General features: G+C 37.2%; 1 long non-coding RNA gene across 1 annotated transcript; it reads right to left on the bottom strand.

Annotated features, from left to right (window-relative positions):
• Positions 1-39,630: 39,630 nt before the first annotated feature.
• On the bottom strand, positions 39,631-50,111 carry LOC131504490 (uncharacterized). Its single transcript, XR_009258020.1, has 3 exons — positions 49,966-50,111; positions 41,542-41,659; positions 39,631-39,790 (listed from the first exon to the last, which is right to left on the bottom strand). It is a non-coding gene; the product is annotated as an uncharacterized LOC131504490 (long non-coding RNA).
• Between the last annotated feature and the right edge of the window lie 21,978 nt (positions 50,112-72,089).

Raw genomic sequence — 72,089 nt, 5'->3', positions numbered from 1 at the left:
CATTCACCCTGACAAAATAGCATATTTTAAAGTGTTATGTCAATTTGCTTGTTTGACCTCTAGGTTGCTTTACCACCTGGCCTGGTAGTTACATAGTTTTGCAGTTACTTGTTTCTAGTGAAACAATAAACTAAGCTGGTTTGATGGCACCTCTGAAGAGTGTGAATGGGATCCAGTTATTGGATTATTCTCCTTTCAGATTTTCCATCTGATTGCTGAGATTATCATCAAAATCTGGTGACTTGTCAAAATTGGGGAAGTCAATCTCATTGAAGAGAGATGAGTGGAATTTTAACAATTCATTTTTATTGAACTAAAATGGGCTAGGGGCGCCTGGGTGGCTCGGTCGGTTGACCGTCCGACTTCGGCTCAGGTCATGATCTCACAGTCTGTGAGTTTGAGCCCCGTGTCGGGCTCTGTGCCGACAGCTCAGAGCCTGGAGCCTGTTTCAGATTCTGTGTCTCCCTCTCTCTCTGCCCCTCCCCTGTTCATGCTCTGTCTCTCTCTGTCTCAAAAATAAATAAACGTTAAAAAAAATTAAAAAAATAAAATTAAATTAAATTAAATTAAATGGGCTGCGTTTGGAGATATAAATGATGACGTTGGAAGTCAGTGATTACATCTGGAGGAAGTCAATGGAATCCGCTACTAGAAATTTTAGAGTAATAAACATGCCACCCTTATAGAGCCATATAAAAATGCTAATTGTGTCTTAGGAATAATCATCTTGGCCAATAGATAGGGAATTTATAGGACTACCAGATTCTCATGAAGTATCTGTTGTTAACTTTGAATTTCACTGTAGATGGTAAATATAGAGGTATGTTCTAACCCAGAGTTTTTCAATCTCAAATAATGATATTTGGGCTGAAAAACTTTATGTGGTCTGTCTTGCGCATTATAAAATGTTTAGCGATAGCCCTTACCTCTTCCCACTACATGTCTTCCCACTAGAACCACTCATTCATCCCTTCTAACAGGGCTTTAAATGAAGTTTTTCTTGTCCTATAATCACAGCCAACACACTAAACAGAAAAAAGACTTCAACTACTCTAATTCTAAGTTCAAGGAATTACCATGAATTAGGCAAACTATTGCTCTGAGGGCTTAAGAGAGGTCAGCTTCAAACTACTACAAACTCCTACCCCCAACAACCACTGCTCAAGTAACCAACATTAACAGAAAACAGGGAGAATTTTGTTTTTCTTTTTTTAGGAATTTAGTGTTTATGGGAAAATGCTAGACCTTCTCTTCTAGGAGAAGCAAAGATTGCTTTATCCTCCCCTAAGATAAAGGGAAGTTTTTCAAGAGAATAATTCCTAAATATCGAGTGTGGTAGCATATTTAAATATTGTTCATCTCTTTTCAGGGACGAGATATCCTTAAGAGAAGGAAAGAGTCACGGAACAAAAATTATTAATGTATTAGAGTTCCAAAAATGTCTTCTTTCTTTATATGCTAAAGAGAGTTCTGGCCTTTGCACTCTTAGTTTGTTGCCCTCTTTCCAAAGAAGATTATGCTCCTGCCAGATGGTTTGCTAGGTTTTTGTAATGCAAAATCAGTATAAGGAGAGGAAAACAGAATTTGGGAAATAGCAGATTAAGGAGAGAGGGGGAGTAGAGGGACAATATCCAGATGGCATATGTGTCCTCTGTAATGTAGAGATACAGCTTGGAAAGATTTTTCTTCTTAGAAAAATTAACATTAAAAAAGAGACAAAGTGAAAAAAAATGACAGAAAGAGTGACCGCGTTGAAAGAATTCATCAATAGCTGATTCAAGATCGTTTTTCATGTCCAGAGTTAAATGCCCAATGATGCCTGAATTCAGAAGACTATAAGATATAGCTACTGAATAAATGTAATATGGTCCTAAACGTAGCAGACACATATCACACAGCAACCTCTAAATGGAGAGAAAGTGTAGTAGACCTCAGATTTATCAATATAATTTTTTCTTTAAAAATTTTTTTAATGTTTATTTATTTTTGAGAAAGACAGAGACAAGCAGGGGAAGGTCAGAGAAAGAGGGAGACATAGAATCCGGAGCAGGCTCCAGGATCCAAATGGTCAACACAGAGCCTGACACAGGGCCCGAATCCACAAACCATGAGATCATGACCTGAGCGAAAGTTGGACACTTAGCTGACTGAGCCACCCAGGTGCCCCTCAATATAATTTTTTCTTAATAGAGAGCAAAATATTAGACAGTTGCTGAAGCATCATCCCTGATAGGATTCTCATCAGTTGGAAAAACAATTTGAACTTGGGGACAAAGCAAGAGCTTTTTTTTTTTTTTTTCTAAGAGCTTCTTCCTTAAATGTTGGAGAAAGGAAGGAGGGATAGGGGAAGAGGAGGTCTCCTTGCCTACCTGGCCATATGTAGTCATGGAGTGGTATCCCTTAAATGGATGCAGAATGAATGATCATCAATGAGCATCAAAGGCTGCTGAAATGTTGGTTTCACCCTGACTCCCTCTGTCATTACATTACAGGCTTCTAAACCCCAAGCTAACCAGACTATCCTATATCCTCTATCTGCTCCATTCACCTGTATATCCCTTCTTGTGGAGCCATGGAAAACCGTGGAGCAAGGCCAAGGTGGGGATTACCTCCATCTTTTTCAAGACACACATTATTTTGATATCTTTAAGTACTGTTGACCTTCCAGCTATAGATATCCCCACACGAAAATTGTACACAGTTTTGATACTCAAAAGTACCCCCAAATCTCAGAAAATACATAAAAGGTGTATTTTTGTTTGTTTTGTTTTTTCTCCTCCATGATAAAGGAGGGAAGTGAAAAGGGCAATGCGGCAAAATGTCTAAGTTTCCAGAATGCTCTGTCAGAATATAGCAACATATTCCGCTCCACTGAGATGGAATTAAGGGTGTTGCAGCTCAACAAACATGGAGTTGAGGAATGAAACAGTCTCCATGACTCCAGACACACTCTATTTCTAGTCTGTTACTCATTTGCCATCTTTTTCTGTTGGGAACTTGCGTATTGCCTCTTGTGTCTTTCTGCGCTCACCGTGGCTCAGGCCATCACTGTTGATTTTCACAGGCTTGAGAGTAGGGAATTAGTGCCTCAAATGCTCCCTCCAGTAATGATAACATTTCTTGACTATTTACTGTGTGTAGGCTGTTCAAATTTTGTGTGTATGTGTGTGAGCTTTTAAGTATAACAGGCTTATACATAAGTAGATGAAACACGTACAGCTGTAGGAGTTGTTACAAAATGAACATACCCAGGTTACCACTACCCTGACAATGCTCCTTCTCTACCACTAATACATAGCTACTCTCCCCATCCCCAAATATAACCTGTATTCTGACTTCAAATACCATATATTAACTCTGGCTTTCTTAGAACTTTATATCAATGGAATCATACTGTATGCATTCTTTTGTGTCTGGCTTCTTTAACTCAACTTTGTAATTGTAAGATTAACCCATGTTTGTGAATGTTTGTACACTCTCATTGCTGTATAGCTTATTTAGCCATTATACATTTGTTATTATGATTATTAATATATGAGTATTCTTGTACATGCTTATTGGTGATATATTTCTGTTATGTCTATATGCAGGAGAGAAATACCCATTTATGCTCCAGTAGCAATTATCTGACAGTTCAGTTGCTCCATATTACTGTCAATACCTCATATTATCTGTCTTTTTAATTTTAGCTATTTGGTGGGTATTTGTATATCTCACTGCAATTTTAATTTGCTTATCCTTTATGATTACTGTTGTTGAGACTGTTCCAAATTTGTGTGTATGCGTATGAACTTTTAAGTATGTTATTTAGTACCCTCTCACATTTTTCTTGTCAGTATAAATAGCCTTTTTTGTGAAGTTCAAGACTTTTTCCCAATAGTCAATTGAGATGTCTACATTTCTCATGTTGATTTAAAGGACCGGGAGGAGGGGATGGATATACATGAATACTTTGTTAAAGATGCAAATATTTATGCTTCGTGGATATTTTTTATTTCTTTATGGCATCTTTTGTTGAAAGAACAGGTCTTAATTTAAATACCATTAAATTTAAACCTTTTTGTTGTCATTGTTGTTCCTCATACTTAGTGCTTTAATGTCCTTCCCTATCTCAAGGTCATGAAGAAATTTCCAAAAAAAATTTTTTTTTGTTTGTTTTCTTTCTAACTTTTAGCTTCACAATCCATATGGGATTGATTTTTTTTTTTTGTACAGTAGGAAGTATGGGTTAAGTCGTTTGTTTCCATGTGCAGATCTAATTGATCCACTATTGTTTATTGAAAAGATTATTCTATCTCAACTACACTACATTGTGACATTTTAAAAAATCAAGTGACAGTTTCAGGCAGCAGATCTTTGGATTTTCTTCTGTTCCATCAGACCATTTGTCTGTTCTTACCACATTTTGTTAATTACTACTGTTTTAGAATACATTTTGGTATTTGGTATGTATGTTTATCTTCTTTAAACTTGCCTCCAATTTTGGTCTTTTTTAAGCTCACCTTTGCTCTTTTGAGCCCCTATATAAATTTTAAAATCAGTGTGTTGACACAGCCCCTCTTCCACCACTAACATACACATATACACTTTAAAAAAATCTGCCAGAATTTTTATTGGAATTGTAATGAATCCATTGGTCAATTTGAGAAAATTTACTTTTTGTTTTAAATGTTCAGTTTTTCAAACCATGAACATATCTATTTCTTCACATTCAAAAATTTTTTTCATTAATATGATCAGTGTTCAAGTGAAGTGTGCTAAAATTTCCCAATATTATTTGGATTTTTCTTTTTCTCCTTTTTTATTGGGAAATTTTATTGGAAAAGGATTCCTATATCTATGTCATTTTATGTGTACAAATTTTTATATTTATTCTTCATTGTGTATGTACATGTATATCATCATGAAATATCTGTCCTTAACTCTAATAATACTTTTGCTTTATAACCTAAATTTGACAAATATTAATAGAGTGTTATTAGATTACTTTTGTAGTTTTATGTTGTATCAGTTTTACTTTTAAGCTTGCTGAGTTATGTTTTTGTGAAGAGGATATAGTTTTGTTCTCTTTGTTTTTAATTCTGCATGACCTTTTTCTTGCAGTTGTAGCTTGTTTATATGTAAAGTAGACATTGATAGAGTTAAGCTTATATCTATGTATGATCTATTTGTTTTCTATTTTTCTCACCTGTTCTATATTCATTTTTCTCTCTTTACTTAGCTTTAAAAATTAGCTAGATATTTTGTTCTTCAAAAATATTTTTCCCCCTAGAAGGAAATTTTATTTATTTATTTGTTTGTTTGTTTTAATATATTAAATATAACTTATTGTCAAGTTGGTTTCCATATGACACCCAGTGCTCATCCCAACAGGTGCCCTCCTCAGTGTCTTCAAAAATGTTTTATCCCTATACAATAACCATAGAGATTATAACATTTTCTTTAATTTATTAGAATCCAATATAAATACACTTACAGTGCTTCTCAGATGATGCTACCATCTTCATATACATTAACTTCACTTATCTGTTCCCTTTTATTATATTATTATTTCAATGCATTTTAGTTCTAAATACAGTTAAACCAAACAGAGCATTATTGTTATTTTGTACAGTCCAAGTTCTTTTAAATATACAGCATAGTTACCATTTCCATTTTTCTTTATTACCCTCTTCCTTTCTTTGTTCTGTCTATGGCATGTTCTTCTGCTTGAAGAACAACTATGGGGCTCCAAGGAAAAATATATCAGTGTTTTTCTCTTATTGTCTGAAGATACTTGTTTTCTCTTACCTTTTGAAGGATATTTTCATTAGGTAAAGAATTTTACCCTGGCTGTTATTTTCTTTCAACACTTTCAAGGTATTCTATTATTTCCTCACTTCCATCATTTTTGTTGGGAAGTTAGCTGTCACTTTTATCATTACTCTCTTGAAGGACATGGTTTTTTCTTTGCTATTTTAAATATTTTTCTTTGTCTTTGCTTTTTAAAAGTTTTATTATTGTGTCCCTAGATTTAATTTTATCTGTACTTCCATTGCTTTCATCAGTTCTCATGTATCTCAAAATTTCATTTCTGCATCTTTAATCTTTTTTTGTCCCTATGCATCAGTCTTGAGATTTCCTACTTATGTATCTTGAAGTTAAGTGATCATTTCTTCCATATATAATATGCTATTAAACCCATATACTGTGTTCTCATTTCACAATACTGTATTTGTCAGTTCTATAATTTCTATGCTGAAGTACTTCGCCTTATCATCTATCTTCTTGGACACATTAATTATAGTTTACCTAAATTCTATATAATTAATCTCAAATTACATGTCACCTATGGGTTTCTACTTTGTTTTTTTTCTCTTGGCCCGATGTATGGAAACTTGATCATTTTTAACTGAATAACAGACGTTTTGTATAAAAAGCTTATCTATCTATCTGTCTATCATCTATCTATTATCTCTGTATCCATCCATCCACCCATCCATCCATCCATTCATCCTTCTTTCTGCCCCAGGAAGTATATAAGGTATATATACTGTGGCACAGCTAAAGCAAGGGTAGATCAGTACAATTCAATCAAAGTCTGAACTGACAGAGGATTGGGTTAAAATCTTTATAAGCATGAGAGTCTGCCTCTGCTTCATCGTCATCTCCTTCCTAAGATGTAGCCCTCCAGTGTCTCTAACTGAGAGCTCTTCCTATTTTGAATGAAAAAATATTTTTTTTTCTAGTGTCATATGATAGAAGCTATGCTCAGCTTTTCAGCAGATTTATCTATCCTTGGTTTCTTATATTCTTTCTGAACTGTCTAAAAATTAGCAAATAAGGCATGAAAAAAGTTGGTTCAGGTTGTTAGGCTTACTTTTCTGCTCCTTCTTTCTCTTTGGGGTCTAGACCCCTCAGGTTTTCTGATGCCTTTAAAGTAGAGGTTATTAATGATTATTGTGACATGGACATTTTTGTTTAATCTGGTAAAGTCTATGGACAACTTCAAAGAATAATATTATATATGCACAATAATAAAATAACATGGCTATACGAGGCACTAATTATGTTGAGACACTATATGAAATATGTATATTTTGCATTAAACTTCAGTATTTAGTAGCAAGTTTAATAACTACCACAATTTCAAAGTAGGGAATATTATTCAGGATTCTTCAGAGAAAAAAAATCCAATAGGATGTGTACAAATAGAGATTTTTTTTTTTTTTTGAGGAACTAACTCATGACTCATGTAAAAGCTGGAAAATCTAAAATCTTCAGGGTATACCAACAGGCTGGAGACCCTGGGAAGAGCCAGTATTTCAGTTTAAACCCAGAGAGCAGTCTGCTGACATAATTCCTTCTTGCTTAGGGGAGGTCATTCTTTCTTCTGTTAAGGCCACCTGATTGGGTGGGGACCACCTGCATTATGGAGAGCAATCTGCTCTACTCAAAGTCCACTGATTTCAATGTTAATCTCATCCAAAAACAGCCTCACAGAAACATCGAAAATAACATTTGATTAAGTATATAGGCACCATGGCCCAGTTAAGTTGACATATAAAATTAAACACCACATAAGATAAGCATAAATCATCTTACTTCTTTATTTATGATCCTTTTTATTAATAAGAAGAGGACTAGGTCAATTCTTGGAAAATTGATATGCTATCATATATCCTAACCTATGACTCCAAACAAGTCAGTCTGCCATTAATAGTCAAACTATGATCTGGGGATTTCATCCTGCAAACTGGGGGAGTCCAAGCCCCTCTTATTGGATCCCTCAGAAATGCTTATGTGTCCTACACATCTGTCTTGGGGGTCACTTGTTGTCTCTATCAGCCATAATTTTTTCTGAAATTTACATATTTCAGAGCACTTCAGAGTATCATCCTTTTGTTGTTGTCTTTCCCAATTCTTCTTCAGTCCTTATAAAAATTTACTCTGTGATTTTAGACCGATTGTTAAGTTTCTAAAATCTGAAGCATAGTTCAAGCCAGTGTTTAATCAAAATGGTCTGAGTGTGTAGAGTCAACAGAAGTACAGTGAAGACAGGAATTAGACTCCCACTAGAAGTTTTCTAAAGATCAGTGGCCCGAAACCAACCTCTGGATATGGGCCTACTTCTTGGCAGGTTTTTACAAGTAGCAGCCCAACCTAAGTCTCATTGACAAGAATGTCCAAAAGTCTCCATGATTTTGAGTACAGGCTCCCAATTAACTATTCCAGCCCTAAATGAAGACTTCTTTTTCCCCCCTTCAACCTATTTATCTGTGACCCAGCACATTGTCTTTGCAGAATTGAAGTGTAGATTCAGACTACACAGAGATGTGTGTCTTTCCTCCAAGTATTTCTTCACATGAAATTTCAGAATGGGAACAATGCCAAGAGATACTAGTGGGACAGTCATTCCTAAAGGAGAAAACTTGGAAATATCTAGATGTATCATACCCCTGATATGACTAGATAGTTGGTTATATCCTCTGGATGGAATGTATATTCTTCCTGTTAATAATGATGTAGATCTTGCCAAACATTTTTACTAAACAGAATACTTAATACTTAAATCTACAGTATCTGTGTTCTGATTGTAGTGCTACCACACTTTTCACCAAGAACCATGGGTGGATATTTGCCTTAAATTTGTGAGACTTAAAAGGCCCTCTTACTGAATTCTCAAAAAAAAAAAAAAATTGCTCTACAGTTAAATTGATGTCTTCACCATCAGAAGCCAAATACTGCTAGCAAATTTTAAATGGCCTGTCTCCACGAAAACAAAAATCAAACCAAACAAGCAAACAAAAGTATAAAATCAATCAGTCTAGTTATCTCTTTTCCCCCACTGTATTTGTTAACATTGGGATAAAACAACTCTCCTTCTCTGTGAGCAGAAGTTTGTGGCTGCCTTTTCTCTGTAGCAGCCTTCTGTCAATAGGCCATTTCTTTTTTTCCTTCAGGGTCAGGGCCCCTGTGCTCCTTAGAGTAGGGAAGGGAGATACTTCTTAATCAGTTCACAAAAGGAATACCTCTTAGATGGGGTTCAAAATGAAAACAAAACAAAACAACCCCAAATTGTGGAAAACATAGATTCCATGATACTTCCTATGTAATCCCATTGAATGGCTCCCTTCTATCCTTATCTGAATTGGAGACACAGTCCAGTGCTCCTTAAATAAAAATGTGATTCCCTCATGATAGCACTTAATACATTGATTTGTATCTGTTCATTATTCGTAGTCATTATTGAACTATACCTAGTATAGTACCTAAAACATAGCTGGCCCATACTAAATGGTTTGTGAATAAATGAATGTTCATGGCATATCAAATATCATGTGGATTATTTAGCACTAGCTTTGAAAATGCTTATCCATTACCTGGCTAGAATACAATATCTATATATATTGTCTAGAGAACAAAAAAGGCAATATAGAACAAAATAACAAAGTGCATAGCATAGGCAAAATTCCTAGTCAGAGTTGTGAAACTTATTAACCTATGTGTGTAGATATGTATGTACATATACTATCCATGTTCCAAATGTATTTCAGATGGCTTACAAGAGCATATAAAAGCAAGATGATAATTGGGGTGCCTGGATGGCTCAGTCGGTTGAGTGTCCAACTCTTGATTTCAGCTCAGGTCATGATCCCAGAGTTGTGGGATCAAGCCCCATGTTGGGCTCTGCAATGAGTGTGGAGTCTGCTTGAGATTCTCTCTCCCTCCCCCCTTCTCCCATGCTCATTCACGCTCTCTCTCTGTATCTAAAATAAAAGTAAGAAGATAAATAAATAAATAAATAAGCAAGATGATAACACATGATTTTCAAATGTGAGAAAAAAATGAGAAATATAAAACAATAGTGCCCGAAGTTCCTAGTAGCTGTGAGATGTCTTGTGAAGGAAAAAAGAGTTGATTTGAACCTTGAAGAAGAGATGTAAATGTTTAGAGTAAAAAGCAGAAGGAAAAGGGCGTGAAAATCTGGGGTACTCTGTGAAAACTAGACAATGGAGTTAATGTATTTAACATACCGTCAAGAGAAGTTCAAATTTTTTTGTGAAGGTCTCTCTTTAGGAAAAACAAATACATAAAATTATGAAAACAAAGTTAGGTCAGGCCCTTTGAGGGGCCTGCACAAGCAAGAAGCCTTGAAGTTTAAAGGTCACTATTTTCTAGGTATACCTGTCTGTGCATGTGGGAAAGTGTCCTGTCCAAGTGAGAATTCAGACATTTGGGTAGGAATTGGGAAAAGTGAGACTGGAGAGAAGAGGTGAGATGAAAAGGACTAAAATCCCCAAATGTTAAATTTAAGTTTGATTCTATAAGCAGTGACAAGTTATTGGATATTTTTCTATATCATAAAATGTGGAAACTGGTGTATTTAAAAGATTCATTAGGGAGAGAGTAGGTTTATGAAAGAATGGAGGCAAGGAGACCATTGCAAGAATATATCTGTAATTCATGAGGTGATAAACATTTTAACAGGCTTTATGCGTTATTCCATATTAAGAATTATGTTCTTTATGAAAATTATACTTTTTAACTGGTATTGAAAGTGACAAAATACAGTATTGTGTCTGAAGAAAGAAGTTACATTCAGGGAAGATATGATTTCCATTAAAATAATTTTATTTTATGAGGCTTCGAGAACAATAATTAATGAATTGAACCATTTACAGTTCATAGTCTAATCACCATTATTGGCTAAGTTAGGTAGGCATAGCATTTTCCATTTGCGATTTTTTATACCAAATGTTAAAATTATTAGGAATTTTTCTTTTGTTTTGATTTTGATTGACATGCATATGCTGGAGATGTAAGACCCAAGTCTCTTATCACACTCTCCTCTGTGCTTGGAACTGCTGTAGATTTCACTGAGAGCTTCATGCAGAGATAAGAGTCCCCCAGTCTCAGGGATCTGTAAAAGGAAATTTAGGCATGTTCTCCTGGTTCTTCAATTGGCAAATAAAGCTGAAATTCATTTTTTTGGCATCCCAGGAAAACAGTGTCTTTCCTTTCCTTTTCTTTTTTTAAAAAAATATTTATTTATTTTTGAGGGGGCGGGGGGACGGGGAAAGGGAGAGAGAACAGAGACAGAGAGAGAGAGAGAATCCCAAGCAAGTTCCACACTGTCAGTGCAGAGTGCGACGCAGGGCTTAAACCCATGAACTATGAGATCATGGCCCGAGCCAAAACCAAGAGTCAGATGCTTAACTGACTGAGCTACCCAGGTGCCCCAACAGTATGTTTTCTAACAAAATGTCAAGATAATTTCTTGAATTAGACAAGATCAAAAATAAAAATATAAGGGATCTGGGAGAAGGAGCTTTCTGATGACTCACAAAAAGTCTTTAGAGCTGTTTCTCTAAAGAAAAATCAGCATACTCAGTTAGACTTTTGTCCAGACTTTTGGACAGAACCTGGAAAAAGACAAATGTTAAATGAAAAAAAAAAAAAAATGGAGAGACGCCTTTTAACATGCACATACACCAAGGGCCATCAGCAGGTGATGACATGGTTAGAGAAAAAGGTTGGGAGGAACAGAATATTCATTGATGAAAATACGTCACCCTTCATTCAGGTTACTTGCTTGCAGCAGGACAGTAAGATACCGTGTGCAATTTAGATTGGAATCTTGTTTTAAAAATATATGTGGCCATTAAGAAATTGGGGGGTGGGGCGCCTGGGTGGCGCAGTCAGTTAAGCGTCCGACATCAGCCAGGTCACGATCTCGCGGTCCGTGAGTTCGAGCCCCGCGTCAGGCTCTGGGCTGATGGCTCGGAGCCTGGAGCCTGTTTCCGATTCTGTGTCTCCCTCTCTCTCTGCCCCTCCCCCGTTCATGCTCTGTCTCTCTCTGTCCCAAAAATAAATAAAAAAAAAAAAAAAAAGAAAAAAAAAAAAAAAAAGAAATTGGGGGGAGGGTAACAGGGGAAGCATCTGGAGGCGTTTGAGTATCAACTAGTTACCAGGAATTAAGTGTAATGATGTCTGTACATCAAATTTCAGTTTGGGTGACTTGTTTGCCACTATGGTTCGTGTTGGTGTGGTGTGTGTGTATATTACTAGCAGTAGTAATAATACTAGGAGCAGCAGCAGCAGCATAGCGGGGAGGGCTAGAGAGAATGGAAGAGTCTTTCTAACGGACACCATTAGGATCATGTGCTGTGGCAGAGAGGTTAACAGATAGAAGAGAGAGGGGATGTTGTTCATGCCAAACAAGCAAGTACTTACCACACCATCCCCCATTTTACAGCCTCCAGTTTCCGGAGTTTGTTCCTCCCTGTTTTCAGATACCATGCCTCCTACCACTCCGTTTTTCTGGGGTTCCTTCAACTTCTTTCTGGAGCTGCCAGGAAAAAAAAAAAAAACATGTTCCTTTTGCATACAGAAAAAAATAATAAGCTTTCAGATCATGGCAACTTCGTCTTTCACAACCAAAAAGGATTGTCAAGGTATTTCCTAAAAAATTTCAGAAATAAAAATAAAGTTTGAAAAAGTTTCTATCTTGAGTCTCCACCTTTAGTAGCATAAAATAGCAAGCAGAAAGCTTTGACATTTGAGCCTTTCTTTTAAAATGATTTCCTTTACCACATGTTGTCTTGGTGTAAGGGATGGGGAGCATAAAATCTTTTCTTTATTTGTCTAATAAATATCCTAGGTATTGAGGCTTTTCCTCTCTCTCTCTATCCGTAGTATCATATCAGTATACTGCTTGTAACCTGTGATTCATAAATACTACATGCAGTTCCAGTTTTTGGACTCTACTTAATACTATTATCTTTGGAGAATAGATTTGCTTTTTCATTCATCTCTTGGATTAACCCTTCTATTCTTCTGTTTATTGGTGATATTTCACTTGTCAAGGCCTACGAGTTCTTTTTCAATAAATGCTAAGATCATAAAGGCTTGCACCATGGTGGAGCCATGGGTGTTGTTGTTGGGTGACAAAGATAAAGGTGATAAATATCTTGGCTGGTTCTGAGGCTCTGGGACATAGAATGGTTGTTCCTGCTGTACAAGCCTCTGCTAGCCAAAGTTCTGGATGACATTTGGCTGGATGGCCATGGCATACGTGGGAACATTCTCCTTTCTACACCTTTGAGCATACAATTTAAGTGTATGTATAGCAGGTTATTTCACTGTATATGAGAAAATAATCGGCCCACATATTCATCTGTCAACAGAGAGTTTATTACACCATGAAAATCTGTCTTTCATCCTACCTCATAACTTTGCTTTCAGGTAAGTATCACTACCATTATCTACATCGTGGGTGAAGAAGCTAAAGATGGGGAGCGGTGAAACGACACAGGCTCACAAATCACACTGGTAAGAGAGCTAGGCACAACGTCTGGGTTTTCTGCCTCTGGATTTTGTTATTGCATGATGTTAAATTTTATTTGAAATGTTATCTTTATGCTTGCACACGTCTCCTTCGATTATCTTCTCCAGCCCCATTCTCAAGTGGGGTCGCTTGACCCCATTTACTGCACTGGGCAGACGCACAGGAGCAAGACCTTCTTTTGTGTTTTCTGACCACCTTGACCACTGTAAAACTGTCCTGCTCATGAGAGCTCCTGAGAGTTTATGAGAAGCTGCTCCCCGAGCCCCTAGGGAAAATAACCAGGTCAAAATTTTAACTAAAATTTCTTGTTACTCTTCTTTCTTTAACATGAAAGGATTTTTTTTCCTAATGAAATGTGGATATAAGGTAAGTTTTCAAGGTGATAAAAGAACCTTGAGCTACAGAGAAAAATATAACATGAGTATTATAAATTTCTTACTCTTCTGCCACCTTAACCTGTGTTAACCCATCCAAGGGCCCTATCATCCGTGTCATTGCATCATTTTTGTCCATGTTATTCTAGAAACCAGTGTTCTAAACCCATCTCAGAAAAAGAAATCTGGAATTCCTGTAATTAGATTCAAAGGGTTAGAATATCTCCTCTTAGTTCATCATTTGAACTTCCCATTATCTCTGTCCTTTATGAATCAAAACCAATGCTTAGTTTTGAGTTCCAGTGAAGTTCTCTGGGCTGTGATTGGATACACTAAAGAAGCACAAGACTGTAACTGCCCTTAAAAATTTTACAACCTGGGTTGGAAGATAAAATTAGCTTAACTTTCAGAAGGAAAAACCAAGGGAATAACAATAGCCCCATTGTAAGATGGTAAACTATGAAAGTGCCTAGAAGTAGAGAGAAATATAGCAGTAATCAGAGCTTGGGGACTGATGGTGATGAACGAAAAGGAAGAAAGGCTTATGTATAAAGTTTCTTACCTTGAGGATTGGAATTTAGTGGTACCTGAGAAAGGAATGTGAATACAAAGGAGTGGAGTCAAGTTCTGTATGTGAGAGTTTATAGGTTGAGAAAATGATTACTGCACATTCCCTATGATTCCAGTGGTTGGATTTTCTTTGCAGTTGTGTAGCCTGCAGAAACACTCTTTAGATAGTTTTCATCAGTTCAAATGTGCCATCTACTCTATTTTTGAAAATGTTTATTCACTTGAGAAGGAGTAAAGTAAACAAATGCTTTCGGATTTTTCTTTGCAAGCTCTCTTAATGACCATCTAATTTGATGGCAGCATCGACTGAAATTGTCAATATCTGCGAAACAGGCAACTTTTACCACCTGTCAGACTACTGTTAGAAAGAAGACTGATAGACATAATTATTCCTCTCTATCTCAGGAAGAAAAGGGGTAAAGTTACATTCAAAGTGTCTTTAGAGAAACCAAATGTATAATCCTAGAAACTGACATTTGAGCATTCAAAAGACAGAACATACTTCTATATATGTCCTTCAAAATTGTTATAAGTCTTCAGAAATATGTTGGTAGCATACTTCAAAAAATGTAGACCATTTTAGTCAATGGACCAAACCTTCACTGATGAACTGAAGAGGTTTTATGCTTCTAGTAATAATACAACACTTTGTACTTCTGATAATCCTTTTATCTGAGGAGCTCAAGGCACATTAAAGGAAAAATCGAAATAGGGGGAATGGAAGTAATAATAACACAGTTAAAGCAAGTGTAGATATATTCTGTATAGATCAAGGTCAAGAATTTCCAAAGTGGTTACAGTAATGTAACTACATAGATCCTGATCTCATACACAAATATAGCGCCCCCAGTAGACTGCAACAGAAACCCCAGTTTAGAAACTGAAACTACAAAAAATATTCTTCCCCAAAACTTCTGCCTTGCTACAGCTCTTTAGGGGAGAGTGTTATATCTTTGAGCTCTAGTGCAGTATCTTGTTTATTCACCAGTGAAGTTTTGGATATTCCTGTTCAAACAGCAACAAGAAAAAATTTGTTCTAAGTTAACCTGATTTAGTACCATGGCCTCCCATGAGGACAATTACACAGAAATGCTGACAGAATTTAGCTGCGAAGAATAAAGGTGATTTCCCAAAGTGTTCTATGAGCCCCTGTGAAATTTTAATAGTCATTATGGCTAGAAGTATATGTGATCAAACGCTTAGGAAAGCCTGTTCACAGTTACCCCTTGTGGAAATTCAAAAGATAGTTACTTAAACTTATATACCCATTTCCCTCCACCAAACACTTAGTAACACCTGTGTTTTTTAAGAACACAATTTAAGAAAAATGGTGTGGTGGACATAAAATTCCTCCAGTAATTAGGAGACCAGTTTCTGATGTCAACTAATAGATGTATGACTATAGATAAAACATTTAGGTTTTCTAAGTCTCTGTTTATTTGCCAATAAAGAGAGGATTTTGTAGTAGATAACATAATTTTTAATTCTTTTTGGCAATAAAATTCAGTGATTTCATTTGAAGCATTCATTTAGAGCTCAGCATCTGTAAATACACCATCTGGACTTTATGCTAAATTCACAAGAATTTATAAGAAATTTGAATTCATAAGGAAAAACAAGCATTAGTATAATGATTCATCCTTACCTATACTTTCTTGTTCCTGTAAAATTCTTTAATTTTTGCAGAGGAAGAGTTCATTGATTTCTTTGTTTCCTCATGAACACCTTATTACATGTAATTTCTACAATAATAAAATTTACAAAAGTTTGCTGAAATGCAATTTCTAGATGATGGTACTTTTTGTGACAGAACCAACATGTTCTGTCCAAGGAGCATCCCCAGCAGTTAGCACTCTTTATGTAATTTCTAGGTGTCGGCAGCAAAGCTGTTAGCTACTTTATCAGTGTGTTGAAAGCACACAATGTTCATCTTTGCTGGCAAAGCTACTATAGAATATGGTAATGCCGTAAGGCCCTGAGCGCCTTCTTTATGGCTTCAGCTCCCTCTTCTGCTCAGTCATCCAGGGTTAGAGAACATGTTCAGGGTTTTAAGATCAAGAAGAAAATTCATTCAAATGATCTTTTGGAGCCATCTAAATAGAGGCTGTAATAGAAACTTTCAAAAGCTTTTCATAAGACGTTTCATTGATCCATTAAGAAAATACCCTTATGTTTCCACTCTAAGTAGATAACTTGCACCCTACTAGAATAGTTTCTAAACCTAGGTGTTACTGAACTCCTCGAATCAACTGAAATCATTTAAAATGAAATTTTAGATTCCAGCAGGAACCAGAATTGGATTCTCTGAAGGTGAGGTCTAAGGATCTGTTTTGTGAGGTTTCTCAAATAGACTTACCCAGTCTATGTGGTCCCAGTATGCAGACTGATGATATGGGAGCAAGAATGGAACGCCTTGTCTTGTAGGATATGATCCTAGAAATAGTTATATTCCTACTTGGTTTGTGGAAAAGTGTGAAAATTCTGTGAGTTGTTTAGGGCAACTATTGATAATCTAAGGAATATAATAACATCCTTACACAGGAGGGTTCAGGGTGAAAAAGAATGATATGTATGTATAAAAAGGCAAAAAAGGGAAATACTTAAATCTCTATGACAATAATGGTTTGCATGTCCTTATGTGTCCCTCTGACTTTCAGTATCTTTATAAGTAGAATGAGAATGGATGGGGCAACCAGGAGGAGAATAAAATGAGGGAGATGATTGTGGTTACTGCTTCAAAAGGAAGGGACAATAAGTATTTGAGTGCATATTGTAACATGCCAGGCCAATTTCTTGGTACTTCTACACATACTATTTCATACAGTTCTTACAAGAGCCCTGAAAAATGTTCATTAATAATCCCATTAATACAGATGAGTAGACAGCCAATCAAGAATTCTAGAAATGGTAGATTGGACACACATATTTACATCTATTCCCCTGAAGCCCTACTAATATGATAGTAAAGGGAGTTTTAAAAACACATGTACTCACAAAAGCAAAAAGAAAGAAATAGACCAACTTTATGTTTAGAAGCTCGCAAGCAAACAGATGAGTGGTAAGTGACTTAGAAGCCAGAAAGTTATATCACAAATCAGTAAACAAATTATAACAAACAAAACTACTTTTACCACAGAGTCCATGAAAGCCACAAAAATTGGCTCTGAGAGTCACTTCCAGAACAGTGTATGAGGCTGGTGCTAAAAAGGAAATTGGTTGAAAGCTTCTAGATAAAGTATATAGTCTCCTTTATCAATTCTACCATTGTACACGCTAGGCAATTGTACCTCCTCACCCTGACAGCAGACTGAAAATTTATTCTCTGGAAGAGGTTTAATGGAGAGATTGTGGAAAATAAATATGTTTGAGAGTAAGCATATTGTATTGAAAATCCAGATAGTCAATGAAAGATTATATATGGAAAGTTAACATCCTCTCAGATTTGTGTACTGCTTGTCTCCCAGAATACTGGCAGCCTGACTCTTACCTTCCAGATAGAAAATTAGAAGAAATTTCTCCATTAAACTGAACTAGTCCAAGAAAAAAAGACCTAAAGATAATAACATTTGGGTTCTCTATCCTAATTGCTTAGCCAAACCACACTATAATGAGCCCAACAATGAAGAAACCCTACCATGGGCAGAAAGCTTCAAATCAGCTGGCAAGTGCTTGCTTTTCATTATGAGCAGGCAGCCATGAATCACCAGACAATGAGGGAAATCTACTATTAGAGTCTAAGACAAAATTATATAAAGAGGAGAAAAACCTTTGGAGGAAATTGAGACTTCGCAAGAAAAGAAAGATTAAAAAACATAAATAGAGAGATAGGAGAAGATATTGCTTTTATGAAATAAGGACACAGCACTACTAAAGTTTAATATTTAGAGAATAAAAAGTACGACTTGGAAATTAAAAATGTGATAGTGGAAATTTTAATAAATGGTTTGGAAGATAAAGCTCAGGAAATCTTCTCCCTCCCCCCTCAAAAAGGAATATAAGAAAGGAAAGGTAAGAAAATTAAAGGGCCAGTTCAAAGAGAGAAGTACATTAAACAAGGGAGATAATCATTAGATACATAATTTAAAAATATTTCCCAGAACTGAAGGACATATATTCAGGTTGAGACATTCTGCTGAGTACCAAGAACAATGAGGAAAATGGGATCTGCACTATGACAATTGTCATGAGGCCTTAAAACACTGGGGAAAAAAAGAACATTCAACAATTGTAAAAAAACAAGATGATCAAGAAATAAAAATGAATTAGCCTTCTCAACAACATCAATGAAATCTTAAAGATAGTAAATAAATATTTTCAAAATTTTGAGGGAAAATAAGTTCCGTACAAAGACTCTATATACCAAATAATGTGAAGAAGATAAACGATGTTAAACCATGATATTAATAAAAATATTTACCTCTCAAGCATACTTTCTTAGAAAGTTACTAAAGTATATATTCCAGGAAAGTGAATGAATGAAGAAAGAGGGAGACAAGAAAGGGGTACAGAGAATATTGGATTCAACTGAAGAGCTAAGTAAAGAGAATCCCCCAAGAAGACAGACTGTACAATGACAGTTGTACTCTACATTTAGACTAGAATGAATCAGAAGGCTGTATGAGTGGTTATTGCAAAAAAAAATGAAATAGGACATCAAATGTGTTTTGCTTCATAGCAAGGGATTAAATGATTGACAGATTGCTTTAAAATAGTGATAATTAAAAAAAATTAAGCAAGCTCTCAATAAGGCTATTATTAACTACAGGAAAAGCAGTAGGCTGTGCAAGAAAGAAAATGGCACCATCTATCACATGACCAGGGCTGAATTGTTTTGCATAGTTGTAATAAACATTGAATCTATGCAAATGTTGATATGCCTACATTAAGAGGATGGACAACGGAAACTGCTAATATGGTGGGACCCAAGTGGAGGGAGAATATTGAAAGAGGGATATTCTCATCTTCCCTAACTTGAAGTCAATAGCTAATGCCTAAATCTGAAATTAAGCAATTAAGTGGACATCTCTGGTAGCAGGAAGCAAGGATGGTGGTGGGGGCGGCAGGGAAATTGATCTTTTTCAAAACAAGTCTTGTGGAAACCTTTGACACTTAAAACTATGTGATGTGTTAATTTGATAAATCATATTAAACAAAAGTCTATTTTTGAATATTGAATAATTTTCAGTCTAGATGATATCGTCATCTGGAGATCTAGTTACACAGTTTGATGTTATTGGTACACATCCACAGAAATGCTATAAATCAATGTATAATTTAAATTTACATTAGCATTTCAAATGTAGGAAAATTCCAGAAAAGAGATTGTGAGTTTCTTAATTCTTCTATTGCAAAATGAAGATTTCACAGATAAGGTAATGTTTGTGCTTGGTATTGCCAAATAGGCAACTTTGTTCTTTTAGAGGTGACGTTTCAAGAAAAACATAGCTTTCAAAATGAAGGATCAATTTCTAAGGATTGTTGGCAAACCATCTTTAGGTTAGTTTTATTTAAAAGAAGATTCTGTGTGTGCATCTAAGCATGAAAAGTAGGATGTTTAAAGCATGGAGGAACTCTTATTACTCTTATTAGTAACATAATAAACACACATCCTGTTTTGTGTGCTGCTATTTCTAAAGACTTCATTAAAATATGGGTAACTGTCTGATAAGATTACAACTTTACAACTTGTTTAAAATTTGTTTTTAAAACCAGCCCATTGGATTTTCATACCTTTCTTCTCACATTCCAGTTACGCAGCAAGGATGCTTCTCATACTTTATAGAAATAAAATACTAAAGCTTTGTTTCAGGATTTCTAGTCGCTAAAATTCTTATCTTACCACAGTCTGGCTTTTATCACATTCTAGGACTACAGTCTTTCTTCATTTCCTCCTGAAAAGGGCTACTGGGAGGGCATCACCATTTGATCTTGATCCCCAGGACTCGCCTGCTTCTAGAGTGTTGTTCATTCCATTCTTCTGTGTAGAAACTTCCACCTTTTCCATTTTGGCTTTCTAACTCCTTCCTCTTTCAGTGTCAAGCTCAAGACTCGTTTCATCCAAAAATTATCGTTTGATCACTCCAGCTATAAATATCTTTTAATATTGCTTTGTAAATATTTTAAAATTGTTTTATGACTTCTCATGTTATGGCATTAGATGTGAATTACATTGTGTAGTATTTAGTTTTCATTCCTATTTATGCTTATTTCCTAAGACAAAAGGCAAATTCTTTGAGAGTAAGGACCATATCCAACGTATTTTTATATGACCCCGGTGGTGCCTACATAAAATCAACACTCAAAAAATTATTATTCATCTAGCTTTGTCATTTATTCATCGAAGTGCCGGACAGGATCTGGGGACATAGCTGTGAATAAAGGAGACATCATAGTTAACTCTAATAGAATTGCAGTTTATTGAGAAAAATAGACATGGATACAAGTAACCCAAATGAGAGCACATGTTGCTTTAAGAGTATCTAGTGTCAGGGAATTAGTGAAACCTTCCTGAGGCTTGTGCCAATCTGTTGACGAGGGTATATGGGGGTGGAGATTTTTTGCAAGGACATGTCATATGAAAAAGTATGGAGCATTCAAGCAAATGAGACAAGCTTGGGCTCAGTAGAGTGCAGTGGGGTGGAAGGTGAGACAAAAGGATGGAGGGAAATAAGTTAAAGATGAATCTTCAGGTGTGCCTAGACGACTCAGTCAGTTAAGTGTCCAACTCAGTTTTGGCTTAGGTCATGATCGCAGCTCATGAGATTGAGCCCCACATTGGGCTTTGTGCTGACAGTGTGGAGCCTATTTGGGATTCTCTCTTTCCCTCTCTATCTGCCCCTCCCCACTCTCTTTCTTTATCTCAAAATAAATAAACTTAAAAAAAAAAGATGAATCTTCAAAGATAGGAGAAGGTATGACTATGCAGTGTTTTATAAGTATGTTAAAATTTTTACTTTTCAAGCTAAATACAAAGGAAACTTATTGAAGTATTTAAACATTGGGAATATATGATTAGTCTTCCAGTTTGAAAGGTCACTGTAGTTGCAGTAGGAATAATAGACTGGAGTGTCTAGAAATAACCTCAAGGGAAGAAAGAGTTAATAGATTATTGCAGTCATATGCCAGAGGTAATGTTATCTTGGATTTGGGGGGTGAGAAGAGAGGGGAGTTAAAGAAGAAATGGAAGAAATTAAGAAATATGTATATGAAAAAATATTATCATGGTGATTGTAGATGTAAGGATGTGATGGAGGGGGAAGTGGCAACAGAGTCTTAGAATTCTCATTTATACAACTGAAAATAAACTGTCAATGTTCTTGAGATGGGGAACAGAGGATAAAGACCAAGACTTAGAGGAGGCAGAAGGTGAGGTGGGCTTTGAGACATACAAGTGGAATATGTAGTCAGGTATATGGTGTGGAACATAGAAGAAAGAGCTGGGTGGAAACACAAATCTGTGAGTCATCTCCATACTGAGGGTAGTTGAAGCTAGACAAGAAAATGCAGTTTAGAAGAGGACCCCGCAAAAGTTGAGAGAACCTTCAAGAGTTGAGAGTCAGGAGACGGAGGAATAAGGAGGAGAATTATCTCATACAAGACTTAGAAAGGAGAGAGTCGAGACATAGGAAGAAAACATGGTGTCACAGAAACTGAAGGAGAAGCATATTTTCAAAAGAATTGAGGGGTCGATAGTATTAATGCTGTGGAGAGATCATGTGTGATGAAGATTTAAAATTAATTGGGCTTACGTGGCCAGGAGAGCCACTGTTAACTTAGTCAAAGCTAAGCTAAGATCAGACTGGAATGTTTTCAAGTACATGATAAAATGAAGGCAACAAAGATGCACTGCTAAAGATCCTGTTTTCTTCTAAAGTTTCATCAACTCCTTTCTTGACCAGCTTTTCCTGGTGATATGAAGCACTGGAGACTTTGGGTCCCCACTCCACAAAACCTAGGCCCAGAACAAGGGGGCTGAGGCCTAACTTTGTGTCCCCTACTAGGCAAGACACAGGGAGTTGGTATTTGGAGTGACTACTAGTTTATTATCAGGGTCTCATTTTTGGCCTGTACTCACCCTTGGTCTACTTGTTTTCTCTCCCTGTTGCTGGGGTTAAGGGGCACTTAAATATTTGTCACTGAAGAAAATAAAACTGAGCTACTAAACACACACACACACACACACACACACACACACAAATTGGAGCACCTAATATTTTAAGCAAATACAGATCTGAAGGGAGAAATAGACAATACAATCGTACTTGGGGACTTCAATCCCCCACATTCAACAATGGATAGATTATCCACACAGGAAATCAATATGCAAACATTGGACTTGAACTCTTCTTTAGACTAAATACCTAACAGATACAAACAGAACATTCCGTCAAACAGTAGCAGAATACATATTCTTCTGAAGCACAAAATGAACATTCTCAGAATATACCATATGTTAAACAAAATGAAGCAAGATTTTAGCAAGGTCACAAAACAAGTCAACAAATTTAAAATTGAAATCATAATAAGTATCTTTTCCAACTATAATGATATGAAACTAGAAATCAGTACAGCAGGGAAACTGGAAAATTCACAAGTACATGGAAATTAAACAACACACTCATGAACAACCAATGAATAAAAAACAAAAAGGAAAAAAAATATCTTGAGACAAACAAAAGCAGAAGCACAACATAACAAAACTTATGGGATGCAGCAAAAGCAGTTCTAAGAAGGAATTTTATAGTGATAGATGCCTACTTTAACAAACATGAAAGATCTCAAATAAAGAACCTAACTTTACACATCAAGAAACTAGAAAAAGAAGAAAAAGAAAAAGAGCCAAAAATCAGCAGAAGGAAAGAAATAACAAAGATGATAGCAGAAAGAAATGATCAGAAATACAAAATAAAAGTTTGATGACATTTAGAAAAGATCAACCAAATGCATAAACTTTTGGCTAGACAAAAAAGAGAGAGAGAGAGGACTGAAACAAAATCAGACATTAAAGAGAAGACATTACACTGATACAACAGAAATAAGAGGTAAGAAATAAGATACTATGAATAATTAATTATATGCAAAAAGAATGGATAACCTAGAGGAAAGAATAATTCCTAGAAATATATAACTTACCAAGACAGAATCATGAAGAAATAGAAAATCTGAACAGACCAATAATAAATAAAGAGATTGAATCAGTAATCAACACAGAAAAGCCCAGGACCAGATGGTTTTATTGCTAAATTATACTAAACATTTAAAGAATTAATACCAATCCTTCTCAAGCTCTTCCAAAACATTGAAGAGCATACTCCCATAAAATTCATTTTATTAGGCCAGGATTACCCAAATATCAAAGCCAGATAAGAACATCACAAAAACAAAACAAAATGTACAAAAAATCTTACAAGTCAATATTCCTGATGAATATATATGCAGATGTCTTTATAAAAATACTAGCTAAATCAATTCAACAGAACATTAAAAGGTTCATACACCATGGTCAAGTGGGATTTATCCCTGAAGCACAAAGATGGTTCAATAAATGTGACATCCTACCTTTATGAAAGATAAAAATTGCATGATCATCTAGATAGATGCAGAAAAAGCACTTGACAACGTACAACATTCTTCATGATAAAAGCTCTCAATAAATTAAGTATAGAAGGAACATAGCTAAATGCCATATATAATAAGTCCACAGCAAATATACTCAGTAGGGTAAGTTTGAAAGCTTTTCTTCTAAGATCAGGAACAAGACAATGGTGCCCACTCTCACCACTCTTATTTAACATAGTAATGGAAGTCTGAGCCAGAGCAATTAGGTAAGAAAAAAAAATCAGAAAGGAAGAAGTAAAATTGTCTCTGTTTGTAGGAGACATGGTATCATAGATAAAAAAATCCTGAGGACTCCACAAAAACAAAACCTTGTTAGAACTATTTAACAAATTCAGTAACGTTGGATACAAAATCAACATACACAAATCAGTTGTGTTTTCATATACTAGCAATAAAATTTCTGGAAAAGAAATAAAGTAATTCATTTACAATTGCATGAAAAACAGTAAAATACTTAGAAGTAAATTTAACCAACAAGGTGAAAGATACATACACTGAAAACTAAAACATTGATGAAAGAATTTGAATGACACAAATATTCCATGTTCATGAATAAGAAGAATTGATGTTGTTAATACTTTCATACTACCCAAAGCCAGGTATAGGTTCAGAAATCCTTATCAAAATCCAATGGCATTTTTTACAGAAATAGAAAAAATCTTAAAATTCATATGGAACCACAAAAGACCCCAAGTACCTAAAGCAATCCTGAGAATGGTAGCAAACCTGGCGATGTCATACTTACTTATTCGAAACATTACTACAAGTCTACACTAAAGAAAACCATATGGTACTGGCATGAAAATAGACACACAGCCCAATGGAACAGAATCAAGAGCTCATAAATAAACCCTTGCATATACAGTCAACTGACATTTGACAAGGGAGCACAAATACTCAATGGAGAAAGGATAGTCTCTTCAGTAAATGGTGCTGGGGAAACTGATAATCTGATACAAAAGAATAAAATTGGATCCCTATTCAAAATCAACTCAAAATAGATGAAGATTTACACATAAGACTTGAAACCTTAAAAGTCTTGGAAAAAAGAAAAGAGGAAAAATGTCCCTGACATTGGTCTTGTCAATGACTTTTTGGATGTAACACCAAAAATACTAGTAACAAAACCAAAAGTAAACAAAAGGAACTACATCAAATGAAAAATCTTCTCCACAGCAAAAGAAACAACAAAATGAGGTGGCTACAGAATGGGAAATAATATTCACAAATCATTTATCTGATAATGGGTTAATATCCAAAATATATATGGAACTCAAGAATCAAATGGAAAAAAAACCCACAATCTAATTAAAAAATGAATAAGAGGGGGTACCTGGGCAGCTCAGTCAGTTAAGGTTTAGACTCTTGATTTAGGCTGAGGTCATGATCTCACAGTTTGTGAGATTGAGCCCTGTATCAGGCTCTGTGCTGACAGTGTGGAACCTGCGTGGGATTCTCTCTCTCCCTCTCTCTGCCCTTCTCCTGCTCATTCTCTGTCTCTCTGTCTCTCTCTGTCTCTCTCTCTCTCTTTCAAAATAAATAAATAAACATTAAAAAATTGAAAAATAAATGAATAAGAGGACGAGAATATTTTCTTAAAGAAGACATGCAAATGGCCAACAAGTACATGAAAAGATGCATATATAGTCAATATATCATTACAGAAATATTAATAATCATCGGGGAAAGGCAAAACCACAATGATTATGGTACTATTATGGTACTATTATTATATGAACTACTATATGATCTAGTAATCCCACTTCTGGGTAATGCACAAAGGAAATGAAATCAGGATCTTGAATCTTGAAGAGATATCTGCACTTTCAGATTCTTTGTAGCATTATTCATAATGCCCAGGCATGAAGCAACCTGAGGGTCTATCAGTAGATGAATGGATAAAGAAGAGGTGATATATATATATATATATATATATATATATATATATATTCATATGTACATACATTATGCATATTATATATATTATGAAATGTTATTCAACTATGAGAAAGAAGATATCCTGTCATTTGAGACAACATGAGTGGAACTTGAGCACATTTTGCTAAATGAAATAAGTTAGAAAAAGACAAATGCTGTATGATATCACTTATATGTGGAATATGTAAAAACAAAACCTGAACTCATAGAAATAAAAATAGAATGATTGATGCCAGGTGCTGGAGGATGGGGATATGTCAAAGTACACAAATTTCCAGTTACAAGAAGAGTACATTCTGGGGATCTAATGTGTAGTATGGTAGCTATAGTTAACAATATTGTATTACATTCTTAAAATTATTTAAAAGAGTAAATCTTATATGTTCTTAACATACACATACACACACACACACACACACACGTAATTATGTGAAACAATGGAGATGTTAACTAACCTTATTGTAGTAATCTTTTTGCAATATATAAAAGTACTAAATCATCATATTGTACACCCTAAACTTACACAATCTTATATGTCAATTATATCTCAATAATGCTGAAAAAAGTATAATCAAGTGGATGGAAAACCTATTTTGTGTATACCTGTCAGCTTATTTCTGTAGCCACTTCTGTCATTGCCCAATAGACTCATAAACAAAGTGTTCAGGTTGGAGGAATTGAGGGTTTACATGGGCTCAGAAACACAGACTCCCACTCACCAAGGCCTACCTGGGTATGGCCACTGTTAAATACCCAGTGGCAGCAGCAGAGATCAATACTGAGTCTCCAATAAGGTATTATTCCCCAGCCAGCTACCTGGTGGCAGGTTGGTTATACTGAACCACTTACATGGAAAGAGTAATGTTTTGTTTGTACTAACAAAATTCAAATTGTCATCTGTGGACTTACAGAATGCCTTATCCACCATCATGGTATTCTACACTAGAACAGTGTGCTTTGCTAGAAGCAGTGCTTCTAGTCAAGGAACTCACTTCACAACAAATGAGTGTAGCAATGGACGCATGCTCATGGAATTCACTATCTTGCAATGTTCCCCACCATCCTGAAACAGATGACTCCAGCGAATGATGGAATACTCTTTTGAAGACTCAGTTATAGTGATAGCTAGGTGGAAATACCTTGCGGGGATGGGCAAGCTTCTCTAGAAGGCTGTACATTCTCTGAATCAATGTTAGTATATGGTGCTGTTTGTCCCATAGTCAGGATTCATGGGTCCAGGAATCAATGGATGGAAATGGAATTGGCACTATTATTATCCCTAATGACCCACCAGCAAAATTAAAAAAAATTTTTTTTAATGTTTATTCATTTCCTGAGAGAGACAGAGACAGAGTGCAAGCAGGGGAGGGGCAGAGAGAGGGGGAGACACAGAATCTGAAGCAGGCTCCAGGCTCTGAGCAAGCTGTCAGCACAGAGCCCAATGCAGGGCTCAAACTCACAAACTGTGAGATCATGACCTGGACCAAAGTCGGTTGCTTAGCCGACTAAGCCACCCAGGTGTCCCTCACCAGCAAAATTTTTGCTTCCTGTTCCTGCAACTTTATGTTCTGCTGGCTTAGAGGTCTTAGTTCCAAAGGGAGGAATGCTTCCATCAGAAGACAGAACAATGATTCCATTGAACTAAAAGTTAAGACTGCCACCTGACTCCTCACTTTTCTCAATCAACAGATAAAACAGGGATTACTCTGCTGTCTGGGTGGTTGATCCTGACTACTAAGGGGAAATTGGACTACAACTCCACAGTGGAGGCAAAGTAGACTATGTCTGGAATAAAGGAGGTCCCTCAGGGCATTTTAGAGCGTTACCATACTCTATGATTAAGATCAATGAAAAATCACAGTAACCCAATCTAGGCAGAACTATTAATGGCCCAGATCATTTAGGAACGAAATTTGGGTCACCATGTTAGGTAAAGAATCACAACCAGCTGAGGTGCTGGCTGAAGGCAAACAGAATATAGAATGGATAGTGGAAGAAGTTACTTAATAAAAACCAGGTACAGAAATGAGCATAATTGTCATGAGAATTTCCTGTTTATTTTGTTATAAATATGTTTGTATGTGTACAAGTATCTTTCTTTTCTTCCCATATTATGTAATATTGGTGACTTTATATCATAGTTTTTAAGTATTATTAACTTTACATAATAGTACTTAAAATATCTAAAAGAAGAGTAAACATCACTTAAGGCCTTTACTTCCTCTTCTTGGGAAGGAGTAAGTACATTTTTGGTTATACACAGGACAGTTGTATCATGCTAGGTGGAATTATGATCTTGTTATTGGCTTTCTTTGGAGATTAAGTATGGTTTAAGGAGATGTGTTAGGTACAAAGTTTATAAGAGGTAGATTTAAAGATGATAAATTTTAGGTATCAACTTGACTGAGTCATGGGGTAACCAGATATTTGCTTAAACATTATTCACAGATATGCGAGCATGTTTTTAGATGAGATCAACAGTTGAATCAGTAGACTGAGTTAAGCAGTTTGCTCTCCTTAATATGGGTGGGCCTGATGCCATCAGTTGGAGGTCTAAATAGAACAAAAAAGATTCACATTCTCATGAGTAAGAGGGAATTCCTCTTGCCTGACTTTCTTGAGGTGGGACATCAGTCTTTTCCTGCTTTTAGTCTTGAACTAAAACATAAGCTGTTTTTGGGTCTCAAATCTGTCTGGCTCTCCTGCTTCTCAGGGCTGGACTCAGACTGGACTAGACTCAGAGTGGACCTGCACCATTGGCTTTTCCTGGTCTTCAGGATGCCAAATGCAGATCTTCGGACTTCTATGCCTCCATAATATTAGAAGCCAATTGTATATAACATATCTATTTTACCCCCCTCCCCCGCCACTGCCATACACATGCACATCCATTGGTTCTGTTCTCTAGAGAATCTTGACTAACAAACATAGTTATCAAATGAGAGATATCACTTCCTACCAAGGATGAGAAGCTACTAGTCTGTTAATTAAAATTGTGGTCATTTATCACAATATTGTTTTTTAAATAGAAATAAAATATAATTGTTGAGAAAACAAGATTATTTATGTGATTTTTTTCAAATTGTCCTACAAAATTACTGCCTTCTGAGCCATCCTCTTGCTCTTAATTAGAATTTAAGTTCTCTGAGAGCAGGAGTTATGATGCATAGATCTCAGCAGGTGGCAAATCACTATCTTTGGACTAATTACTTAATTGTGCCACTGTGGAGTCTATATCCAGAGAAAATCTGTCTCAGGAAACAAAGAAATGAAGGCTATTCCTTGAGCTTAATTTAAGGAGTATTGATATAAGTAAATACACTTGGTGGTACAGAAATGCCTCATTGGCATTAGACAACTTAGTTTCCAATGCAACAAGAACTCTTCCTCCAAGATTTCGTGTGCCTGAAAATTTAAGTTTCTTCAGATTCATCTAAAAAGTAAAAATCCAATTGTAAAACACCAAACAGAAATGGTTCAGTAGCTGTTTTGGTTTTCCTGTGGATGGCATAGGACAATGTGATCACACTATGAAACCTGACTTCCTTCCACTGGCTAGCTTTATCTGCACTGCCTAAGCTTTAGCACTAACACCTGCAGAGAGAGGCAGGAAAAACTAAATAATGCACCAGGATGTCTGTGGGGAGCCATGCGCCCCATGAAGGCCAAGAGAGTTCTCATTTCTCAGAAACTAGTTTCCCCTAGCCACTCACACATCAACTTCTGTAATCAAAGGTGAATGCTTAAAGATTTACACAGCAGTAGAATGCAATGTAGCACCTTCTTCTTGATGTCTCTAGTCTGCACAGAAAAGAAGTTCCAAGATCAGGGGCCTAAGGTCCATATCTGAGCATTCGGAACTAGTGAATCTGTGTCATGAAGTACGTGTCTCAATTTCTGTATTGTCTCTCTCTAGGGAAGCATGTACAATTTTCCTTTTTTTAAGGCGCGAATTCAGAATCTGGTGAGTGCAGAATCTGGTGATTGTGTGCCTTTTGTGTCTATGATCATGATATCCAGGAAAAAGAAAGTAGCATTAATGTGCATGACTAAGGTTGTGTGGCCAGCTAGTAGTCATATGTAAGTCCTCACAGAGGTCCTTGATTGCTTTTTACAAACTGAGAAAGAGGCTCCTTTGGGGGGGGGGGGGGGGTTACTCTGAGTGCTGTGCTTTTCCTACGGGGAAATTGCAGAAAGCCCTCTCCATGTGGTATTGACATATACCACTGCTTTATATTTATTAGAACTTTAAAAAAAAAGAATCGATGTCAGTAAACACATACTTTTAAGAGTTAATGATAGGGAATTTAAATACTTTAATCACTGTGAAATACTTCTAGTGAGCAAACAATGCCATTTCAACCTTAACAACTATATACAACTTTTTCCTTTTATTTAGTCTTCAGTAGGTCTTTCAACTGATACCTGTGAATCTACATCCCTGTCGTATGTTTATAGACTTTGCTTAAGATTTAAAGATGTTGTTGGAAGTGGTTTGGTGATAGAGATAAATAAAAAGACTATTAATTATTTGCATTTAAGTGAAGCAGTTATCAACAAAATAGCTAATTTGCCAAAGATCTTTATTTTTTTTTAAACTTGTATGTACTTCCTTAATCTGCCTTAATTTATCTCTGTCTCCGTGTCCTAAATATAAGCCATCAGGGCCTTCACTCGGGGCCAACTTTGCATGCATGTGTTGGTCTCTTACACCCCAGGTGCCTTTGGGCATACCCAATAATTCATCACTTTTAGAGAGGATCAGTCCTTAGCACTTGGTAGAAATTATAAATCCTTAGAAGCAGCCATCATTGACATGTGCTGCAAGTGTTGGAAACAAATAGTGATCCATAGAATATTACACTTTCGTATGCTGTGTAAATTTCATTTGTTTCCCTAGTTCTAGCACACTGTGCCTGGTGGAAAGTAAGTGCTTAATAGATGTTTTCATAGGCTGTATTAAATCTGTATTAAGGCTTTGGTAAATGTTTGTTGTAGAAAACGTAGCACAGAGGTTGGAGGCTATACATCAAAGGAGAGGAAATTCATATGTAAAATTTTAGAGTGTATTGAAAAACTTGTGAAGTAAATCTCACCAGGGAAATTTGTCAGTGCGAGAGATAATTAAAACAAATGTGAAATTCCTAAGTAAATAAAGTAATTAAAGGGATATTTACGATTTTGTTTGAACACATTTTTACAACCAGTTTTATTTTATTGGTTTATTTACTCTTAATTCCTAGAACAATATTATTTTACCTTTGCTTTCAGCATCCATTACATTGCACTAAGTTTAATTATGGAATCTGTGATGTAGTCATTGTACATTTATAGGGAACATAAAGCCAGTCACAGGCAGTCTTAGTGACATGCACAACACCTTTCTCTCTCTCTCTGATTATTTGGAAGATGACAAGAGTGAATTATGATACAAATAATTATAATTTCATGTGATGAGTCTTATAATATTAATAATAAATTTAAGGTTTGGCCCATTTAGTCTGGAGTAAAAAACTTAATGGAATTTCTGAAGATGAGTGAAAATAATTGACTCTTATATACCTGGATCAAAAAAAGCTGAACAATACTGTAATTTCTTTAAGTCCAGGAAAATATCATACAGAGATCAGTGATGAACTTGTAGCTACCTCAGCAGACCAGGAAAGTGGCTTAAGTAAATAGCAAAATAGATCGTTCTATTAAATAGAAAAAACAAACATCCCTCCACACCCACAAAAATTGGCCAGTGAGTTAATTGCATATGTTTTTAAAGCCAAACATCAAATAGTCTTTTTGACTGAACTTGAATATTTATTCAATACTTTATTTTACCTTGAATTGGATTGTTTAACTAAATTAACTAAATAAAACTATTATTCTCTGAATCTTCAAATTAATCCAAGAATTACTAAATTTTTGATGAAAAATCCCTCAGAGACTATTAATCTTAACTATTGGTATGATGTTTGAGAAAAATAATTAAGGGGATCAATAGGAAATGTTTTATTTTTAAAAGATAAATTGATGACTATATATCCAAAATGATTTAAAAACCATTCCAGTAGGCAGAGAAAATAATTTATAGAGTTTTCTACAAAGTACATAATTTCTCCAACTGAGTGTTCTAGATTTTTTTCTCAGAATATACTACTACTCCTCAAGTACCTGCTGACCTGCCAGTTATCTTCTTATGAGGTAGGCCAAAATAATTTTCTCTGCAACTTTTGCAATTCCCGGTAAAAGCTAATGTTTTGAATGGTCTTAGCCATGAAATTTAGTAATTAACGAAGGCACCTAGAATCAAAGCTGGAACCCAGGCACCAGTGTAGTGTAATCCAGAAAACTTCCCCTTTGACTAGACCATTTACTGACTACAATTAATGAAAATAATTTGCCTTGGTTAAAATTGGCATTAAAGATCATTTTATTTTAATAAAGATAGATGGCATGAATAAATATTTGTAAAATAAGGTACTTAAGCTTCTCAGGGGGAATTAAAGGCAATAATACCAAGGAATTGTCATTACTGAATGCTTACTATGTGATTCTGGGCATTGTATGAAGGTGGTGGGATTGTTTTCTCTTCTCTCATCCACTGCATTCCCACTATCCCTCCCAGCCTCTCCCCTACCTCACCTCATCCTGCCCGCCTACACCACCCTGGCCCAAACAATCTGAAACCAAGTACACAGAGTAGAGACATAACGTAATGCTAGAAAAAGACAAGCCATATTTATCTTGATAAGAAATAGTTTTTTGGCATTTATCAAGTATTTATCACTTGTCAGTCTGTTTATTAATTATGAGGTTGATAATAAGTTATTACCATTTAACAGGTGTAGAAATAGACTGTAAAAGAAAAGAACTCAGAGGTTTTTTTCCTCCCGTGTAGGAAAACTCCCAGTTCTTCCCTTCCATGTTTCTCTCCTGTGAGGCTCCCTCACTACTCACATGGAACACTTCTGACACTTCTCATCATTCTACGTGTGGAGGTATTTCCCCAAACCAACAAGCAAGTATCTGTGACACCAGCTGTGTATCCTGTAATTTAAGCCAATTCTAATACCTGCACATAGTGTCAGATCCCACAGGCTGAGAGCTCAATTGCACAAAACTCCTTCGAATCCCACTTCAGATGCCAGTTCTAAACCCAGAGAACCCATGCTTCCGTCCTATTTGGCTACAGATTGGAGGTTCCCACAACCCTCTCCTTAGGTTCAATTAATTTGCTAGAGTGGCTCACAGAACTTAGGGAGACACTTACTTACGTTTAATAGTTTATTAAAGGATGTGATGAAGGATTGAGATGAACAGCCAGGTGGAAGAGATGCATAGGGCAAGTATGTGGGAAGGGGTGGGAGCTACATGGCCCCCTCCAGGCATGCTGCTCCCCCCAACACTTCCATGAGTTCACTAACTCAAAAGCTCTCTGAATCCCCTACTGTTGAGATTTCATGGAGGCTCCTCAAATAGGCATGATTAATCATTAGTTCCATTTCCAGCCCCTCTCCCTTCTCTGGAGTATTGGGGCAGGGGTGGATCTGAAAACTCCAAGCTTCTAATTATGGTTTGGTCTTTTTGGCAACTGGCTCTCATCCAGGAATCATCCAGAAGCCCACCTAGAGTCACTTCACTAGAACAGAAGATGCCCCTACTTCTCTTATCACTTAGGAGTTTGTAAGGGTTAGATGAGCTCTGTTCCAGGAACTGGGGGCAGGCACCAACGTATATTTTCTGTTATCTCACAGAGACACAAAGAGGTTAATAACTAGCCCAAATTCATAATCTTCAAATTTACACATCCTTCTCTCACATGATGAGAGAAATAATGATAGAGGCAACCTAAAAGATTCCAGCTTTTAATCACGATACAGATCTTTTCTCAACCTGTGATGGGGTTATGTCCCAAGAAACCCATGGCAAGTTGAAACGTTGTAAGTCAAAAATGCATTTAATACACCTAACCTATTAAACACCATAACTTAGCTTAGCCTACTTTAAATGTGCTCAGAGCACTTACATTAGCCTGCAGTTGGGCAAAATCATCTCACACAAATAATGAAGTGTTGAATGCCTCATGTAATGTATTGAATACTATACTGAAAGTGAAAAACAGAATGGTTGTGTGGGTACAGAATGGTGTTTCAGTTGTTTATCCTCGTGATCCCATGGCCGACTGGGAACTGGGGCTGCTACCCCTGCCTGGCAACACGAGGGAGTATCATACTGCCTATCACTAGCTCAAGAAAAGATCAAAATTCAAAATTTGAAGTATGGTTTTCTATTGGATGCATAGTGCTTTCCTACCATCATAAAGTAAAAAAAATCGTAAGTTCCAACTTGCTAAGTTGGGGACCATTTTTGCAAAAAATGCTTTCTGTTGAGATGTTGACACTTCAGAAAGGAGCCCTAAAGTTTGGAGGCAGGGAGGAAGAAAAGAAAAGAGACCATTTTATGTAGTTATTACCTTATTTAATATTAAGGCTACCAATAAAGTGTCAGTATCATACTTTACAGATAAATATTCCAAGATGTACAGGAATCCATTTATTTCTTCAAAGTCAGATAACACATAAATGGAATTAGATAGATTTGAACCCTGCTTTAGGTAAAGTTCATATATTTACATACTATGTCAGTAAATTTCTTTACAAAAATAATGTAAAAAACTTGAAAATGGAGGAAGTGATTTCAGGACATCGTTTCAGTGGAGTGCTGGGCATCGTGGAGCTGAGTCTCTAAGGTTTTTCTGGTTCTACAGCGATGTGCACCACTGACTGCCTTTCTCTTGACTAGGCCATCTTATACTCTGCATGGGCAGATGTTAAATTATAGAAAAAAAGACATAGTCTTGTCCATAGCAATACAAATAAATATTGTGTGATATAGATACAGTTGATTTTGGCCCTATGGAAAAGATATGTCCAAAAAATTACATTTTATTGCTCTATAGCAGCGTTCATCAAACTATGGCTGGCAGGCCAATTCCAGCCTGCAGCTGTTTTTAAAATGACCTGTGAGTTAAGAATGGTTTTTAAATTCTTAATGAGCTGTTAAACCCCCTCACCTACATACACACACATTAAAGAAGAATAGGAGTGTGTGATCAAAACGAGATGTAGCCTGCAAAGCCTAAAATATTTGCTATTTAGCCCTTTACAGAAAAATTTCACTGACCTCTTCATTTCTTTGCAAATTCAGCATTTCTGTTTTTATATATTATATAAATACATATGTATCTATAATCCATGCATATATAATACATATAAATATGTGTGTCTTCTTCAAATTCTTTTTTTGAACCAGTTATGACATCTTATTGGCTTCTTTGTTAACTAATATAATAAAATCTTTGACGTGTATTCATTTTATGTTTTTATATGATTTTCATTTTATGAACATTAAAATTTATCAGCTCTGTGCACTAACTTTAGTTTCTATAATTTATTCAAATCAGTAGAAGTTGTATAGAAATTCTTTCTCAAACTAGACGGACCTCATTAATTACTATATTATGGAAAATCTAAGTAGTGATTTAATTTGCTTCTCAGCATTTTCATGATACGATTCTTTTTAATGAAAAATAATTGTATTAAGCAATTCTCCTGTTAATGTACTTCCATTGATGAATAACAAAATGTAATTTTAAAATCAATAATCTTCATCTTGGGGCGCCTGGGTGGCGCAGTCGGTTAAGCGTCCGACTTCAGCCAGGTCACGATCTCGCGGTCCGTGAGTTCGAGCCCCGCGTCAGGCTCTGGGCTGACGGCTCGGAGCCTGGAGCCTGTTTCCGATTCTGTGTCTCCCTCTCTCTTTCTCTGCCCCTCCCCCGTTCATGCTCTGTCTCTCTCTGTCCCAAAAATAAATAAAAAATGTTGAAAAAAAAAAAAAAATAATAATCTTCATCTTGGCAATTCAGTGTTTATTAATTCAACACCAAATATATAATTAATTTAATTTAGAAATTAGGAGTAGAAATGAACATAAGAAATTATTAATTTTTTAAAGTGTTTCCTCATTATGTATTATATTTATCAAAAAAATATTCTATATGGATAGATAGTAGTTGCATACTTTAGCCTGTTTATTATAACCTTGAATTGATTTGAAAGAGAATGATTGTCAAATTTGTGTTTAATATTATTCTTCACTCGTTATTTTTTTTTTGCAGAAAAGTGAAAGAAAAGTAACCACACATTAAATTCAATTACTATACAAAAGATCATAATTTACTGCTCACCCAAATAAAACCTGAGCCGTCTATTGCCTAAGTCAATTCTGGCCATTTATATAATGGTGAACTCATCCATGATCATTTTGGCAGGAACTCGAGATTTTTGCATTATATTAAAATGATAACCTTTGAGATTTAAAAAAAGAAGCAGAGTATTAGATTTTCAATTGTCTTTCATAATGCTTATGACAAATTCACAAAACCTTGATAAATTATTACTAAAATGAATTAATTATAAACCTATCAGCTGAGTTTTCAAGTTTTTTATTTAATTATACTGATGAAATTGTTGTCTTGTAAAATATATGAGATATCATCTCCAAAACTCAATATCATATTCTAGTATTAGTCTTTGCTCTGTAAAATTGTCATCTTTCATGTAATATATTTGTATATAACTCCATTGTTTTATTCATGCAGAAATTTCTTTTTATCCCAGATTATATTTTGCCATATATTTTTAGTATCGTTTGTGTCAAAGTCAAAGGTGAAGTGAAATAACTTTCTTGCAAAGTAACTAAGGACTGAAGATCATTGAAAACACAACAAATTTGGGACATGAGTAATGACATCCAGTACTGAGAGGTTTCCTAATTTATGTCAAGAAAAATGTTTCTCCTCCAAGAGACAAATTCAAGAGAATTCTACATAAGATGTGAAGAGAAAATATCAGTGAGGGAGACTGGTTGACAGAGACATGAACTTCTAAATATGCTATAAATTGTCGATCTCAAGTTGACATTTTCTCCATTCAAAGTGTCTTTTAACTTATATTTTGAGGTCAAATATTGTGACTAAAGAATTAAACTTGAAGAGTAGAGCCCAGAAATCATAATGATGGTGCTGCTTTGCCTCTGAATATAAAATTAATAAGCTATATGAAAGTTGTTTTCTAAAACTATTTGAAATGTATTTAATTATGGAATGTTCTTTGTTCCAGATTAATGACTAAAACTAAAATAGTGCAAGGCAGAATAACAAAAACAATCAAGGAAAAGAAAGGATTAATATGACACCCTAAATTAAAAATATATAACATATTAATTGAAATTACACTATAGCTATAGTTCCTGTTTTAAAGGATTTGATCTCTTTCCTAAATTGCTATTGCATAATGTATAATGAGAGAAAATATACTACGAAAATTTTTTAAATTGTAAAGGACTAATTTTTGGTTCTAGGAACTGTGGGTAGCATTCATTTAAAATATTTAGAATGATTTACAACTGCTTAATTATTCTCCTAATATCCCATGGAGCACTGGTATTGTAGGTTGAAACTGAGAAAGAGAAATTTAAGGCACTTCCTGACATAGGAAAATATTGGGTTACAAGAATAGTCTAACAGGAAAAGTGAGTGATAGAAGCTTAATCACCAGGGACATACAAAAGTCAACAGTACTAAAATATTAGAAAGTTTATTTTAGGAAGCAGTTTTCCCCTGCTAGGGTGTGTATGTGGACTGGATTGCTTACTTGATCTTTCCTCATCTCTACTGTCCATTTTCATGCCCAAATTTGAGTACATCAAGCAAAATTCTTAACATTTGAGATTGCATTATTGATCTGATGCTGTTAGACTCTGACATTTGCCCACCCAAGAAAAATATGAAAAAATTTTCATCGTTTCCCTTGATAGCTTCCCATTTAAATTCATCATTTACCTGATACTCACCACCCTTTCAAATTAGAAATAATTCATAATAATCTGTGACCAAACACAGAACACCATTCTATGGAACAGAATTTACTTTAGTGAATGGTTCCACACTGGAAACTTTTCAGATACCGTGTGAGTTCATTAAGGCAATTATGCCTTAAATTCTGGAAAGACACGACTGGCTTGGTCATGGTTAGTGTTAGTGATTTCCTGTGGTGTGGTGTTTATGATAGTAGCATAAGCCCAGCATGAAGTTACGTTTGCCTGGGGGCAATTGTAACTTAAGTGCTTGCTTTTTTGACATTTGTTCATATTCTTCCGGAAGAAAATGTATTTTTGTTGGTTTGTTTGACCAATCTTTACTTGAAAAAAAAAAAGACAATAGAACCTATATGGCTTAGAAATGTATGTTACAAACGTGCTTGCCAGGGGAAGTAGAATCCTGCTGTGTTTGGACAAAGCAGCCTGTTATTTTGTGCAACATGCTCCTAATGTTGAGATGATTTAGATTCCCCTTTTCCTTAAGGAGTTGTGTTCTCCAAATTGGTATTTCTCTTCCTAAAGTCAAGAAGTCATGAATAAATAATATTGCCTTGAGATCCAAGAAAATGGATAAAGGTCTGCTTACTGCCACAGGATGGGGAATCTTTCAATGTTTATCTCATCAAGAACCATTAGACGGAGAAGATATCCCTTGCATATTCGTTTTATCTATTTGAGTTGTATTATATTTTTTGCAATTTTCAACAAGACATTATAGCTCTTGTTCTCTCTTCTTTGTATAAAAGTTCAGATTTTTATAATGAAAACTTTACCATGTACAGTGACATCTCTGTCAAAGGTATCATTTGCATACTAACAGCAGTGCATACAGGTTAGAATCTCCTCAAAAGACCAAATTAGAAGGACGTAACTGCCGTTGGCTCTGCCTCTGATGCTCAGATGGGGGCTTCGGGAACTGCTCATTCTACTTTTGTTCAGTGACAGTGGTTTGAGGGTTGTCTAAATCCTGATAAGGGTGCTTTTCTCCTATGTCACACAATACTGTCAATTCATAGAAATATACATCTTTTTTAGGACAGTAATGTTGTTACACTGATGTCTAGAATAAACAGTGTACTAGTTCAAAGTTTAGACTCAAGAGTCTAAAACTGGAAGGCAAAGAAAGCTGTTTTTAGTTTTCTTTTTCCTTCTGAAAGTGATTTCACACAATTTATTTGGGCATTTCTGAGTTCCGAATACCAAGCATAGTAAGGGAGACATTTGGTGGTATCAGATGTCATTTTTTATTTACACGCATTCTCTAATCACAAGTTGGATAAGAATACATCAATTTTTCTGTGGATCTTTTCATTGGCAAAGTTGAATGTACTGTACACAACAGTGAAGCTTTAAATACACCCTCTGACATACTTACAATCTCTGTACTTAAGAGATTATGCACTGTAAATCTTTTGGTGGGGGCCAAAATTAACCATGAATTATTCAGCGACAAGCTGAAGGATCCCAGTGCAGATTGGTTCAGGGTACTATTTATTAACGCTAAACCAATAAGAAGGTTTGGCAATGTGCCTCCTCTGTTTGTGGGTTGTGACTTCTCTAGCACTCTGAGCCCTAAACTGCCCTTCCGCGGCCATCGGTGATGAGTTGTGGAGTAGCTTGGTGAGAAAAGCAGCACGGTCTTGGAAACTTGGGATTTGGGGACCGGACCCAGGGAAATCCCTGGGAAATAACAAAGCAGCATTGTTGATGTAAGAGGAAGAGACTTATTTATAACAGATTTAAAGGACTTAATCCATTTTGCAAAGCATAATTAAGTAAAATAAGCATCAAATTGTAAAACCGAATAATAAATAAACAAAAAATAGATTCAGTACTAGCAGAGTTGTCTGCTCGTTACCTACCTTGGGGGAAACACTGTCATCAAATATTGATCACGTAAGGCACAGTCCATGTGGTCAGACACACTTGGGCTGAATCCTATTTGGCAATTTACTGGTTGCGTTGGCCTGGGCAATTTGCTTACCTTCTCTGAATCTCACAGAATTCTCAGGTGCTCTTATTGTCCCTGAAAAAAATGATACTGCTACTCGTTATCCAAATGATACTACCACTTCCCTCAGAGACACATGATCAGAGGAGTCTGCTGTCATTTTCTTTTTTGGTTATTCTGAGTGCCATTGTCCTCCTTCAGAACTATTTTTTTTAAAAATATTTATTCATTTTGAGGAGAGTGCAAGCAGGGGATGGGCAGAGGGAGGAGAACAGAGGATCAGAAGTGGGCTCTGGGCTGACAGGCTGACAGCAGCCAGCCGATATGGGGCTCTAACTCACCAACCGCAAGATGGTGACCTGAACCCATGTTGGAGGCTCAGCTGACTGAAGCACCCAGGTACCCCCCCTTCAGGACTATTTAAATCAGTGTGACTGCCCCTTCACCTTCTTCCCCGTAATCTCTTCCCTTTGACTTTTACTGATAAAGTCCACTATCTATGGTACTTCCTGAAGCAGATTTCTGAAATAAACATCTATGTTTAAGTTCTTACTGTAATACACCTGACCTTGAGGCTTTTCTGGTCTATTCTATGCATTTACTGAGAAATTCAATAAATATTTTATTTAAAAGTGTGCAAAATTTTGTACAAGTGCCATAAAAGCTGTAAAAAGACATGAAGCCATGGTTTTTACTTGAAAGAATGTATAATAAAGTAAAAGTAAAAAAAAAAGTATTAGAATTACAAAGTAAGATTTGATAAAAATTTATATAAGTATTTAATATAATAGTAATAATAATAATGATAGCTGATGTGTACTGCGGTGTCACTACCCGCCTCTATTTTTCTAAAGGGGTTGTATGTATTAACCCACTTAATTCTACCTGTAATTTGGTGAGCTGGATGCTCTAATGATCCTCATTTTACAGATGAGGAAACTGAAGCACGCAGAGTTTAAAAAATTTTCTCAAAATGCGATAGTCCCCTAGGGAGCCCAGCCAGGCTCTTGTCCACACCCTGGGTCCCTGTGCGGTATATCACTATGCCAAGTGGAGGTCACTTGGTATCATTATCTTAACGCTTTTCCTTTGGCCGCAACATGAGAAAAGAGCTCTTAATTACAACTGGCTTGTTCAGGTAACATTTCCTGGAGAAGATAACTTCTGAAAAATTACTGAAGGAGCAGATGGAATATTTTTTTTGTAGTATTCAATTTTCCTGACAATAAAAGTGATACAAGCACATTGCAAAAATTTTAGAATATACTAAAAAGCCCATGGAAGAAAATAAAAATCACTCATAATATCTACATTCAGAGTTAATAACCGTTAACATTTTGGTGTATATCCTCTGGGTGGGCGTGTGGGTAATTTTTCTTCTTTATCATGGTATGATGTATTTTTCAAATGTTTCCAGTGCAGTTATGTTGATAATAAGAAAGCAACAAAATAGCACAATACCTTAAAAATATTTTTCACCCATTAATTCAACTTTTAGAAAGATTTCCATAGGGAGAAATCAGGAAGGAATTTACATATTTACATATATATAATCTATCTCTCTTTTTCAAATATGTATTCTCCTCTATTTTTTTTACTAAAATATGATTATAGTATTTTACAACCCCGTACAAATTTGTTGGTGTAACAAATATCTTCTCATGTCACTACACGTTTTTCTATGACCCAATATTAATATATTTTTAATGTATTTTTAGCCAAATAGCATGTTTTTAGACATTTAAACTGAGTGGCAGAGAAGCTGTCTACAAAGGCTGCAGTCCCTTCCCATGATGTTGAGATGTTGCTGAGAAGTGGCTACTTACTTAGCCTGGGTCTCTGCATCTTGTTAAGACCACATGACTGTTTCCCAGCCTTCCTCTGTATTCCCCTGCATCCTCTGCATTTCCCAGCATTCATCTGAATCTTGTTAGGACCACGTGACTGTTCTCTGTTAAAGGAGAAGTGGGCAGAAATGATATGCACCACTCATAGAACCCATCTTTAATGGACTCCTTCCCCTTCCCTCCTCTCCCCTTTGTCTTCCCCCATCCTCTGTCTACAGAGAGCAAAGGACTCCCAAGAAGTGAGGTATGACATGGCATATGAAGGAAATAACAGGATCTGTTTTTACCACATGGAAGGGTGCCCACCAAACATCCTCACTGAACCCGAGCAAGTAGTAACCTTTGTTGTAATTCACTAAGATTTAGGAGTTAATATGTTAAGCAGCTAGTCTTACCTTATCTATTACGGTTTCCCAATTTTTGTTTTTTTAAATAAAAGTTTTAAAAACATCTCATAGATGTTTTCTTTTTCCTTTTTAATTTTTTAAAGTTCTTACTTAAATTAGTTAACATACAGTGTAATATGTTTCGGGTGTATAATTTAGTGATTCAACACTTACATACAATACCCAGTGCTCATGACTAGTGCACTCCTTAATGTTTCATGGATTTTTTTTTTTTTGCTTTTAAACTATAAGAGCAATATATCCTTTTTGAAAAATGCCTGGCAACATAGAGATCTACTAAGAAATAGCCAACAGATTTTCCTTTCCCCTTCTTCTCTCTTTTCTCCCACCAAATTTTCCCTCGTATACTCTCCAAGTGTTTTATGACCAATATTTGGTGTATATCTTTCCACACTTTTCTTTATGACCATTTAGAATGTATAAAAGCACAAACACTACATTTATTCATAACTTTTGCCTAACTTTTAAACAGAAAAGCAAATTTCAAATAGGCTGCAGGAGAAAAAAAAAAAACAGATTGCAGAGTATTAAGTCTGTATCCATTTCTGCAAAAGAGGGAAAAAAACAAAAGCCTAGCATTTTAAATACACATTCTTATTAAGCAATAACATCATACATCTCCAAAGAGTATTTTATTAGAATAAAAGATCAGAAATGCAATCAGTGGGTAAAAGGATATGCACAATTTCAAGTGTGTTGATCTACATGGCAGAATTGCCCTACAGAAAGATCAGACTGATTTTGCACTTCAGCAGTGTGAGGGATGCTTCTGTTACTTGTGGTGTGCTGTATTTAATATCACCACAGAATTGTTAGTTTCCTTATGTCAGTTCTGTAGGGCAGCTAATTTCCATTTCATTTCAGTGTGTTATCTTGTAATTGCTTTTTTTTAAATTTCAGAGAATCTTTGTTTTTATTATTTTATTGAGAACATAGTTTAAGTTTCAATTATGTATCAGCAATTCTTAATTATACAGGCCTATCTTCTTGATTGTTTTTTTTAATGTGGAGTATTCTTTTCACTATCCCTAAAGGTTTTGGCTTTATTTATTTGTTGGTTGGCCAATTGATTGGCCTTGTTTCTCTATTTATCCTTGATTTTTGACCTGATATTTGCCCATAAATAGTGCACATTGACTGTTTCTGAGTCCTAGGAAACCCCTGGGTGATGTATAAGCCTCCTGTCAGAAGCTTTACAGTGGCTGGATGAGTTTATATTACCAGATCACGGATGCCTGAGAAGTGTGTGTGGGCTGCATATGGACCCTTGTGATCCTAGTGGCTGAGTCTCTTCTCTGCTCTCGAACAAATTAAGGGCATACATAAAACCACCTAAGTAGTAAAACAGGACATATTTGGTCACAAGTCCTGGTTGTCAAGGAGACTACTGAGGTATAAACTGAAGTTGAAGCCAGACGTAGAGAGCCTTGAAGATGACAGACAAATAATAATAACCAGCATTTATATTCTGCTTTACAGTTTTCATAGTGCTTTGACATGTGCTATTTATGTTTACATTGGCTCTGAGAAATAGATATTATCTTTGCTTTTCAAATGAGCCTCAGAAAGTTTATGTTCTGTGTCCAGGTCATTCAACAAGTAGGCAGAAAAACCAGGAGTTAATCCTGAACCTCTCTGGTTCTAAACGCCCATGTGCATTCCACTGTACTTGGCCATGTCAAAGAAAATTATAATCAAAGATTCATTTTGTGCAATGCATGATCCAGTGATAGTGTGCATGATAGACAATATAGAGAAGATCTTAAGGAAGATACTTCCTCCCCTCTAATCAAGCTGTGGCCAGCGTGTATCATATAATACAGCAATGCATTTAAGTATGGGCTCAGAAGCCAGAATCCTTAGGTTTTCATGCTCACATATCACTTCCACGCTAAATTTGGGCAAGATACTTAATGTTTTTGTGCCATAGTTTCCTCATATTGAACGTGTTTACCTCAAGGCTTCTCGATGGTTCATTTGGTTGAGCATCTGACTCTTGATTTCAACTCAGCTCATGATCCCAGGGTCATGGGATCAAGTCCCACATCATGCTCAGCACAGAGCCTGCTTAAGATTCTCTCTCTCTCTCTCTCTCTCTCTCCCTCCCTTCCTATGCCCCTGTCCCCTGCTTGTGCTCTCTCTCTCTGTCTCTAAAAATAAAAAAAAATTAAATAACTATATGAGGTAAACACCTCATATAGTTGGGTTTTTTTAAATTATTTTAATGTTTATTTCTGAGACAGAGAGAGACAGAGCATGAGTAGGGGAGGGACAGTAGGAGAGGGAGACACAGAATCTGAAGCAGGCTCCAGGCTCCTAGCTGTCAGCACAGAGCCCGAAGCAGGGCTCGAATTCACAAACCGTGAGATCATGACCTGAGCCGAAGTCGGTCGCTCAACCGGCTGAGCCACCCAGGCGCCCCTCATATAGTTGTTTTTAAATTAAATAAGTAAATGTATGTAAAACGCTTAGATGATACCTAGAACATAGAAAACTCTCATAAGTCATAGCTATTATTATTTTACAGCAGCCACCTATAAGCCAGGCCCCTTATGGGGCAATTTGTACACATTATGTTTAACCTCATGAAGTAGTTATTTCCTCTATTTTACAGAGAACGAAAAGGTCTGAGAGGAATTCTAACGTTCTTCTGTTGAACCCTACTATTTTGAATGACTATAGCACTTATCTTAATTTTTAAAATTTAGATGTTCTTATACTCTCAATTGTGTGAAAAGATTCTGGACTGAGAGATGGTTCTTTTTGTCCTCTGCACCTGCCGACTATGCCTAGTTTTGTTCAGTGCCTAGAATGTAGGAAGTGCTCAGTGACTGTTTATTGATAGTAGGAATAAGAATGATAGATTAGGAAGCAGAGTGACAGAGAACTTCTGTTTCTCTTTGTTCCGCCATCTTACTCCTCCAAAGAAAGCACTCCCATGGAATTTTCAGAATCTACCTTGAAACAGTGTACACAAAGTATTTCTTCACTACTTTGCTTATTGCTATTCTGTGATCTACAGAATCCATACATTTTTTGGACTAGAGAAGGCACTCTAAGAAGCTGAGTCAGAATTTTGAGCATGCTATGAAAATACAATGGAACTAGCTAGCATTTGTTTTTCCTCTCTATTGCTGACACAACCATGTTTAGAAAAGAGACTACATCAGGAAGAAAAGGGCATTTATCTCATTTTATTGTTTATGTCACATTTTGCACTGTAACTGAAACTAAGAGTGAGTCTGAAACCAATGGTTAAGGAAGACATAGCTTATTTCTGAAGACAAGTAAACTTCCAAACAGAGCATAATTTTTGGTATGTCACTCGTGATTTTCTAGACCTTCTAAGATCGTTTGAGTGAAGGCAGGGATATATTACAGGACATTAAGTAAAAAGTAAGGAAATGTGAATAAAGGATAGACTTCATTTGTTTTTTTATCCTTTTTTCACATTTCCTTTGTTTTTCCTAATGCTCTTTTTCTGTTCTAGGATTCTATCTAGGACACTGCATCCTGGATTATGTTTAATTATTATACCTCCTTAGACTTCTCTAAATTGTGAATGTTTCTCAGACTTTCCTTATTTTGGGTGACCTTGAGGGTTTGAAGAGTACTGGGCAGTTATTGCATAGCATTTCTTTGAATTTAGATTTTATTTTATCTGATGTTCATCTCACGGTTAGATAGAGCTTATGGGATTTTGGAGAAAGACCACAGAAGCTAAATGCCACTTTTATAATATCATATCAAAGATACATACTGTTAACATGACTTACCACTGTTGATGTTGACCTTGATCACTTGCCTTAAAGTAGTGTTTGTCAGACTTCATCACAATAAAGTTACTCTTTTTTTTTTCCTTTGGAAGAAAGACACTATTTTCAACCTATATTTAAGTGGTAGGGAGTTGTGCTCCTCAAGGGGACATTATCTGCACAAGTTATTCAGAAATGTTCTGCACAGGAGATTTGCTATCCTCATTCATGTATTTTTTTGGGTTATAATCCAATACTACATGGTTTATTTTGTTTTGCTCAAGTCATTCCAGCTTTGCCACTGAGAACTCTTTCAGTTGATTCCTGTGTCCCTTTGAAACACCTGCATCTTGTGTAAGCAGATATGTTCGTGTATTTGGGTACTACGCTAACTTCTTGTACAATAAGATGCTCCAGACTCTTGCATGTTCCCTATCCTGACTCTGCAATCAGCCACTTCTAAAGATCCCTCGTTCTTTTTATTAGAGAAACCAAGATCTGGTGCCCAGGCATGCTCATTGTTATTGGGATCTCGTACTCAGCCCTATCAACTAACAGAGTAAGGAAATACATATATTTTTTTTTTTTAATTTTTTTTTTTCCAACGTTTTTTATTTATTTTTGGGACAGAGAGAGACAGAGCATGAACGGGGGAGGGGCAGAGAGAGAGGGAGACACAGAATGGGAAACAGGCTCCAGGCTCCGAGCCATCAGCCCAGAGCCTGACGCGGGGCTTGAACTCACGGACCGCGAGATCGTGACCTGGCTGAAGTCGGACGCTTAACCGACTGCGCCACCCAGGCGCCCCAGGAAATACATATTTTTATCACTTATGATCACTCTCGCTGTTTTGTTGTCAATAGACTGCAGAAGCAAGGAAACCAGGGAGGAGGTTTTTGTCATAATCCAGGAAAAAGGTGATAATGACCCATTTTATTTACAATAAAATACAGTTATTGATCATGTTCATTATTGATATTCAAGTGTCTACTATCTGAATAGATTCGCTTGCACTTTTGCAAGCTATTTAGTCACCAAATAATTGAGTACTTAATGCAAGCTTAGTTCAGGGTACAGAGTATACAACCTTGAGTAAGACTTGATACTTTTACATGGATACCCAAGTGGCTGCCATTTATTGGCATTATTGGTACTGTTGAAAACAAACATGTCAGTGATGTAGGTAGGGGCATGAAGCACTAGGCTTGAGGTGATGAGTAGCCACAGACGTAGAGGGATACATATGAGAAGTAAATGAACAGGGAATTAACAAAACTGGTATTTAACTAAGTATTGGGAAGTAAGAAACAGGTTGATCAAAGAGGAGTTCAACCTTTGTAGACCATTCTAAAGATAGTGATATTCACAAAAGCAGGGATTTCAAAGTTGTAATTTATTTGAGGGGAGGTTGAGTGCCAATTTATGTAAGTGGTGCTTGTGGTAACATGAAGGTTCTTATATTTAAGAAAAAAATACTCAGTTGTCTTTTAGAAAAGAATGAAACCTCATTGAAGACTAATCAAGAATCCAGTATGTTAAAAGTGTATGGTTTAAAGTATCTGAACCATAGATATTTAAAAATCTGTATGCTCTTGTACAGGAAACTTTTTTATCCATATGTGCATGTATATTGGGAGCCTGAGGACTTCATATTTTAAAGGATCTTCTTGACAGGTAATAATCATTGCTGAATATAATTGATACTAGCACTTATTGAGAGTGACCAAGCATTTAATAGTTTTTCTCTTTGTCTTCCTAAAACTGTAGGAAAACAGAGGTATTATAAATGCCTGGCATGTTCTGGTCAAGTTTTATAATTCACTTATTATGAAAATAGATGGAGACAATGAAGTTGTCATATGATGCCATGATAGTCTCAAAGATCCAGTTAATGTTTAATAATGTTTACATACCTGACATGAAAAGCCAAGGATTGACTTGATAAAGCCTAACGGCTGCTAAGATCTGGTACTTTTGTAATGTCTTCAAAGGAAGTGGATCAAAAAGAAATTCTTTAATAGAGTACTTCATACGGCAATATCCTTTGGAGGAACCAGTTCAATTGACTACATTTTGTAGATAAATCCTCAAATTCATCTAAGAAACTGATGTAACCCCTACTGTTGTTCAAATGTAACAAGGATCTAAATGAGATCAAGAATGTGTGTACTTTGCCAATTGTACATGGAAGTGTATTAATATTCTTAATTCTTGGGGGTCTAAGACTTGCCTCTGTAAAGTCATGTTAGAAAAAAATATATAATATTACACTTCTGGAGACTTTTGCAACTGAAAATATTTTTTTTTTGTATACTTTGTCCCATTTAATTTATCCTCACAATAGCCTAATATTATTAGAAAAGTAAATACTATTATTTCTGATAATAATGATTATTTTTAATTTAGAAAGATAGGTAATTTGTCTCGAACCTAACAGCTAATAAGTGAAGGGCAGAACTAGAACCCAAGTCTTCTGACCTCAGGCCAATAAATTCAGCACTCACCTCTTTTATTAGAATTCAAAACAAATAAGAACATGTCACATAGTTAATAACCTTGGACTTCAATTTTATCATCTGTAAGATGAAGATAATATTAACTCTCCTCTCCACTTCACAAATTATAATTAAATATGAGTTAAATGCCAAACTATTTAATTCTTTCACATTTTACAGATTATTTAGTTTTTGAAGGCTCCCTTTTTCTCCGTTTGCACATTTGCAACCAAATGGATCATGTACGATTTGGAAATCTGACCAAGGAGTAACAGTTTTCATGCTCATGTTCTACATACAATAAAACCCTCTAGCTTAGAGTTTACATCTCATCTCATGGTGAAGACTTAAAGGAAGGGAGAGTCCGGAAGCATGAACTCTGTCCAGGGTTGGTGGGTGATGCATCAGGGAGGGGGATTTCCTCTGCTGCAGGGTGTGTTGCAAGCAGAAAGCCTTCTCCACTTCCTACTCCATCCAGGCTGCTTTCTCAGTCTTGGGACGAGGAAGAGATAGCAAAAATATCTTTTAATTCTTGTGATGTGTGATAATGCTTCTTTCCCAGAGATCTGGATATCTTTACTTTAAACATCCAAATTTCATCATTTAGAGTAAGCCTAAAACTTTCTAAGATATCTAGAAACTCTTGGAAAATCACTTCTCTGGCTCCTGGAATGATACCAATTTCATCTTGTGTCAACCTTAATGCAGAACATTACCACTTTCTCAATAAATCCAATTAGTCAAGGCTTTTGGGAAATCTTACTAGAATTAGCAGACTGAATTGAAGATTTGGGGGTTACTGAGAGAGGTCATATGATACTGCACAGTCTTCCTTCAGTCTCTTTTTTTTTTCTCTCTTCCTCCTTTTGTGCTCCACTGTTTTCCTCTTTCTCACCCCTTTCTGGTCTTTTGCATCTTCCATTGTTTGAATATGCCCTTGAGGTCTCAGTCTCCACCCTGACGGCCCAATGGAAACTTATCAAAATATTTTTTTCAATCACAGGGTTCTCACTGAGAAACTCAGTTGAAAAAAAATGTTCCAGTTTATTACTTAGTCTGGTCACTAAAAATCACGTTTAAGACATAGCATAAAGCAGCACACATGCTTTGTACCATATGGAACAGAGCAAAATGGAACCCAAAACTGGATGTAGGACTTCCCTCTTCCTTCAAAAAGGTGATGTTTAGGGGCACCTGGGTGGCTCAGTCATTTAAGCATCTGACTTCAGCTCAGGTCATGATTTCACGGTTTGTGAGTTCGAGCCCCGTATTGGGCTCTGTGCGGACAGCTCAGAGCCTAGAGCCTGCTTTGGATTCTGTGTCTCCCTCTCTCTCTGCTCCTTCCCTGCTCATGCTCTGTCTCTCTGTCTCTCAAGAATGAATAAACACTAAAAATATTTTTTTTAATTAAAAAAAAAAGATGATGTTAGTAGCACAGATCAGAACCATTACCAGTAGCAACAGCAATAGGAGATGGTCACAGTGGGCAGCTAATCTACACCAGTTTATCCTGGTGTGACGAAGAAAACCAAGGTTTATGAGATCAGCAGGAGGGGAAGAGAACAGCAGCTTTCTTTCCTTGGTGTTGGGCCCCGACTCTGAAATCAAGAACAGAAGGAAACTCACTGTGGCTGCTATAGCACAGGGCTATATGATCTGATGATTCAGAGTTCTAGGGCTGGAAGTGGGAGAGAAGAAGGCTGTTAGAGATTAGATAGGAGGATTACACCTGGCAGTAAACAGGACACATTCCCTGGGGAATTCCTGGATGAGTCAGAAGGAATTTGAGCATAAGCTGGGGTTTCCACAATGCTGTGGGTGAGTGCTAAGCCTGACAAATGCAATTGTGTCGCTGCTATTGTGACATTGTTCTACTCCTCAGTTGATGTCATCGGAACAAACATGCGTGGGTTACACTTGCATCGCTCCTAGGTAACAATTAGCCAGAGACCTCCTGCTCATTTCGGTAAAACTTGTGCTTTCTTTCAGGAGTCACGAGTGGATTTGAATGTCAGTGCCACCTTTTTCCTAGAAAAGTTCAGACTCTACTGGACGGTGATCTTACAGTCTCAGAGTCCTGTTACCTTCATTTAGTGGTTACAACTGGAAGGAATATTTACGATAGTGGAGGACAAAGGCATGTGAAACATGTGGGGAAGGTTAGCTGCATTTCAGTGCTTTGTGTGCCATTTTCGCTATCTCTTTGTTGCTACCTAGATATTTCCTGAGGAGTAACGTTTTAAATTTGGCACCAGGAACTTTGTAGTTACAGTGAGACTGGTTGCTGGGGACTCATTCAGTTTATGAATTATTTGCCAAGCCCTTTCCTCCTCTCAATAATTCTCTTTCCAATTTTTTTTGGCATTTGCTTTAGCTGTCACTATTATGCATACGGCACTCACTAAATAGGAATACGAATAGCTAACACTTTGGGATATTTGTCAGGTTCTAGGTGATTTACATACCTTAGAGCAAGCCTTGAGATAGTTATACTACCACCCTACTTTGAAGTTGGGACCTAAGAAAGGTTAAGTTCTCTAATCTCCCATAGGTAGTAAATGCCAGTGCTGGGATTTCAAACATGGGTTTGTCTAGTACCAAAGACTTTACTATTAATTATTGTGCTGTATTGTTTCCTCACTTTCAGTAGTAGAAAATAGGAATGCAACTGTGGAAAAAATGAACAAAGGAATTGTCCGTTTTGCATAGTAACAATCGGGATGGTTTTGCCATTTTTCCACTTGGATAAGTTGCAACTACATTTCTCAGAATCCCTTTCCTTGTCCCAAAGAGGTTATTTAACTGGAAGATGGAAGCAAAGGCATAGCCATGATTCTTGGAAGGTCTGTGTGGTTAGATTTAGTAAGAAACAGATGCAGAGATGCTGGCAGATTTAGCCTGCCCTGTTGCCTTCAGTCTCCATCTAGGTGTTTTTTGGTTTTTGGTTTTGGATTTTTTGACTGGCATTTTCTAGCGGCAACAAGGACTAGGATGGAAAAAGCGGCTTCAGCAGTATGAGTGAAGAGGCAGTGAGTAGAGATTAGGCCAGAGATATAAAAGGAGACCATTTTACAGGACCACATAAGGATTTTGGCTTTTACTGAAAATGAAATGAGAAACATGGGTGCTGGTGGGGCTTGGAGGAATGTTATGGAGTGTTGATATGATGCCCATCTTCTCAAAGGCTGACTCTGGTTCTTGTGAAAAACAACGCTTGGTTCACAAGTAAGGCTGGAGTTACCACTCAATATGGGGAATGATCAGCATATAGATGTCCCTTGGCATTGAAAGCCAAGGGACAGGAAGTGATCAGGTAGGGAATGAGTGTGAGTAGTCATGTGAAGAGATAGGAAGACAGCCTTAGGACACTCTAATTGTTATAAGGTAAAGAAGTCAAGGAAAAACCAGCAAACGAGATTGAGAGGGAACATTCTGCAAAGTAAGAGGACCAGGAGAAAAATGACATTCTGGATGCCAAGAAGAAAGTATTCATGAAAGAGTGATCAACTTTGCTAAATGATGCCAATGAGTTGAGTAAGATAAATAACAAGAATTGACTGAAAATTAATCAGTTGCTTACTACTAAAAAGTGAACCTAAATTCCCCCAAAATATGAGAATGAGACAGACTGGGCAGGGGGGGGGTGGGGGGTGGGGTGCACCTGGGTGGCTCAGTCAATTAAGCATCCACCTCTTGATTTCAGCTCAGGTCATGATTTCACCATCATGAGATTGAGTCCAGCATTGGGCTCCTTACTGAGCGTAGATCCTGCTTGGGGTTCTCTCTCTCTCCCACTCCCTCTGCCCCTCCCCTGCTCCTCTCTCTCTCTCTCTCTCTCTCTCTCTCTCTCAAAAATAAATAAATAAACTTTAAAACATAATGAGACAGATTGTTTCCAATAGTTTATTACTTCTTCCTAGAAAATCTCTATCCCCTTTCTCTGATTGAAACCTCTGTTCATCAGGAGATATCAATTCAATTTCTCCTTTTGCAGAATGTGATAATCTAGGAAGCATGGACTATATCATATTTTGGTATTCTCAGAGTCTGGCAGCTAAAAGGGTAAGTAGATGAATGAACATATTTGTATGTGAAAGAAACATTTAAATGGAAATAACATTTACCATACACCTAATATATGCCAGAAATCTTGCAAGAAGGTTGATATTTTCACAGTACATTATTCTATATGATTGATATTATTCATCTAATCAATTAATTTTAACCACATTTTACAAATTGGGAAGCTCTGGCTCTTGATGTTAAGCAGGTACACACACACACACACACACACACACACACACACACACACACACAGAAATAACATCTACCCTGATGGCAGAACTGGGATTTGAACCATTTCTGACCTCAAGACTCATGATATTTCTACTAAATTACACTGAATAAATAAATGAACAAAGGAATGAATACACAGTACTTTTCCTTCTTGATGTCACTTACTGGAATGGCTTCCTATCCTAAGGGTGCTGCCATATGCCAGCTCAGCCCCTCAAATACACATAGTGACATCACTTTGGTCAGTAGCAGCAGCAAGGTTAACCTCTTCCTCATCAAAATTCTAAACTATATTTATGCAAATTGTTTTACAATGGGTATTTTTAAAGAAAGGGGGAGGTATCAAGCAAGGCTCATTTTTTTCCCCCTATCAGGCCAGCCTGAAACTTAATCATCTCTGACTATGCTGTTTGCTTCCCAGTTCTGTTTTGCTTTCATGTAGAAATAGCCCAGCTTTCTTGTATTTGCAATTCCCTCCATCTTGGATGGTTTCCCTTCAGGAATAAAAACTTATTCCCTCAGCTTATAGGGGGGCTGTGAGCTGAAAGTACTCCCATGACAGCCTCTTTTAGGGATTGCCTCACTGCAGAGATCTGCCTGGACCAAGGTCACACTTCTTTCCCAGAGTATCTTGTATCCAAACAATTGATTAATTGGTAAGGAGATATAAAGACCCTACCCTTTCACTTGAACTCTGGACAACCCCAAATGGTCATGACATATTCAGAGCTTCCAGAAGGACTGGCTGAGACATTGTTGAGACTGTGTTGTAGCTCGCTTTCTCCCTCTGCCCAATCCTGCTCCCTTCTTTTCCACAAGGCAGTCCCTTCTAAATCTTTGTTAATCTTTATTAATCTTTATCTTTGGAACCTGCTTTCCAGGGAACTCAACCAGTGATGCACCCTGAGTTTAAATGCTTAAACCCTGAGTTTCACAACATGATCGTGTCTTCAGCCTCTGACAGTACATGGGCTGAAACTCCATGTCTACCATTTATTAGCTGTGAGGCATTGAGCAGGTCACTTAACCTCTCTAAGCCTCAGCTTCATCTGGCAAATGGAATTAGTAATCATGGATTCAACCAAAAAATACTCACAAAACACTTAACATACTGACTGGCACATAGGAAGCTTTCAATATATGAAAAATATTTGGGTGATTATTAAGGGAGATACCACACCGCCTCTGAAATATTGAACAAAAGAGTCAAGGGTGATGATCTAATCTGGCTGAATTTCACAGACAAAAAGGGATTAAGTTATTTGCTCAAGAGGCATAGTTAGTTGGGACAGACTTGAAACTAAAATGCAGGTCTCTTGACTCTATTGCACCATGCTGACTTTATCTTTTAACCAAACATCTTGGCAATGTAAAAACGGTACTATATAGCCGGGGTTTTAATTTGCACATTTATGCTTAAGAACATATTCCAGAAGAAGTGACTCTAATAATCCTTGGGTTATAATTATAAGAGACCATAACTCAGTCAAAATTCTTAATTCGAATGAACTTTTGGAAGCATTAGTATTTTCTGGTTGTCTCTGTTTCTGGTCCCGATTAGTTAGAAATGAAAAACGTGGAGAGTTGGACTAAAATATTCTCTGTATTTCTGAAGCGTCTCCAAGACATGATTTGGATATTCTAAGAACTTATGATTCTATTGACCATCCTGTTTTCATAAGATAATGAAAGTCTTTCTGTTCCCCAGAGGTAAACTATGCTTTATCTTCCTTTTTCCCTAAAAACATTAAGGCTGAGAAAAGTCAGTTTTAAGGAGAAAATTACCAAAGACAAAAATCACCTTACGTTATCTGGATTTTAAATTGTGTGAGCGACCATAATACTCAATCCACAGACTATTTGAATCACTTTTATTACATAACTATGTTTACATTGTTTCCTTGCTTTGTTTAGTCAACGATTTCACTGATCAACAGATGTTTATTTAGCATCTACTATAAACTCTGTAGCATTTATCCTTTATTTCCCAGAGGAGCAAAACAAAGCTGTTCCATTAAAATTTGAGCTCTCCCTCTCATATACATACACAAGACATTTAAAATATATGTTCAAGAAGCAATCATCACAGCCTTTGCTTTGGATAAACGTGAAGAACCTACCTTGCATCAGAACTCTCATCTCTCTGGGTGCCTGGATGGCTCAGTTGGTTAAGCATTTGACTCTTGATTTCAGCTTGGGTCATGATCTAGAGATTCGGTTTCTGAGATCGAGCCCCATGTGAGGCTCTGTGCTGACAGTGGGGAGCCTGCTTGGGATTCTCTCTCTCCCTTTCTCTCTCTGCACATCCTCCATTCATACTAACAGGCACACACTCTCCCTCTCTCAAAATGAATAAATAAACATTAAAAAAAAAAAAAGAACTCTCATCTTTCCATTAACACTTACTCAAATAGCATATCTTGATATATAACAATTATTAAAGATATAATTGATAAGACACTTACTGAAAGTGACCAAGCATTTAATAGAGTCTCCGGTACTTAAGACTCATGTATTATCGAGCATATATTTTCTAAATATGTGTAAACTTTGTAATTCAATTAACAATAAATATGATTCACATCAAAATAGTGTCACAGGTGAGTGGCATTTGGATGCTCTCATTTCTGAACACAGAGCAAGATATATTGACCCTATTACAAAGAATAAATATCAATAAAACAGCAGGTCTCTGATAAACAGATATAATTACCAGAAGGATCTGCCTATTTACACATCAGGACTGCTGTCTTGGTATACCTTATCGCGTTACATAATTATCAAATAAAACAGTAATTCTGGGATAAGTAATAGCAATCACACAGAGTACTGCATGGTTAGGTATTTTCATCTTGGTTGGAAGACATTAGTATATAATATGTAACTAAGCAGTTCTCTGCATATCTGAACGGTGAACGAATACCAAACTGGTGTCTGAAAACCAATCAGCAGCCAGTGGAGAGGGTACTTCTCTCATGATTTTACCTGGTTTTCACTTTAGTGGAGAAAACCAGCACTATCAGTTGTAAGACAGTTTTCAGATAGTGTTTTTCATCTAACCTTTCCGTTTGGGGAAGTTTCCTTTTGTAAAATCAGAAGTCCTTAAGGGAGTGAATATGGCCCTGCAACAAGAGCTTCTTTTGCTTCTGGGGCAAGTATGTCTGCATTCTTTTCCTCCCAGCTCTGTGATGGGCACATTAAGAGCTATTCCTTGCTCAGTTGTGCGGCTCCTACAGAAGAGGACAGCAGGAGACCGGGCGGATGGCCAAGACAGAGGGTGAGGAGAGCAGAGACCACAGCCACTGCAGTAGGCCATCTGCTACAGAAAGGAAACAAGGAAAAGGCCTGCTCTGAGCTCTCAGGTGCTCCCAGAAGCCTTCCGGTGTGGGCCCTTGCCCTCAATTGACCTGGGCTTCTACAGAACTGGGAAAGAGCTCTGTGATGTGTGGTTTTGAGCCACAACTTTGCATCATAATAGGTTTGGTAGAGTCTCACTGATCGGAACAGTACTCGTGTGTATGGAGACCTTTGGATTGATTGATAGGCCTCTTACTAGCTGCCATTCAGAAGATACTTTCAGTTCTCTCATTGAATGAGATTCCTGCCAGTTTTTCCCCAAGCCATTTCCTTTTTTAACTCTTTTTTGTCCTTTAGGATTAGTGCCACTGTCCTTCAGGCTGAGCAAGATGGAGCATTTCACTGTCACTCACCAGTCAGTCAAATTGTGACAAAAGGCAGTTCCTTCCTGTCAGGATCCTGAGGAGGAGAGGAGGGGGGCTCTCAGCAGGGGCTGTCTTTGCAGCACTTAATGCCTTTGGTCCTGAAAGGAAAGAGTGGGAAGGAGCAGGAAATTGGACTTAAGTCACCTCCAAATCAGGACACAGTTCAATCCTAGCTAGTGTTTGTTTATAAAATAACTCTCTAATTCACACTCTGTCTCCCATTTAACCTCTTGGACACATGGCGTTCAGCCCTACTGAGAAGATTTTCTGGAGCTGTTCAGAAAAGTGCTGAGTTTGACACCAACAGAAAGGAATTTGGGGTCAGAATTACTATTTTAAACTTCGGCCTTTGGGATTTAGAAAAGATGTTTCCGATATGCCAAAACAGCTGGAAGAGCCTCTGAGTAAGCGAGGTTGCCTTAATTTGTATTATAGGTGTGGACAACCAGGTCTGGGGAGGTGGGCTGACTTCCTCCTGCACCTTCAGAGTCTGTGATAACATCTCACAGCCCTGAAGGCACAGAACTACGAAAGGGAGAGCAAATCCCTGCAAGCACCAGACCACTCCCAAGGTGAAGTTGCACTTGGTGGGGGGATCCCCTGTCTCTCCCTGTTCCAGCTGAGGCTTTTTCAGTCTTCACCAGATAAAAAGAGACATTCAAGGTCATTAGCCCAATTTTTCTCTGTGAGGGTGGAGCTGGGATTGGCTGCAGAGCTATTCTGATGACCCAGAAATTACATGTACTCATTTCTTTCTTTTTAGATAAAAGCATTTCTATTCCAGTTTTTCTGTGGCTCTTTTTCAAGGGAAGAGGAGGAAAAAAAGTCCCACATCTTTGCTAGCAGACTCTCCTTTTCTATGTGCAGTCTTTTATAATCTATCTTGATTCTCAGCCAATACCTTACTTTTTTTTTTTTTTTTTGTACTTTGTATCTTTTAATCACCTAAGGAATCTGACTCAGTGTCCTTCCCTCTGGATCACAGGCTACTCCTCCTTTATCTGTATCTCCCAGGAGGAGAGGGAGAGGCTAAAAACCTTTTTTCCTATGTTGGCTCCTGCCCTGACAATGTAACTTCCTTGTCTCCCAGCCCTTTTCTGGACTGTTATTCCTTCCTGAGCTTGATTTCAAAGCAATATTTTTATGTAACAACAGGAAAATCTCTTAAGAAGTTATGTTATTATTAAAACAAATTAAGAAGTTGTCTCGTATACATGTGTCCACAAATGCACAGAAGTGTGTGTGTAGAGGTGTCTAACTGCATGAATGTATATCATATAAGATCATGGAAAGCCTTTTTCTTTGTGGGTTTTTCTTTTTGTCTTTAAGAGAAACAACTACAGTCCAAAATGAAAAAAAAAAAAGAGTAAAAACAGTCACTAGATCCTTTTTAATAGTTTTTCTTTGGGGAAGAGATAGGCAATTATATGATAAAATATTTCCTACTTGGATCATAGCGAATTGAAAGCCCTGTTCATAACCACACTTGCAGGTCTTGGTATGATAGGTAAAATAGATATAATGAAAAATGAATTAACAATCACTAACACATGATGAAAGTCATTCAAATATGAAAAATGTCAATGGAAGGGCTAGGACCAAACCTAGTCCCATTTCAGTCCTTGATTATGGTTTTAACTATAAATCTCAGAACTGTGGGCAGATTTCTTTGGGGCACAGAACATTTTTTCTGCTCAAGTTCCAATATCTTTCCTTTAACAATGATTTTTCTCTTTTCCATCCCCCATTCAGACACATTCAGTTTTGCCAAATGTCTGAAAGTTTATATAAAACAATGAATTTGACAAATCATAATCTCCTTTAAGTTGGCATCAGTAGCTTCTCTGACAGGTTCCAGGTACTGGGTTATGTTTGAAATGTTATGCTGCTTTTGGTTTTCTACAAAAATACATGAAGTGATGAGAGATGCACAGTTTGAAATAGACATCACAATAAAAATATAACTTCTTTCTTACATTGGCTGGTTACTCCTTTGATTTATACATTTCTCCATGAATCTCAGTATGTGAAATTTCAGATGTAGAAATTAAAAACACAACCCTAGGGGTGCCTGGGTGGCTCAGTCAGTTAAGTGTCCAACTTCAGCTCGGGTCATGATCTCACACTCCGTGAGTTCGAGCCCCATGTCAGGCTGTGTGCTGACAGCTCAGAGCCCTGGAGCCCACTTCAGATTCTGTGTCTCCCCCCTTCTCTGCCCCTCCTCTGCTCATGCTCTGTCTCTCTCTGTCTCAAAAATAAATAAAAACATTAAAAAAATTTTTAAAAAAAGCACAACCCTAACTTCCACTTGCTTCAAAGTATCAGTATCTATCCTAATTCTAAAAATGTTTGTGTTAATACTTTCTTGTTTTCCTCTCAGCATATCTTAAGCATTGGTGACACCAATAGACCAGAAAGGAAGATATATTCTGAATGAGACCAAAAACAAAACTACAGGTAAAGGAAAAGAAGCAATACTCCCCACATTGCATGATGCAAGAGAATAAGGACCACATTGCTAAAACCTGCTGTATTACACACACACACACACACACACACACACATCTTCGTATTAGGGCACAGACTTAATATTTCTAATTATTTATAAATATCTAAATATCTAAATATGTAGATATTTATATATTTATAAATTCATATTTATAAATATAAATATATATTTATATATATTTATAAATTATTTATAAATATCTAAATATAAATTTATAAATATTTCTAATATTTCTGAAACTACATAAATTCTCAGATTTAAAAATTTATTATAGGGATGCCTGGGTGGTTCAGCTGGTTAAGGGTCTGACTTCAGCTCAGGTCATGATCTCACAGCTTTCGTGAGTTCAAGCCCCATGTCAGGCTCTGTGCTGACAGCTCAGAGCCTGGAGTCTGCTTTGGATTCTGTGTCTCCCTCTCTCTGCCCCTCCCCCACTTACACTCTGTCTCTCTCTCTCAAAACTAAATAAACATTAAAAAATAATAAACAAAAAATAAAAATATATTATATAGGAAGATCCTCAAAACAATCATGAGAAAACAGGGAACTGCAGAAGTTTTCATGTTCTGAGATTCATCAAATTTCTTCAGATTCCTGTGTAAAAGTTCTGTCTTCAGTGGTTCCCAATTTATTCATTTATGTTATAACCTAGTTACTGATTGCAGATTATGTATTCGGACAATACTAAATCCTAGGGATTTCATGCAGAGTTCCTGCCCTTAAGGAGCTTACCAAGTGGTAGAGGGGAAGCATGGTCAGTCATATGTAAAATTATAACCTGGCAAAATATTCTGGTGGAAAGGAGCCTGCTTCTAAATATAATGAGGTGGTAGGATGGCAAAGGATTCTTTGAAGAAATCAGAATGGAGGTGTAATCTAAAGAATGGGTAAAGGTAATGAGAGAGTGACTAGCTGTCCAGAAAGAAGAGATGATGTGGGCAGTGAGAGGAAGTGCAAGCACATGCATGAAAGGCTCTGGATGCTGGGACACACAGAAGGAGGAGGGGCTTAGTGACGTAGCTGAGGCTTGACAGTTAAGTAGGTACCTAGCATATCAATGCAATCACTAGTGGGGGGTAGACAGAGAAGGGTAGGATTATAATGCGACTAGGTGGTGGTAATAGAGATTGAGAAGAGGGACCAGATGAAGCATACACAGGAGGCTAATGTGGCCAAAACTGTTGGATAGGGGAGAGAGAAGAACCATGGAAAGCTCTCAGGTTCCAGGTATGAGTGTTCGGATGCTCAGAAGATGATAAAATATAGATTACATGTGACAAAGCCAATTCTGAAGGTCACAATGATGAGTTCAGTTCTGGACGTGTTGTGTTGAAAGATGGTTAGCAGCTTTATGATAATGACTCTAAACATCTGGATAGATTGTGCTGCAAATACCCATTTGGGAATTTTAACGTATAAGTGGTATTTGAGAGCTTGAGGAACGGATGAGAGTTTTAGTGGAGGATGTCCAATAATAGTGGTGTGCTAAGGACAGAATCCTGATGTAAGCCAGCATTTAAGAAGCTGGTAAAAACAGGAGCCTCTGAGGAGACAGGAGCCAACCATCTGAATGTAAGAGGGGAACTAGTGGAGGACAGTGGTGAAAAAGGTCACAGCAGTGGGACAACAACAGTGTCAAATGCATCAGAGCTATCCTTTAACATCTGGGAATTAGGAGATTTGTCAATCAGGAGATCATTCCCATCCGGAATGAGAGAAGTAGAGTGAAACAGGCAGAAGTCAGATTACCTGAGATGGGGAAGTGAATGGGAGGTGAGAAGGCAGAGAAGTCTGCGGATGTAAAGTCTGGGAAGAGTGTGGGATGATGGATCAATTGGGGGTGTTATTGTTAACGGGGAGACTTTTGTGTGCATGTGTTGGGAAGGATCGAGGGGAAATAAAAAGGTTGAAGTTGCAGTAGAGATGGGAGACAAACAGAAGAGGCAACACTCTGGAGAATGGCCAAGGGGACAGGGTTGAGGCCTGAAGGGAAGAATTGATCCTGAGCAGGAATTAGGCACCTTTACTTTGGGGACAGAGGAAGGAAGTTGGATACACAGGGATGATAGTTTGTTTATCCCTTTTCACTGAGGGTTCTTTCCACTAAGTGGGAGTTTCTACTAGAAAGGACATGTAGATTCAATAGTATTCTTTAATATGACAGATGACAGGGAGGAAGGAGTGGCAATGTAGTGTCACTGAAAGAACATAGTCTCAGAGTACATAGTTCATACCTGAGATCCCCTATTTCCTTTCTTTGTGACCATTGGCACACACACTCACATGCATGCATGCATATCTACACAGGTGCATGCACACACGCGCACACATTTTTAATTTCACAGAGCCTTTGCATCCTGCATGATTATCCTGGAGGGTAATGATGCCTTCCTCATGATTTTGTAGTGCGGGTTAATTAAGACAGTGTATATATGTATTATATCAGCCAATATCCAGTCAGGAAAACAGACACAACTTGGGATATTTCAAACAGAAAGAAATTACAGCATGGCACTAGTTACCCAGGTGCGGGGATAGCTGAAAAGCTAATACAGGAACTGTGAGGCAACCTAGAGATTAGGCAAAAGATGTAGCCATAACCACCTTTATTCCTGGAAAAACAGAGACAAAGTGGCTTTACTGGAGCTTTGGGTGAAGGGTAACTTGGTAAAAAGCAGAACCAGGCAGGACTTGCTCAACAGTATTGGTTGCCCTGAGGAGAAGCTGTCTTATGAAACCCGGGACAGCAAGGGAGGCACAGATGCTTCCAGAAGCGCCAAGGAAAGGACATTAGCCTTCTGGAAATGCCTCACTTTGGTCAAACCTACATGGAAGCCAGAGGAAACAGAAGCCTTGGCAACGCAGTTTCCTGTGAAACTGCACGGCGACAGAAAGTCCAAGAAAGGATCTGAGAGCAAAATACACAAATGGCAAAACACTGACATGCTAATTTATCTAACAACATATCTGGCACAGAGCAAGCGCTTAAGAAATGAGACATTCTCAGTTGTATCAATCTGTTTTAATGAATAAAGATGGCACAACTTAGTTGACAGGGAGGATAAAATGAAAAGTCAGAGAATTATTTTAGAGTGGCTGCCTATAACAATTGAACTGACTGTTGCTCCTGTTTATGACTCAGCTGAGACAGTTCTGGTTGTTGAAATATTTGCAAGACTCATTCCGCCTCAAAGTGGAAAATCCCGTTTGGGGGAAACTTTCTGAGGACTTTAGGAATACTTGAGTCGTCTCTTCAATTTGAAAACAACCGCTGGCATTGCCCAGCTCCTCACGTTTTATGGCTAGGAAGTAGATGGCTTGTATTCCACTCTTCGTCTCTGGCACCTCATGGCTGTTAATATAATATCACTCCCAGCCCAACAGGATGTGCTGCTTGGAGGATCTTGTCTTTGAAGTGAAATGAAACCCTAAAGCTTTCATTTGCCTAATGAAAACCTCAGCCAGGATTTTCCCCCATTTCTGATCACATATGGAGTCTTCTAAGCTCGCTTTGGCTTGGGATGCCAGATGCCGGTCCGCACGTGGCATTCTCACCCAAATTTGGAGCAGGTGCCGGTGATCAGGAAAGGAAACAGATATTCAATCCAAAGAAAATCCCCCCCCCCCCGCTTGGTTATACGAGGAGGGAAGCTCAGTACTGAATTATAAAAGGATCCCTATTAGCTTACTGCCCTAAGTACCAATCTATGTAGGTTGTTGTCTGCTTCTTGGCCTATGACTTCTTGGGAACTCGGGCATAAACATTCAGATCTCACATAAGAAGCCTTTATAAATATGAATGTGATTTTCCCTAAGTCTAAAGGTGGTTTTCATTTTAAAAAGCAACATTAGACCATCCTAACAGCCAGCATCGAATGAAGAAAAATGTTCCGAGTAGATATGAGAAAATGGGCACCAACACAGATGTTTCTGTGTAGGAGCCTCTGCCCCTCCTCCCTTTTCCAAATACACAGCACTGAGTGGTGGCTGTTAGGGTCACGAGCAGAGGAAGTTCTCAGATGCCAGTGCAAAGCAATAATCTTCAAGTGGATGCCAGGCCGACAGGGATATGGTGTTAGTTACAAGGAAGTCAGGAGGCCAGGACTGAGAGTCAAGGAAAGTTAAAAACAAAATCAGTATGAGGGGAAGGGTCACAGAGGGAAGCAAAGAGGAGAGTCAGAAGGAAAACATCTGTAGGCACTGTGAGAGCTAACAGGGAGGGGAAGTGGGTAGAGCACATTTTTTTTCTTCCCTTACTGTTTGTTGCATGTGACGTGGTTTTGATATTCTCCATGTTTCTTAAAATATTCACAACTCAAGACTACTGATGTGTGGATATGAGTTACTCTTTCTAAATGGAGGGTCACTAAACAAATGTTAACACTCACCTACTCCTCCAGGGCTCTATCCTTGCGTCTTTTACCAGACACTTAGCCCCACCAGCAAATTCAGTGGCTGCTTGGGCCTCATGTGCTTGGACGATTAGGTGAGAGCACACTCTAGCCACATCTGGCTGTGTTACCTGAAGACGACATAGGATGTTATTTTCTTTTACTTCACTCAATAGTATTTGTGTTTGCTTCCTGCTGAGAGGAATTTGGAGAAGCAAGTAAAGAGAGTGTTTTGTTGTTGTTTTTCTAAACGTACACTCTTCATTTCAGAGCACATTAGCAATGTAAGCCCTCTCTTTTCATTTGATTTAGTTATTCTGTTTTTCCCCTCCATCCCCTCTCCCCGTTTTTATCCTTTTTCCCTTCCTATAGGCACCTGCACTAATATATTTGATTCTGGTCTTTTGATATGAACCTATCCTTATAAAACAGGTAGCGATATTAGAGTATTTTAAAATATAAGTCATGTTGTGCTATAAATTTATTTCTGTTTCTTCTTCTTTTTTCACTCTATACTGTATTTGTAAGGTCTGTGCACTTTGCTACATGTGCACGTATGTGTTTATTTTTAACTGTGATGTCATAATCTCCAGTATTCATCTGCACATTTTAGTTATCCATTCCTGTATCTATTCCCGTATTCTTAGGCTGCCTCAAAGTCTCTTCTATAAAAATCGCCATGAACAATCTCACACAAGATCCCTTCGGGATCAGTGTGAGAAATCCTCTGGGATGTATACCCAAGCCAAGGATGGCTGGGATGTTGGCTCTGCACACACATTATTCCCCTCACTACTATCAGATTGTAAAGCAAATATTTTGCAATTCTCTTGGCCATATGGTTTCCATTTGACCTCTAAACTATACAAAAATCTCAAATCAATACTCCTTAGCTTCATCTCTCATTGTTCCAAAATTTCCTGTGTAAATTTGTTTCTTCCCACCTGTCATCTTTAGTAGAACCATATTATGGTCTGCAGACATTCTGCTGCATCAAAAATGAGTCTGGGCTTACTTTTGAAACGTTTGAGTTAGCTTTATTAGAATTGATATGGATTGAGATACCACAATATGATTTTTAAAGCCATTACTAACCTCATCATTAAACACTTGAATTAGCAGCATTTCAAGCTATCCCAACGGTCCCAGGTGAGATGTACTTCATGCTGGGGAATGTAGGTAAAGAATTCAAGTTCATTTCAAAGTCCTCCAATTCTGCATGGAACCCTGCATTGGTTCTTATGGCATGAACAGTCACAACCTCTTCGGAAGATCAGACAGTGTCATTTAACTAACATAGAAAAGGAGCAAAAGCTATGAAATATGATTCTTTTCCCAATGGTTTTGGTGTAAAACTTCTGAAACTTTCCCTTTAATACTCATCAACAGTTGGCATTGTTTGATGACAAGTATAAATCTTCCTAAGTAGGAAGGCTCTGCAACTCAAGAACGCCCCCTCTCTTGGTTTTTCCCCCATCTCACAGAGTTATCCTTCTCAGCCATCTTCACTGGCTTCACCTATTGGTCTCCTGGGCCCTATTCTTTTTTCTACACCCACTCCTTAAGCTTAATGTGACCTCTGTAGAGAGAATTTTCCTATTTAGCCAATATAAAGTAGTCATATAACTCCCCTCTATCCCTCCTGCCCTCCCCTCTCTCTCTTGACATATATCTGTGTAACATATTACGGCACCCCTTCCCCATAGAATACATGTTCCACAAAAGTAGGATCTTCATCTGCCTTGCCAACCTCTATCTCTTATGCCAAGCATAATACTTTTGTTGACTGAGTGAATAAATAATCGTCCAGGGAATTCTAGTGGTGTGTGTAATAAATCAAGGCAAGGCTTTGATAATATGACCAGAGAAAGGGTAGTGCTTGAATCCCACCACCGACCATAATTATTTCTTCTCACAATGCACTTAATAGAAGAATTTGTGGAGGTGGCGACAGCATAGGAACCACACAATCACTTTGTTGTTATCTAGGCTTGTGTCCAACCCCACCACGAAATTTTACCTTCAACTCCTTAGGATATTAAATACTATCCTAAATTTTGTAGTATTTGCATATTCTAGTTGGCATTTTGGAATCTTAGGAGACTGACAAAAAGAGGGGATTGATACTTAAAATGCAAGGAGGAGAGGTACAAGATGGCCAGAGCCATCCTCTCGTGCCATAAGCTTTAGAAAGCAAGAGAAAAGAAGAACAAGCTACATCCTGTGTGCCCTTTCAATGAACTCTGAACTCGCTCATGAATAACTGTGACCATACGTGTCCCGGAATCAGACCAGTCAGGTTATTTCCATCCTTCTTGAGGAGATACAAGAATGGGAGTGTAGAGTAGGTGACCAAAGGGGCCTTCTCACCTGCTTTTACTTAATCTCCATCTTTTACCAATTCTGGTCATTGTCCGCTCTCCAGATGTCACTTTGAACCTTTGAGGAGAAAAAGGAGAGGCATTTTTCTAAGCACTCTATGGTATTCAAAGTAATTTTACTACAAAATTATCTTCTTAGAATTTTACTATAATGTTGTGAGGTAGGCAAAGAAAATACCATCAAGCCCACCTTAAGAATTAAGAAACTTTCGGTCCCATGCTCAGGAAGCTTTGCCACAGCTGTTGGTCACATGCAGTAAAATTTAGTCTCCTTTCCTTTCTTTCTCATTACTGCTCACATAGATCAGGTGGCTAGGCTACTGGACTCTGAACAAATGAGGGTTTTGTATGTGATATATCAGTTTCTGTGGTTGACCTTGTTAATTACTTGAGGTTTCGTAATGTTGGCTTCTACAGATAGGTCTTCTGAAGAGCCCAAAAGACAGTCTCTGAATTCTCCCACCTTTCTGCCTCATCCCTGATGAGAGACAACTGAGAAGGTTCAGGAAAACATACAAAGCAAAACACACCTGTCTGCTAGAGTATAGAGGAAAGAAAACATGTAGGAGTTTATAGTTTATGTATTCATGGCTGGAAAATTTAAACTTCCCATGTTCTTATGTTTATGCAGAAAAGATGAAAGATCATTCAGACATCTTGTCTACAATTTGCTTCAAAAAAACCTCAACTTCCTTAAAGTAACCAAAGCAATTCTCCTTGTTCTGTGAGAAGGAATAACAGTGCTTCCAGTTCTGTAGATGGGGTCCTTGAAACACAGAAATCCTGTCTGTTTAGCATTATATTAGATACATTATATTAGATGTGCATTAAGTTGCTTAATTTCAGTCAAAGTTTGCATTCGTGCAGGTCTGTGCCATGTTTCTTGGCTCAAACTGAAGCTAAAGCAACAGGGAATGTGTTTTATCCCTGATGGACATTACCGTGTGAGACTGCCTATAAAAGTTAAATTTATTTAATACTTGCAGCAAATCAACACCTTTATGATTAATATGGCTATTGACCACAACCTATTTATATACTATCACAAGTTTGTGTTTGAAGATCTCAATAAATCATCTAATTTCACTGAGTTTGGGGCCCTGACTAAGAAACTTTGGTCCAGTTTATTGAGCCACACACAACAGGTTTGCCATAAATAATAACGTCTTATTTATGGCTTTCCCCACTCTATTTTAATAAGACATGAAGACAAATGATGGAATAAACGTGTAATAATAGTAAAAACTGAGTAAATTCTTACTATCCTAACTAAAATAGCTGTACAGAGTTACTACATTTCAAACTGGCTTACTGGGGTGTGTGTGTGTGTGTGTGTGTGTGTGTGTGTGTGTGTGTGATGTATTGTGTATGCTGTTTGCTTTATCTGATGCATAGCAGTTCGCTCTTATTATATGAGGATAGATCTCATGTATTTCTGTCTTCTTCCCTTCCTAGTTTTCTCTTACTTATTGATCTGATTAATTTGTGATTTTGTTGAAATCAATTAAACAAATTCTTGAAAGAGGCTTTCACTTAAAGGTCCTATCAAAGGCTAATGTTACTGATTGACCTGCAACCAAGGACACTTCTCTCTGTGGTATTAGCATCCTCTTTGTCTATGCACGAACGTTTTAGAGAAAGACACACAAAACACTGCATGGAGTGGAGAAGCAGATGAGAGCAATCAGCCTTTCCCCACCCTTCTACTTATTGTTACAATGTGAGAAAGCTGCATACAAAAAAAAGAGAGGTCTTGGAAATTAAATCACAAATGTGGTCTCTATTCTAAGGACTGGATATGAAATCTCTTTTCACCTGAGCATTTTCATTGGTGCAAAAAAATAAGCAACATCGACCAGCTTGTAAAGGAAAATCTACATCTAATAGTTTTCTCTTATTTCAGGTTGCATTATCTTAAACAGATGAATATCATATTTCAATGTGTCTAGCACAAGGCTGGTATATGGGAAGATTTAACAAATATTTATTGAATGTGAATGTATGGCTTTATTATTATTTCAAATCAACTTTTAACCATGAGGTTTCCAAATAGCAATTTATTACCCCCACTGTATACCTGAAGAAGTGTGACTGACCTCACTGTGATAATACATTGTTATCTTACTTTGGTGTTTTGCTCCCAAATGCCCTAGAAGATAGGATTTATATGTTTGTTACGAAAGAAAGGTCACAGAGTTGTCCCAATTACTGTTACTCAGTGAGAAGCCTCTAGTCCAGGCATCTTTCCTGTGCAGAACTTCCTTGTCTTCAAAGGCAGTGTGCAAGCTCTCCATGCACACACAATGTGGATGGCTCTGAGAGTATTTCTTGGCTTTTGACCACCACAGGGTCCAGTGTGGGTATTCTGTTCCACAGAAGAATATCTCCTATCTGGAGTAAGGGAAAGACTTAAGTTTACACACAATGTTTCCTGGTCACCTTCTAGAAATAAAAATATTTGGCAAGGGAAATAAAACTAATATTCATTAATTTTTCCTACAGGCCCATGAGATAGAAAGGATAGGTGTTATTATCCCCATTTCACAGGTGAAGAAACTGAGGCCAGAAGAAATTAAGTTTACAAAGGCACCACATAGCCAATTTATCAGTTAGGCTCGTGAGGAGATAGAGATGGCCCAGGACCAAATGGGTAATTGGAAAGAGTTTAATAAAGGGGCTTTTTACAAAGTTGTGAGCAAGGTTTAGGAAAAGTAACAAGGAATGTGCTGTGTATTGGGACTGGTGATAGCTGGGAACTATTTCCATCCCTCAACCTGAAAGAACAAAAGGGAGAAAGCAATTTCTGGAACCCAATAGTGGGCCCCCAGATAGGCCATGTGGCCTTCAGCAAAAGGGTGCAGCCAATGCACTTACCTGAATAAGAGGAAGGTAGAGAAAGCAGGCCCTCCTTTCCTCTTGCCTCTGACTGGTTGAAGCCAGAGGGAAGATGAGTCTAAAGACATATCCAGTCTAGTTCAGCCTCTTGGGACAAGAACAGCTAGGCCAGGCAGAGTCGGAATTCAGCTCTTTCTATTCAGCAGGTTGCTGCCTTGATATTTGGCATATAGTCTCTGCTGAGTAGTCACAATTTTCTATTTTCCTTAAGGTGGGCAAACAAATCTGGTCACATTTTGTCCTTTTTTAAAACAAGTTATGACCAGCTGACTTGCAGGCCATGGATGGAAATAGCAATGATCAGGAAAGCTGATTTTAATATTTCTGAAGACAACAAAAATAAGGTTGTTAACAAAAGGACAAAAATAATCATTCCTCGGGAGCCTGGGCAACTCAGTCAGTTAACCGTCCAACTTCGGCTCAGGTCAGGATCTCCAGGCTGTGAGTTCGAGCCCTGCGTGGGGTTCTGTGCTGATAGACATCTTAGTCTGGAGCCTGCTTCAGATTCTGTGTCTCCCCCTCTCTCTGCCCCTCCCCTGCTCATGCTCTGTCTCTCTCTCTCTCAAAAATAAATAATAAACATTGAAAAAGATAATAATAATTCCTCTGTTTCCCATATGAAGCATATGCCAAATACTGATTGCTCAGTAAGTTATTTAGAAGTTATCGATCAGACACCTATTATAGGCCCAACACCGCATTAGGTCTTGCAAGGAATACAGGACTACAATGGGTACAGCCAGCCCTTACAAAGCTCACAGATCTATTTAAAGGTCACATATTACTGTTATAAAAGGTATAAAATCAAATCTGTTTTCAATATGATTTTGATCTACCCTGTTCTAAATAGTAGTATAGAGGGTACATAAGTCTTGTGTTAAATTAAGCTTATGGGGTAAACGGTAGAGGGAAATTAAACAGTTTATTTACTGCAGGACTTTTCAGAGCCTTAGTTATGCTAATATGCTTTGAAAAATCTTTAAAAGTCGGGAATATTTTCTGAACTTATTTCCCAGAACACTTCTTTTCCCATGTATGAAGTCTATGAAAATTGGTTTCTCCCCTCAGTTTTTTTTTTTAAACTATGATCACATGATTGTATATCATTTCAAATTGTAGGTAAATCTATTCATAGTGTCTTCTAATATTTTATCTTGGGTTAGTGTCCTGTAGGCTCTCTATCCAGTCATTTTTGAACAAAATACAGACACTCAATGCAGTAGGAGAACTGGTATTTAAAGAGAGGGTTTAATTTTTGAAAATCTTTTCTTGATATAAATAATTATCTTTGGTTCGTGGTTTGTAAGTCTAAATTTTTTTTTATCAAACTTCTGAAAATGGGATATGCCTGCATATAATTTAAGGGTTTAGGGAACAGGTCACTTGTCTTGTGTTTTACTTTATAAGAACGAGTGATCAGCAGTGACCAAGTTTATAACATTTTTAAGATATCGTCTGTTAGTATTTTTTACCAGAATATGGCATTTTCATTGCTTTTTCTTCTTTCCTGACCCTCTTCTAGCTCCACTTACGACCCTCTTGCCCTGACATAGAACCTGAACGCAGGGCTCTATCTGTGCATATGTTGCCCTGCCAGTAAAACTCACATGGCCAGCTTTACTGCAAGCTGATGGAGAGAAGAGTTAGGATCTGTTACTCTGAGGCTCTGGATATTCATTACTTGGAAGTAACATTGTTAAGGCATTTTTAAAGATAGATGAGTGTAGAATGGTGCAGCGTCTTCAAATGAGACTGGATTTGGGAATAAAGACGGGAGATACAATCTCAGCTCTGCCCCAGATTAGTTGTACAGCTTTACTAACTCTGTAGGGCTGGGCAGAGACACGAGGCCATGGCAGACAGCCCCTTCAAATCAATCCTCTAAAAGTGTTTATTTCCCATTTATTTAGAGGAGCAATTATAATCTGTTCAGGGTAACTGAGGAAAGTGAAGCTCACTAGTAGAATGGCCCAGCTTGCAGACCTGAAAGTCTTCTTTGCAATAAAGAGACTCATTTCCATAGTAGAAAGTTTATAGGTCCAGAGTAGTTACTAATGCCACTTAGTAATTTTAACATTCTCTTCTCTTCACTCCTAAACACTCCATGTGATTTATTGCCAGAATACTTCATTTGTATTCCTACTACACACCATGTAATTTTTTTTCATTTTTTAACATTTTAAATTATATCTTATTGCCCATATAATGTCTTAATATTTGTTATAGATCAGTGCTTCCTGAGAATTGGCTGGTTGGCTAGAATTTACTCAGTTCTTCCAATTAAAGCCAGTTTTGTTTTTGTTACTGTTTTTATCTTCTAAATGACATTGTTGGATGAAATCATAGTCACCAAACCTGAGAATCAGAATCACCTAGGGAGATTTAAAGACTAATTGAATCAGAAGACTCTGAAAGTGAGGATTCGAGCTATGTGTTTTTGTAAAACCCCCTTGGATGATGCAGACACAATGGGTCTGTAGGCTCGTGCATGATATGACATGACTAAATGATTTCTGGTGACTTTTTGACTCTAAAGACTGTGACCTGGAAGTGAAAGAGATTAAAGAGAATATATGCTAGTTAAATGCATCATTATCTTCCACAAGGAGATTTTCTTTCTCATTGGGTATGCCATCACCACTTTAAGGAATCCATGGCAGTCGTTATTACCTTTCTTTTACACAGGAGAGGACACAAGACCAGACAAGGTAAAGGACTCACATAAGGTCATTGGCATTGGAAGAGAATACATAGCTTCTGACTTCTGGTACAATGATCTTTAAATTATAGCAATTCTGATAATGTGGAACGATACTGAAGAAAAAGGCTTTAAACGTCTCTATGAACTCATTAATGATTTCCCCCTCCCACAATTCTAGGCCAAGGGAAAGAAATGACTTCTTCTGGGTATGCTATGGTTTTCCTATTTAAATGAGCCCATTAAAATTGTCCTCTCTTCTTCCTGCCTAACTAGTCTCTCCTGGTTCTCAGTGGATGAAATAACGTGTACTACTTAAGATTCATATTTCCTTTCTAACTATGCCTTGAAGGAGCAGGATTAACTTTCTCAGCTTCTTCTTCTGCAGTAAACTCTAATTGGCTGACAGCTTGCTCAGACAAACACATAGCCCCTGAGGGCTTTTATGGTAAAAGACAAGAAAACATGGTCACACATCCGCCATTTCTCAATACATTTCTCCCACAAATTATAAAAAAATAGGACTGCATCAAGAAGGCTGAAACAAAGATGTTAGATACTGGCCAATAAAATTTGAAAATGACCCCATATCATTCCTTCCACCTGAAATATCCTTTCTATTGTCCCATAGGAGAAAATATTCTCAACTTTACAAATTCCAATCATGAATGATCAAGCACACAATCCCTTGTTGAATCAACCCTGCCAGAAAACTTGGAACTACCTAAAACTGACCACTCCTGTACTACCTATGCGTTTGTCTTGATCTGTTTCTATGTCTGCTGGAGACATTGTTAATATTCTCCTTAATTTCCATATATTATTTTTATCTTGAGAAGCAGCAATGGGTTTTGAGAAGGACTGACTTTATCCAACAATGCAGCCTCATGTCCATGGACACTGAGCATTTCAAGTAACTCAGGCCTAAAGAACCATTGGATGGCTTATCCTGGCCCTGGGGAGTAAAAAAGATGGCAA

Source organism: Neofelis nebulosa, chromosome 2, assembly GCF_028018385.1.
Source record: "Neofelis nebulosa isolate mNeoNeb1 chromosome 2, mNeoNeb1.pri, whole genome shotgun sequence".
Classification (NCBI taxonomy): domain Eukaryota; kingdom Metazoa; phylum Chordata; class Mammalia; order Carnivora; family Felidae; genus Neofelis; species Neofelis nebulosa.
This window is presented reverse-complemented; position numbering and strand designations above follow the sequence as displayed.